Source organism: Solea solea, chromosome 12, assembly GCF_958295425.1.
Source record: "Solea solea chromosome 12, fSolSol10.1, whole genome shotgun sequence".
In the NCBI taxonomy this organism is placed as follows: Eukaryota; Metazoa; Chordata; class Actinopteri; order Pleuronectiformes; family Soleidae; genus Solea; species Solea solea.
Window position 1 is genome coordinate 28,250,239 of NC_081145.1, and position 71,909 is coordinate 28,322,147.

Here is a 71,909-nt window from a genome sequence, read left to right on the forward strand (position 1 = left end):
CAACAAAATAATGATGGATGTTTACAATCTGTATGAAACAATCATTATCATTTTCAAAAGGTTTTCCAACAGTAAAAGTCTGTAAACCGCTCACTCTCCCACACCAAAGTCCAGAGAGAAATCAGTGATTTTAACATCACACACACGCAGGAGCTGCTGGTCCTCTGCTGCCTCGTGTGGTCACTGTGTCACTGAGGATAATCTGAATAAAGAATGTCAAACAGAATTTTACAAAATAAGACATTTGAACTTAGTGATGGAGGCAGCAGTGTGTGTGTGTGTGTGTGTGTGTGTGTGTGTGTGTGTGTGTGTGTGTGTGAGTGAGACGTTAAAATCACTGCTTTTCTCTGTGGACTTTGGTGCAGGGAGAGTGAAGTTAGTGTCACTGACGTTAATCTGAACAAAGGATTTCAAAACCCTGAAGTTACAAAAGTGATAAAGACTTTACATTACAGTGCAATAAGTATTTTGTAATAGAGTCTTAAAATCGTATTACTTTAACAGTAATTACCTCGTAATAACAATAGAAAAATGATGATGAATTTAATTTTTGTATTATGTTAATTATCAAGTTTAATTTGTACATTTTCTTATGTGAACGTATTATACTGATAATAGTTTATAGTCATTCTCATGAGCAACATATTATCTGTATATTACTTTAGTTAACTGTTATTTTATCTCCTTATTAACACATGATCACATTTTCATCACCACGCTGACATTACCGTGTTCTACCACATTTTTTTGTTTTTTTTAAAAAACTGGTTGGTATTGTCAATCTGTCACCATGGCAACAAGTGCTTTCCATTAAAAGTGTCGAGTCTTTAAAGTCACAGTTTCAGTGACAAGCCATCACCTGCCACACCTGTGTGTGTGTGTGTGTGTGTGTGTGTGTCTCTCTCTCTCTCTCTCGCTCGCTCGCTCACCTGGCAGGAGGCTGCAGGTCCACAGCAGCAGCAGCAGCAGGAGGAGATTATAATCCATGACTGTGGTTGAAGCAGACTGTGTGTGTGTGTGTGATTCTGAAATAATCTGCTGCTCTGAGGTGAAGAAGAATGAGAGAGAAAGAGAGGAGAAGGAGGAGGAGGATGGGGAGGAGGAGCTCAGTAAAGACTCCTCCTCCTCCTCCTCCTCCTCCTCCTCCTGCCTCGTGTGTCTACTTTAACACACAGAACAGGACCTTGAATGTCTCAATCAGTGCACAAACAGGAAATTCCTCCATTTGTGTCCGTGTTTGCACCAAAGACCAGATGTGAACCATAATCCCAGTAACAGGTATCACTCTATAAACACTTCATAATCCAGCGCAGTGGAGAGTGTTGTGATGGTTCACTCAGGGTTTTTGTGTTTTTGGAGTGGGTAAGTCTGAGGTTGTGACGAATTTTAGCTGTTTAACAAAAGGCTGAACAAATTAAATCATTGCCAGATTAAGATTAAGAGCACACCAAAGTCCATAGAGAAAATCTGTGATTTGAACATCACTTTAACGTCACACACACACACACACACACACACTGCTGCCTCCTTCACTAGGTTCTAATGTCTTATTTTGCTACTTCGGCTTTGAAATCCTTTGTTCAGATTATCCTCAGTGACACAAAGTGACCACACGAGGCAGCAGAGGACCAGCAGCTCCTGAGTGTGTGTGATGTTAAAATCACTGATTTTCTCTCTGGACTTTGGTGTGGGAGAGTGAGCGGTTTACAAACTTTCCTGTTGGAAAACGTTTTGAAAAATCCATGTCACCTTAAGTCTATGATTCGTAAATATGAATTCACTACTCTGCCACACAGGAAACTGAAGTTTTTATCTCTTTGTAAACCACTCACTCTCCCACACCAAAGCCAACAACATCACAGCACACAGGAGTGGTGGATCCACTGCTGCCTCCATCACTAAGTTCAAATGTCTTATTTTAGTGACCATTTTTTGACTTAATTTCATTGACACAAAGTGACCACACGAGGCAGCAGAGGACCAGCAGCTCCAGCGTCCGCCGTGTTAATCAAAGAGCTTTGGAGATTTGCTGATAGAGATACATGTTGTTCCTTGGAGACTGAGCTGTTTCCACACACACTTTCCCTCCTCGTCAATAATGAAGCGACGGTGCAGCGCTGCGAGCTGTGAGCTGGACGCCAGCACGGCTGCTGTCACTCTGCTGGAAATAACAAGTGGAAAGTCAGAGTCAAAGAGCTCCAGTTAAAGTGAAACAGACCATAATCAGCCTTTAAATCAGCGCGCGGGTCAGTCAGTGAACACAACACTTCACACATGACTGAGGTCATGTGTCTCACGCAGGTGAGAGGCGACCTGACCTCTCTTTTCAAGGAATGAAGTCTTCCTGTGGTTAAGCAGCAGATCATTACATACAACTCATACTTTTACTTCACTTTATTATTTCTATTTTGTGATAGTTTGGCTGGGACATGAGGGAAAACTTAACAAAAGACTTGCGTCATAAAATCTAATGTTTCCTCACTATGAAACAGCTTTTTCCGACTGTAAACTACAACCACTCACTCTCTCACACCAAAGTCCATCGAGAAAATCAGTGATTTTAGCTGCGGGGACACAGGAGCTGCTGGTCCACTGCTGCCTCGTGTGGCCACTTTGTGTCACTGAGGTGATGGAGACGTTAAATCACTGATTTTCTCTATGGACTTTGGTGCGGGAGAGTGAGCAATTAACAAAGTGACCAAAACCTTTCATTTCCAGTTGGAACAGTGTGTCAGTGAGTGAGATTAAGCAATGACATCATTCTTAGTTCATTCAAATGTATGTAACTCAAGAGAAGAGTTGCTGTTAAAGTGAGCGTGTGTTTCCATTCACATGCTGCAAAATTGACCCAATTGTGACAAGAAAAACATTTTAAAAAATCTGCTGATGGATGTTTAGGAAAAGAGAGTCACTGAGAGTCCACTCCACTCACAGAGGACGAGGACAAAACCCCAGGACGGCAGAGACACAGACAGTAAAGTGCTCTGAGCTCGTTTGAGCGGCCTGAGAACACGTCTGATGGCGCTGTTTCATTTCCCGACACTTTTACTGAATCTCTGGACAAATACATCTCTTTTTTTATTTCACTCGCTGGAAATGAAGCATCAAATAAAGTTAAACGCCCTGTTTCATCCTCAGGCTTCACATCTGCATTTACTACCCTCTTACGTCGTTAGACGACATAAAATTGAGACATTTGTTTTTGCATAAATCTGTTAAACGACTTCTGCCGTGTTCAAATTGTAACCCTTTAAATGCCAGTTTTAAAATATTGCGCTTAAACAGCAATAACTCAGCTCATGATATTAGCTAGGAAAGCTACATGTAGCATTAGATACCTTACTCCTGACCTGATCTGATCTGATCTGATCTAGTGTTAGAACTTAGTCCTAATTGCTAACTCTGACTCAGCTATTTTAGCTTAGCCTGTAAATCTTGAGACATGTTGCTTTTATTTACACTTTTATTTTTATACTTCAAAAAAATAGATGTAAGAAGATATAACTTATATCTTATCTTATCTAACATTACATGAACCTTAGCTACCTTAGCCTGTGGGGATAATAAAGTGTTGCTAGCCTCAGATAAGCCCTTGGTCACTAGCTCTGACTTAGCTGCTTTAGCTAACTTAGTCGTAGAGTATCAAAAAAGAATGCTTTTTCAAACTTTCAGTTTTATATTTATAACATAAAAAGGTATCTTATCTTATCTTATCTTATCTTATCTTATCTTATCTTATCTTATCTTATCTCATCCAGCATTAGAGAAACCGTAGCTAGCTGAGCTTGTGGGGCTAGCCTCAGATAAACCTTTGGTCACCTGTAGCTCTGAAGCTCCCTCGGCTAACTTGGCTTTTTACAGCTCATAATGTATTAATCACCGAGCTTTAAAAACACTCTCAACTTCACCCGACTTCCCCTCTGACACTCGTTAAAGTTGTAAACAAAGGTGAACGGTAATGTTACTTCCTGCTGAGCTTCATACGACTTGAGTTTAATGTTCTTCTTCTTTCTCTCCTTTTATTCGACCAAATCAAACTAAAGGGAGGTGTTTTATCACATGTGTACGTGTGTAGCTTTCTGCTCACTGTTGTGACCTGAGGACACGTCCACATGAGGAGACGTCCACATGAGGACACGTCCACATGAGGAGACGTTCACATGAGGACACGTCCACATGAGGAGACGTTCACATGAGGACACGTCCACATGAGGAGACGTTCACATGAGGACACGTCCACATGAGGACACTCTGGCGAACGGACAACCTGCCGAGTCCACGTTTTAAGTACTAAAAATAATCGACTTAAAGATTTAAACCTAATCATGAGTTGCAGCCTTTAAATGAATTCAGTTCAGTTTTCATTTAATTAATGATTAACACAAAATGTCCTTAAATATCCGGTAACATTTGTTCTAGGGCTGTAAAACTACTACTAAAGACAAACAACGTTTAATCTACTTTGTACCATTTTAACTCACATCATTTAATATTGATCATGGGGAATAGTTTGTGTTGTGTGCCCTGAAGTCTCCATTCACCCATTCACAGAGCAGAGACGTGTATATACTGCCACCCAGTGGAGAAAATTAGACTCTATTCTAATTTTGTGTGTGTGTGTTTGATATTAAGGCACCAGGATGTGATGACTCCTGTGTTCAAGACTGTGTTTGTGACAAATGACAGAGTTGCTAACATTTCTGATTTTATTAGATTCATGTGAATCAAAAACATGAATTACAGGACATGGAAGATGAATGATGACGTAGTATCTCATTATCATTATGACGTGTTTTCTTCTTTTCCATGTGGCAGAGAGGAACTTCCATATCTGTACTTTAAAACATGAAGACTTTGATTGACAGACGTGTTTCAGAATGACGGCTCTCTGTCATACATCGTGGCCTCAGTTGCTCTCCTCAGTGTCGGCCTTGCTGCTGCTCGCCGACCACTCGCTGTCCCGCACAGCTGCAAACTTGACCTTCCTGTTTGACCTCTGCACACACACGCACGCGCACACACACGCACACACACTCAGGTGAAATCTTTATGTGAATAAAGTAGCAAGCACTGACTGACCTGTGAGTGCCCCCTGCTGGCCCACTGTGGGACTGATTTTGTCCACCTAAAAATCTATGCCATCTTAAAGCTGCAGTACGTGACCTTTGACATCATTGTGGTTGTTGTTGTGATTCTGCCTCTGCTTTGTCTTCATGAACAGAAAAAGTGTCGCCGTCAAGATAAAAACTCAAACTCAGACCTGACGGGGGAGCGCTTGTGTGTATATAGCAGCAGAGCAGGGGTGGGCGGGGACAAGACACATTCATACCATTCACCTGCTGTAGAACTCACTTCTGAGACTTCCTGGGCAGTTTGTGTGTGTGTGTGTGTGTGTGTGTGTGTGTGTGTGCGTGTGTGTGTCTCTCGCTCATCTCACTACTTTACTAGCACAATGTTGCGGTTGCCTCCGCGTGTCTTGACAAAAACTTCACTTCCTGTGTGCAGCGTGGGAATGTCGCGACATCGAAATGCTGCCGTACATAAACAGAGAGAGAGTCGTGTGGCGCTGACAGACCTAATCAACACTGTGTGAGCTTATTTTAAAAGGTTTGGAATCTGATGTAGGATTTATTACGTGGGTTTTATTGCAGCCATGACTTCATTGAGAACAATCCTCTGTGTTGCTCGCTCACAAACACTTGGCTGCCTCCACTCACCTGTTTGTCTGCGAGCCCTCGGGGGTATTGGGCAATGTTGTCCCGCAGACGCTCCGCCCTCTCCCAGTCGTCCAACCACAGCTGGCGGCGATACTCTGATTGGCGGGACGTGAGCCGCTGGTAGATTGCCTGATTCTGGCGGCTGATCAGCAGAAGCTCCTCCCTCCTCTTGTCAATGTTGAGACTGGAGAGAGTGTCGAGGCGGTACATGGTCAAAGCAAATCAAAAAAATTAATCTGCAGTTGGTTTGTATATGTATTCACAGCTATAGCGCCCCCTAGCACTCAGCACTCTGCAACTGTTGGAAAACAAGCACAAGACGTCACTCCAAGCTCCAACTCCCACGTTCGGAAATGGTGGAGACCAAACACAGCGCTAAAAGAGCTCCATGCTAGCGCCAGCAGAGGCTGTGCTGCCATGACACGATAAATAAGAGAATTCCTGTTGCGATGACTTTCTGCCTGTGGTCTGTCCCACACTAGAGGATTTTCAAATCTGACCTGATTTTAAAAACGTGGGAGACGTCATGAGCAACGAACTTTGTAAGCGATCTTCGATGTTTTCACCCGTGGAGCGATTTAGCGTGACTTCAGAATGTAAACGGACAGACTGCCGGTGTCGTCAGTTCAAACTGGCGTAAAATTGGAGCACCAGATCGGGAGCCAGATAGGACGGGACATAAGGGATACAGCTCACCTCCTCAGGTGGTACTGGTTGTGTTGATCCACCAAACCTTTCGAGGAGACGATGCTGGTCAGTCTGGAGGCGAGGAGGCGATTATCTCTGTCGATGGTCGACAGTCGCTCGTTCTGCAGCTGAATCAAAAGCAGCAGATGTTTCATAAAAAAGGAAAAGTGAATTAACGTCACAGACACTTCACAGAGGCATCAGACCGAGCTGCTCCACCTGTGTCCGCCTCACACGACGGACACTGGGATCGAACTTTGAGTCTGCGCCGTCACTGACCTGCAGTTTCTTCCGTTTGAGCTGAACGTGAGCCGGTGTCCTCGTGCCCCGGTTGTCCACCGTGGGGAGGGCGAAGCTCACCTGAACACAAGGAAGAGAGATAATACATATCATCCTCATTCAGTCCCACTGTATTACCAACAAGAGGACGGCCATTTTGGGGCAAATTTGCTTTTTGAAAGAATTCCTCCTGGAGCTTTGTTTGCGATCAACTTCTACTTTGGTCTGGCCCCTCTGGACAAGATATGGATATTAACATTTCTCAAAAGCTTTCTGATGACTCAGCAGAAAACATGAAACTGTTAAAACTTTGCGATAGAAAGTCCAATAACCATGATGCCTGTGTCAGAGTCGGTGCCGCTAGCAGCCCTAGTTTTTCCTTGTGCCCCAGTCTCAAGCTGACTTTTAGTGCAAGGGACACTTCAGAACCACTTCAGAAAACCCAAACTATGTTATGGGTTAGGGTTAGCCCTGGATCAGGCTTGTGTTTTTGGCTGAGAACCTTTACCTGGTAAGCGGGGTGTGGGCTGTGGCTGACGGCCGCGTAGCGTGAAGTCGTGCTCTTGCGACGACAACGAAAATGACACAACAGACAACAATGGAGGACATCCAGCAGATCTTTTTTTCCTGCTCCCGTCTCAACAAGACGTCAAGCTTTGTATGAGAATAGCCTGCGGGCATTGAAGAAACACCGGTTGCAAGCAAGTATATCATTTTTCAGTTGCCCAATCAGCTGACTGTCATGGGTGAAGCCGGTTTAGCTCCACTCTGTACTGTATCATTTGACTCTGGTACCCCACTCTGGGAAGGGTGCCAGAGAATGGAACGGTAAGCGCTGGTAACTTTGGTACTATTCCTAATAGAAAAGAAAAAAGAAACGTACCATACTCGTCATACCATACCGAACCGTTCACGGCTTTAGTGCATCACTTAAACCAAACCTGAACCACTGAGGCCTTACGACCTACCAGCCCATCACCAACTGACCAGTCCAACCATGACTCCCTCCCTCTGCCCTCGTACCTTCCTGCGGTGGTTTTCATAGTTGTTCTGGTCCCATCGCTGCTGCAGGTACCGGTTGGTGACGGGCTTTAATGGCTGGTAAGACCTGTGCATCCTGAACACACTTACTCCTTCACAGTCGAACCCAACAGGAGGAGCGTTGTGTGTTTGCAGACTTGGTGGTGGAGCTGGTGGTGGTGTCGCCATGGAGATGGACCATTCATTATCTCATAAGAGGCAGATAAGGTTCCTATTAATAATTAGTGAGCGGATCTCACCTACCAGAAAGAGGCATGTGCTGTTGTGAGGACTAAACAGCCTCAACAAAACCTTTTCTCTCACATTAATCCAACCAAAATTTACATATCACATCTACTTCTAATCCATAACTCAGAAATTAGGTTTGGCCTCATTGGGACGAGGTTTTGGTCTCCATGGGGACAACTGGTCCTGGTCAGTGTTTGTACCAGAGAAGGTCTTATGTACACAAGGATAGGTTACTACTGGAAAGGCCTACCAGGGGCACAATGGGTTTAGCTACTACAGTATTCATCCTGATACTTTAATGAGGCCTAATGAAGCCAACACTAGTTGTGTTGTGTGATATATCTTAATGGGGCCCCTCCATCATATACCACTGTTTATGTTATTTACCTCTCATATGTGAAAGAGGTGTGATAGGAATTGGGCCCTTTTTTGTTGCAAAAATCTGATGTGCTTGTTCTTGAAAAAAAATGGCCAGTGGTCTATCACGTTATAACAAGATATGATGTTTTCTCGTTATAACGTGATAGTTTCTCGTTATAATGAGAAAACAATCTTATCTCGAAATAAGAAAACAATCTTGTCTCGAAATAACGTGATAGTTTCTCGTTAGTTTCTGCCCCAGTGTACATACATTCTTAGTGCAGTGTGGTTTGAATCCAGGTCCAGTGGGTGACTCGCTTGAACTCAGGGAGCAGAGTCCGGATCCAGTGAGTGCGTGGATCCAGCGATCCGGGCTTTGGCTGCGTTGAACAGCCATTACGGCCCACAGCGCTGCCTGTCCGTCTGTCTGTGTGTCCGTCCGTCTGTCTGCCGCCGCTGTCTGTGGGTCTGCTAACAGGCACTGCGCTCCGCTGGAAACTCTGGGATTATGACATCCACGCATGGAATATCTGGGATTGGTTTGTGCTCCGTCCAGGCCTGAGATGCGGCTCTAAAATGTCGGCGTTTCCCGCTGTTTTCCAGTTTTCTGCTGGATGTGAGCGTGTGATGGCTGCGCTCCAGTGAACGGGGAGCACGTTGACTGGATCTGCCTGTTCACTCCACCACTTCTGGAGCGTGTCTTCGCTGTTTTAACCGGATTTATCTGGACATATGGAGTGTACATGAACACTGGTCGGATAGGGATTCCAAACGGGGTAAGTGGACGTGTTGAAATAGAAACTGTTGTTGGGATTTGGAGCTGTTTCTTCGCCTTTTGAAACGCGGGATAGCCTGCTAGCTTATCCCGGGGGTTAGCACAGCAGGCTAGCTGCTGTCTTTGTCTGAGGAGACCGGAGAGCTAAGGGACATGCTTCCATCGTCGGACACGTCCCCGCTTCACCTACGCCGTTATATGTATCTGTTACATTAGAACCAGCCAAGAAAAGCATCACTCGGATGACTTCATCAATCTCGCAGCTAACTATGATGGTCGTGTTTCTCAGTCGCCTCATTAAAATGCCGGAATCATGTCTGCTGTGTGACTCCCGTTTGCACCGGAGTTGACTTGTTTTCAAACTGCGGTATCATTATAAATTCCTCTCGATCGACAGGCACATGTACCCGTGCATTGTTCTATTAATACCGGAGACGCTGGAGGTTTATTTTAGAAACATGCAGGATTTGGAATTGCTGTCCGATAATGGAGTTACGGCTTTGACAGGGATGTTGGAAAGCGCTGCATCGGCGATTGTCCACCTCGCGACGTAACAGGACGTCAGGTCAACAGTTCGGTAAAGCGCCGCTGCGCCGCAGTACAGGAGCTTTTCTCGGCTCTGGTTTGACCCAGTGAACGCAGCTGGGGGCGCGCTTGTGGACTTGTGTATTTGCCGATACTGCGTTTTGTGTCCAATACAGTAAAAACAAAACCCGAAGCGCCTCGCAGCTAATGGCAATCAGCGCCGCGTCCGATAATGGATCTCGTCAGCCTAGTAGCGGGCCACGGCGGGCCTCGGACGAACTGCGCCACTTACATCCATCCCTAGTGTAATAAATCAACTATTTTGTTTTATTTTAACACCTCCTATGCGTGTTTAAAACGACCTATATCCAGTTAAAGCTCACACGAGTTGTTATTATTGTGTCAGCGCTGTGCTAACAGCGCCGTTAGCTCCAGAGCGGACAGCTAGCTTAGCTAGTCCCCCCTCACCTCACCCCGATATTAATTCAGCTAACGGTCGTTAGGTTAGTTTGCTCCGTAGGACTCGTGTTTTTGGCATCGATGTATTGTTTTCTCTATATGTACAACCAGTCGCCTTAATACCACCCTCTTACCCTATTAGCATTGTAAAGTAGCGTTTTTGTTTACTGATTAGCTTTCAAAGACGATGCTAACGGGCTAACCCCTCTGAGCTGGGCCAGCTAATGTTAAATTTGTAGTGAAATGTAATAAAATACATTTTTTTGGCTGTGGGTGCAAAGGTGCAATGACTTAACAACGCGTTAGTGTGTTTGTTTAACATTCGTGTTCACCTGCTAAACAAATCAGATATACTAGGGGTGTGAATCACAGGGTAACTCCTGATACATGGTCCACATACCAATAATATTACGATACACAGATTATGTGATAATTAATATATTGCAAGGCAATCATATCATCGCAGCGTAGTGCATACTGGGATACCTGATGCCATGTTGAAAGCCGGCTTCATTCATTCCCCGTTCTATATCCACAACACATCACTATTATTATTGTGATCAATTCAATTTGGCGATGCTGAAGAGCTAACTTAAACAATGGGGAATTACCCATGGGAAACTCCTTCCGGAGGCAATGCAGAAATGCGTGTAAAAAAAATTGCTTTATTTTTGCTATATAAAAAAGTGTTGGGAATATGGACCCATAAGAGGTCCTGAAGAAAGAGTAGACTCTTGACCCTGACGCCTTACCTACACTCACTTTCCCAGACATGTGCAGTTGTTTTTACTCTGGGTGCCTATATGACGTCAAGATTTATAAACCGCCAAACTGCTGGAACGTCACAACACAACCACAACCACATCGGCAACTGCGCAGAGGAAGGCACCGGACCAAAACATCTGCGGACACAAACCCTAAGGAGTCAGACAATTACAATCAGAATCACATTTATTGCCATGGAGGTTTCACTTATTCACATTAATGCAGCTAACAAAGCATTTGTTTTGAATTGGGTGCAAAAAAACAAGAGATTCTTAACAATGTTTTGTGAGACACATTAAAAAGAAGTGAAAGATGCTTCAGGGAGAGATCAAGCCCTCAACAGACCCTTCCCGTAACTACAACTTTATTAATGTTCTTATCATTAGCTCGCTCTTTCTATGGCTTCTTGGGCAATCGAGATGGCTAGCGACACCTTGCACTGCGAGGAGACGTCACGTAGCGACACCCGGAGAGTGAAACTGACAGGGACTTTAATCTTAAGAGCGCCCTAAATAGTTCATTAAAATATTGACATTTGCCCTGGAGTATCGATTATCATATTGGTGCATATTGCTAGTACCTTGTTGGACCCATTTTGCCTCCATCACTGCCATTATTCTTAGTGACAAAGAGCTGGAAACATTCCTTGAAGGTTTTGGGTCATATAGCGCTTGGAACGTCACATAAATCGACATGTTGGAAGGAAAAGCTCCGGAAAAATGAACGCCAGTGCCGATTTCAAGCTCTAAGAGTTCACATTGTACTTAAAATCCACAGAGGTCGAGCAGTATATTACAGAACCTGACAGACTGAATATATCTGTCCCATACAATACCTACGGGTGATCTTCGTGAGTATGGAAACAGCCGGAGGGAACATTATTCCAGAGCTGCAGTATTACCACGTCTTTGTCTTTCTCTCTGCTCTGGAGGCTTACACGTCGCAATAAAAGCATGTCAAATAAATAAGATATTTAAAAGAATTAGCGTTAGAGTCTGTTATGGTGCTGCCGTTGGTGTCCGGATTGGCAGCTTGCAGGGGAAACTCGGTTTACACGTTTCTGTGCCACTAACTTTTGTCAAATAAATGTCACGGTTTGTCTGACAATACAGCAAGACTATGTGTGTGTGTGTGTGTGTGTGTGTGTGTGTGTGTATATGTATATATGTGTGTGTATATGTATATATATATATATATATATATATATATATATATATATACATATATACACACACATATACACACACACATGCGTACATACATACATACATACACACACACACTTTAACATCAAATTGCGACAACTGTCGTAAGTCATCTCTCCCTTAAGTTTCCCCTTAACTGCCCTCTAGGAAACTTGTGGATGTGGCTGCTAACTGCAGCGTTGTGATTCACTACCAGGTATGAAGAGATTAATCCACAAGCAGAATCTGTTGTCTGCGCGTCCCATCACTGTGTCCTCACTTTCAGTCACTTTGAGTGTGTTTTATCACGGGGATCCACCTCTGTCCTCGTCAGGGTCTTAAGTGATCCACTTAAATGTTTACCCTTTAGCCTGTCCACGACATCATCCCGGCTCACATCATATATCCACCATCTTAAGACCAGTTGCCTGTCATTTTGCCTGGGCATGAACGGTGCCGTTTCCCTGCCTAAATAACGCTGTTCTGGAGTGTTGCATGGTAATGGGGTTGTGTGACGTTTTATTACTCTCACTAGTCCTTTAGATATCTGTCTTCCCAGTGCCCAATACCCTCTGACCTAAAGTTAGCTGCAGTTTAATCACACTTAAGCAGCAATTGTTTTTTCTGATACTGGGTGTAGCTGAAGTGGTACTATCACAGAAATGACAGTAGCATCTTTTCAACCACTGTTTCCCAAACTTTCTTCATGGGGCAAACATTTTTTTAAAGATGGGCAAACTATTGTGACCCAAATCATAACATCAAGTGTGATGAGGAGATTTACAGCCATACCTGTATTTGTTTTAGAATTGGTAAACAAGTCTTTTCCAAGTAAACTGCTGCATTTCATGCATGTAACACACACACTAATCTGTTCTAAGAAGAACCCCAAACAAATGAAATAATGTTCCAACTATATATACACATATACATACATACATATATGTGTGTGTGTATATATATATATGACGATGAGTTTCCTGTAAAAGGAAATTAGGATTCTGTAGAGCGAGACACGAGTATGACACGAAATTCCAGATTATCTATGTTCAGCAGTGTCCCCGTCCATTGATGCGGTGCAGTGTGCTGTAAATCTTTTACAGTGTGCTGAGCTCACAGCTAATCAATAGCGTGTCCTCTGTGATGTCAGGTGGAGAAAGTCCTGGTGGTTGCTGATGTAAGCTTCATTCCACACAATCTCACCCACAGGTGCAACAGATTCATTTCAATTTACAATAAATCAGCATTACAACTTTTCTGCACTATTTTACTCACAGCACTGTTTTCCAGAATCGTTTTTTGCTTTATTTATTTAGTTAGTTAGTTATTTACACAGGAGATGGAGTGTTACGATTGAAAGCACCCACAGTCAGTTGACCCTCTTATGAGCATCATGATGATCAGGCTGCCTGGATGTATTTAGATTGTATGGCTGTAGAATTGTCAAAAGTGAGTTCTTCTGCCCCTTTTTCAAAGATAACTTTCACTTTCCATATCTGGCAGTTATTCAACCGGTTAGGAATCACAGTACTGAGGAGCTGATGGGTCTTGTCTGTGATTGGACGGTTGTTGCACAGAAGTCCCGACGTTCTACCGTTAAGTATATGGGTGCAAGGCTCCATTTCCCTGCTTTTCCAGGATCCTTCTACTTCTACTGCTTTATCCTCCACATGAGGGTCGCGGGGATGCTGTGCCAATCTTAGCTGACAAGGCGGAGTCACACCCCGGACAGATCGTCAGTCCTTAGTTTATGAATTTTCTAGATAGATCATCGTGTTGCATTTCAGCCATGGTTGCGAAAAGTGAAAATCCTTTATTTCACCATAGTGATGTGAAAATGCAGTCTTTCTAACCAACATACAGTCTTTGTGATTGTATTTGAAGTGCCATTAGGGGGAGCTTGCATCCTTCTAGTCATTCCAGGACCTTTTTTTTTTTAGCCGAGTCCGACCTCCGGCAAGTACGTGACATCACCCAGAGAATCTCCACGCTCATTGGTGTGCACGTCAACGCAAATTCACCGCCAAACTTAAAACTTTTTATCTCGAGCGTTGGACCGACTCGCATCTAGTCGCTTCTTTGCATTGACTTTGTATGTAAACTCTGGTGTGAACGGACGCAGCGTTTGATTCTTGTTTGATTCACTCTAAAATATCCTTTGTAACATGGCATGACTGCCAACCATAGCTGTTGCCCGTCTGTCAACCGGAAGCTAGGTTTAAGCTCAAAGCACCTACTTCCTGTCCGATACGACATTAAGTGGTTTAGAATGACAGAAAGATGGTATGCTCCTAGTGTGTGTGTGTGTGTGTGTGTTGGACTGTCTTTTTTGGCTGAAGACTCAAGTTCTCCAAGTTTAATTTTTAATTTTAGCTCGCGGGTACACAGGAGCTGCTGGTCTACTGCTGCCATGTTTGGTAAGTGTGTGTCCCTGAGGGACACACACTCTGAGCAAAGGATTTCAAACACCGAAGTCACAAAATAACACATTTAAACTTGTGTTGCAGGCAGCAGTGGATCAACAGCTCCTGTGTGCTGTGATGTAAAGTGCCTCAAACGTCAAAGTTGACTATGAGGAAATGCTACAGTTGACGGCTTGTCAGTGTAAGCTGGTGTTAATAGGAGGAGTATTTTGAGGGATGTCATCGTTTGTTTTTGTCATTGACAATTATGTTGACGATTATCGCTGTAGGACACCAGAGTCTGTTTTTCAGAGAGGTTTTCATGGATCCTGACAGATTTATAGTCTTTCTCGACATTTGCTGAAGTCTGATAACTTGTGACTCAGATGTCGCAGTATGTCTCCACTGAACATATACTGTATATGTACTCCTTGTGTGTTTGTGTTCTGTGTTGAAACATGATGCGGGTGTTTCCCAGTCTGACGGAGTTGCATGACAAAGCTTGCAGGTCATTTTTTGAGACGACGACGTCCGCTGAACTTCAGACTGAGTGACCTGATTCAAAGGCAGGATGGGCAGCCTGTGGCCAAGTGGAAAGGGAACGGCTTGAAACCGGAAGGTCCCCGGTTCAAGTCCCCACCAGGTCAAAAGGGCTGGGGTACCCCTGAGCAAGGTACCCAACCCCCATTGCTCCCCGGGTGCTACTCAGTGTGGCAGCCTACTGCTCCTAATTCTAGGATGGGTCAAAATGCAGAGAATAATTTCCCTAAGGGGATTAATAAAGTATCTTAAGAAAAAAAATTTAAAAAAGAAGAAGCTCAAATACCTCTAATGTGTTAAACAGCTGCATAAACGGCGCGACTATAGCAAAGATAACACAAAACCTGGGTGTTTTTATAGAACTACTCTAATGAAAATCAACGTAAAAAGGTTAGAGTTACACCAAATATTAATAGAAACATGTATTTTATTTTCTAAAAACTATGACAAATGGCAAAGGCAATATAACGTTGTTTCATTTAATCGCTGTAACGCGCCACACACAAGCCTGACATATGGCACTTTTCCACCACACAGTCCCAGCACGGCTCCACGCTACATGGTTTGGTTGGTTTGCATGAAACTGTCGTGACATGGTTTTCTACGCAACACAATTTTAAATACGACAAAGAAAGAAGGATCATATCGGGGAAATCTTCTTGTAAAAATGGTTAAATGGTCTGTTTTCACTGGAGCCGGCAGATTCTTCCTTAAGAGGTCTGGACATCGACATCAGGCTCCCGATTCAATTTGAGTTTGATTTACAAAGTGCAGATTGGATTAGTTTCAGTTCTCGGCTATTTTGACGCCGTTGTTGATGTTTTTTATGAGGACTTTGATTTCTTCCTCTTACGACCACAGAGCAGCGCCTTTTCAAGCCCTGAGCTGTAAAATCATTGGCTCGGTTATAAACACATTGCCCTGGGAAACGCTGGCACTGCTAGTTGTGTTTTCTTTGGTTAAACCATGAAAGCACAGCGCACGTTGGACTCGATTCGTCCCGATAAACTGGTAGTTGATGAGTTTTGCAGGCTGTGGCTCATCGGCGTTTGATTGGCGCTCGCAAGTGATCAAAGACACGGTCGACAGAAACCTACAGACGCTCAGGAAAAACAGATTTTAGATCACCTAATACATTCTATGAGTACATTATCATTAACTTTTTAAATTAATTGAATATATTGACATATATCATCGTAATATAAATCATATCGATATTTCTGTAAGGCTGGGTGATGTGGCGCATAAATAATATCTGGATATATTTAGTCTATATCCTGATATAGATATATAATTGGATCTAAAGCTGCACACAGGTGGTTTTTCTGGACTCATGAAAGGTTTCTGCTTCTTAAAGAGTGACAGTGACACTGTAAATACACTCTAAAATTAAATCTAATCTACTGTTTTATCATCTTTACTACATAATATCTTAATATTCCCTTTCATTTCAGATGATACCTGCATTATTTCTTTAACTTACGGATATGTACGGGTGTTAAAAACAAAAACATTGACTATAAATATGGTGAAATTTGGCTTTATTAACAAATAATTAAGCTTAAAATGAAAGATGACATGACTGTATCAGTTTGATATCAGTATTGTATACTTGTTTGCACTGATTACATTTTTAAGTCCTCTTCACATTTGCGATGCAACAGTTACTCACCGTTTACTTGAGTAACTCTCACTCCACCTGCTCCAAGTGCAGTCCTGAACCAGTTTAGAACCAGTTCTTCATCCGTCCACACAGAGCCCAAGCAGCAGCAGTTGTTCAGATGACGCTGGTGTGTTCCCATCCTCGTCTTCCTCCTCCTCCTCCTCCTCCTCCTCCTCCTCCTCCTCCTCCTGCAGAGCACCCCGGCCTGGTGTAAATCATCGCCCTGACAGCCCCTCGGGTCCTGGGCGAGGAATTACTCTGCTTGGGGACAGGGATGTAGTTTACAGAATCAGAAGACGCTTGCTAGCGTTCGGCCTCATCTGCGTTGAGTTGTTTGTTGGGCCTGGCCAAGTTTCCATCCGAGTGGATGATTTGTTCTGCTTCTGGTAAAGAGCTCGGCTCAGCCCGGCCTGGCTCGCTCTGTTTAGAGGAGTGGGCAAGTCTGTGGAGCTCTTGTGAGAACAGCTCTGCAGTCTGGCAGCTTCTGCATGAGCTACGTTTGGAATTAGTGTTAAAGAATTCATTGTTCATGTTCAGTGTGTGAATCTCTAGATACCTGATGATAAGATTACCATACAGACAAATAGCAAATTTATGCCGTGTAAGTCTGACTCGGCCCCCTTAGGTGGCGCTGAATCTCTCGTGTACATAGTGCGTATTAAATGTGAGGTGAACGGTGCTGTGGTTCTGTGTACGTGTTAATCGTGACGCAAATTAGATGGAGCATGGGGCTTGTGGATCCCGTGTTGTCTGAAGAAAGACGCCGGTAGTTTATACGTCATCTCCTACTTCAAGGCCAAAGAATGCGGAGGACGCCAACTCTGACTTGAGTCCGACTAAGCGTATGGATGTGCAGATAAGTCACATTATCTAGGTATGTCAGTCTGACTAAGACGTGTTTGCAATGACATTAAGAAAACCAAATTGTTGTCTTAGTCGGACTAAAATTGGACTTCTGAACGTCGGTTATGTGCAGAGCAGAGATGATTTATGTTTAAACAAAAAATGGAGTCGTGCGGTTGTAGCAAGAGAAATGAGACTGTTTTAATGCGACCCCTGTCACCTTTGCGTCTTTGTTGGCAAGACAAATTAGCATCAATGCTTAGGGCCCGTCCTCACGGAGATTTAGGCGTTTTAGGACCCGAAAACGCTGACGTCGTATTCATTGTCTTGTGTTTGGAGTTTGGTTGACAGTGTTACCAACGACTGTCAGTGAAAAGTCACTAAAGTCAGTGTGAAGAGACACGAGACATCACAAGGACACTCGTCCTGTCTTTAGAGATTTCACACACGGGGGTGAAGAAAGTTGAATTGTAAAAAAAAAAGGTTTCCGTGTGAACGTCCTCTGAGTCTCTGAGGCTGATCCGTTCATATGGCTCTGCCACAGCCCTGCATTGTCACAGGAGGTCAGGGGTCACATGGAGTCATTCATATGATAAGTGGCCTGAAGGAGTCACTATAGCTGGGATGTGTCTGCTCCCCCACTTCACCAGGAACTGACGAGAAGCCTCCAGAGGTTGAAAGATAGAATAAGACATTCACTTATAATTATGACATTAAATAGTGTTAATTATTATTAGGGTCCTGTTTGTCTCTCTGTATGAGTTTGTGTTTTCTCTCTTGCCCTCCCTGACTCTCTCTTTCAGTGTCCACCAGTGTGTTGTCTCATTCTGTCTCTCTCGCCCTCCCACAGCTCTGGACAGAGCATCACGTCTGATCTTTAATCCATCACCCACCACTTCGATGTATGTCAGTTGTTTTTTTTCTCTTTTGAATCGTGTAGTGCAGTGGTTCCCAACCCCGGGCCGAGGACTGGTACCAGTCCGTGGGTCAATTGGTACCGGGCCGTACAGAAAAATACGTAATTTACTAGAGCTGCAACTAACGATTATTTTCATAATCGATTAATCTGTCGATTATTTTCTCGATGAATCGATGAATCGTTTGGTCCATAAAATATCAGAAAACCATAAAAAATGTTGATTGGTGTTTTGTCAAACCTGGAAATGCTGATGTTCTCAAATGTCTTGTTTTGTCCACAAACCAAAATGATTGACTTTTAATGATTAATTTGTTATCCAGAGCAAAGAAATGAGGAAAATATTAATATTTAAGACGCTTAAACAATCAGAAATCTTGTTTTAATCACAAAAAAAGCATCAAACCGATTATTCGATTGTCAAAATAGTTGTCCATTAATTTAGTAATCGATTAAAAGTTTCAGCTCTATAATTTACATTAGTTCTGTTTTATTTATTATCTGATTCTGAACAATGTTTTATTTTGGAAAATTACGGGATTATTCTGTCCGCCACCTCTGTCTATGACTCACTCTTGATGCACTCTTGATGTCAAGATGATTGCCTCGGTCACATGTCACGGTCGCAAGAAGAAGATCAACTGCTGGAGATTGCAAATGATGGCTGTGATCGAAAGTGCTGTGTTTTTTCTGCTGCTGCTGCTGCTGCTGCTGCTGCTGCTGCTGCTGCTGTTGACGCAGCACCCGTCTCCTGGCTCATGTCATCTGGGTCGTCCATTACCGGCTGCTGCACAGTTAACAGGCGGGACTTCACATGTTGTAAATTTGCCCTTTGGTCAGCGGCAGCATCCGCAACTGGTTGTATTTGGTCCACAGGAATGTTGCGGCTTTGTGGAGATCAGTAATGGACTTGGCCATTTTTTCTCCCAAACGTTGCACATGCCGTTGACGCTCTGTGCAGTATCGTTGACGCAATGTCTCGAGAACGCTGCTAATAAAGTTGCATACACAGTGGATTCACGTTTATTATTATTGTTAGAAAATACCAGTTTTATTGTCGGTCGTGTCATTTAGTTTTGTTTATCTGCCACACCTTAAAGGCCAGTCCGAAAAATATTGTCTGACATTAAACCGGTCCGTGGCACAAAAAAGGTTGGAGACCGCTGGTGTAGTGCTTTGGTTATTTTGTATTTCTCTCTAGTGCTTTAAACAAATGTCATTAACATGAACAAAATCCCCAGTCAAATAGAAAAGAATACCATTACTCTTTACTACACTTTCTAATAATAGTTACTATTAACTGGTTGTTGCATACATTAAGGGACTTCATCGTGGCTTAATGCTTTTCCAAAGAAATAACCTTGGTGGCACCGTTAAACATCAGCTCTTATTGATATTACGGTACTTCAAAATTTAGCCCCAGAGCCCGTTAAGTACCAGGTGTTGGTAGCCGTCCCTCGTAACATCTCAGGCGACATTCACACCCTACATTTTAGTTTTTAATTTAATTCAATAAAATTGTATTCGTATAGCACTGGATCACAACATAGTGGAGAAAACTAACAGTTCACACAATGTGCAAACACTCGGCATCAGTCGAGAGAAAAACGGGGAAAAATCTCCGACAGAACCAGACTCTGATGTGCAGCATCTGCCAAGACAGGTTGGGGTGAAAGGGGGGAAAAATGGGGGAGAGAAAGGATAAGAGGGAGGTGAGGTAGAGAGAGTTTAGATACACATTGTTTTCTCTGTATTTACACATATACTTTGCACATCAGCAAGGATTTGAAGCTCCAAAAACATGAGAACATTTGACGGCGTGTGTTGATTCCATTCATGAAAATAATCACAGCTGTTCTTCTGTGTGCAGGAGGCGATGTGGGGAGCAGGGAGGAGGCGCGGGGTCCTGCCCTGAGGAGGCGTCCTGCAGCTGGGAGGAGCGCGGCCCTCCTGTGGCCCTCCTGCGACGCTCCGGGACGCTCCTACTAAGATGTCCCTCAGCAGCGGCCCTGCAGGCGGGAAAGGTGTGGACTCCAACGCGGTGGACACGTACGACAGTGGTGATGAGTGGGATATTGGTGTTGGCAATCTGATCATTGACCTCGACGCCGACTTGGAAAAGGATAAACTAGAGATGTCGAGCAGTAAGGAGGGAGGGGGCTTGGGAGGCCCCCCCAGCGCTGTGGCTGCTTTACCTGACAATATAAAGTTTGTTAGTCCTGTGGTGGCTGCGCAGGGCAAAGAGAGCAAATCCAAATCCAAGCGCAGCAAGAACTCTAAGGACAGCTTGAAAGCCCCGGTCCCGGACGGAGCCAAGAAGGAGATTCCGGGTCGCGTCTCTGCAGACCCGCCCCCCCAGAACCCCAACTCCACCCCGCCCAAGGGAAGTGACAAGTTGAGTAAACCCTCCCGTACCCTCCCCACTGTGAAAAAGGACAAGGACGGTGTGTCTGGGAAGAGTAAGAAGGAGAAAATGGAGGTTGTGGCCACAGGAGTGGTAAGCACTGAGAAAGAGTCTGGGGCCCCCGTTCTGCCATTGGGGGCCCCTCGCAGCGGCCCGTTCGAGGGCCAACTAAACCCCGAATTAGCTGTGAGTGAGCAGCTTGGGAATATTATGGCACTGGACTCGACGGGGATCGGCCAGCCTGTCGCCATGGTGGCAGAGCAGGAGGAGTTGGACGGAGGAGAGTGTCGAAATCTGAAGAAGCTCGTCAGTGGTGAAAAGGTGAGAGGAAAATGAAAAAACTGTGATATTTGTTTCTTTCAGGGTCTTAAATGTGAATATTCTCTGGTTTCTTTGCATGAAACAAAGAACAAACAACTCATTGATTCATCAAGAGAAGGAATTGACAGATTAGTTTCACTTGTGAGCTCAGTGAAGACATGGCTGCGTTATCTTGCTGTTAAACATTTTTCAAATTGGAAACGGCAATTAAAGGTGATGCAATAAATATTGCTAATATAACGGAGATGTTATATTGAAGCTTACACTTTTTTTTATCAGGCAAGTCTTTCTTTTGTTAAGTGTCTAAATTCTGTTATTTCCATCCCTGGCTGCTTCTCAGTAAAGTCGTCGCAGTTTAAAAGATCAGTAGATGCAGTGTTGACGCGTCTGGTGAGTTAAACTGATTCTTCACGACTTAAACCTCTCGGGTGAATAAATCCTGGTGTGATTGACGTACGTGTGTGATGTGAAACTTTAATTGAGAAGAAGAAGAAGAGAAGCCTCTGGTTTTATTTAATTTTGAGCTTTTTATTTGAGGCTACAGTCAGTAGTCCTCTCACATCCATGTCAAAGACATCAGCAGTGTGGCCACATTTTACAAAAAATAGATGGCGGGAAAAAGTTGAATGAGCAACAGTTTTCATATCACAGCTCGACTACAAACATGGCATATGATATAAAAACAGTAAGCTAACTTGTCTGCGTTAGGTTGTTCCATCCGTTTTGAGTACATGAACATATCAGAATTGTTCTAGTCTAATAATCATTGATTCGTTTTATAACTGCAGACGCACTCGCCCACAATAACGGCAGCGATCTATTAGAGTCCTATGTTCAGTGTCTCTGTGTGAGGACATGAGACAAATCATCTAAATATTCCTCAGCAGTTGATATCGCGCTGATATCGACGTAGTATAGTATATTTTCGGGAAATCATGCGCTATTATACTGCGCAGATGACCCCCCCCCCCCCCCCCCCCGGGCTTCAGTCAACCATGAATTTCTTTGGTTGATTACAGCCCTACAGGCTTAAGTGAGGTATAGCGTGTTTCCACTCGTGATGTCATAACCAGGGGAAATGCGCGACTTCATCAGACTGCCGTGCACTGATTGGTCAGAGTGTCATGATAGGAAGAGGCACAAGAATCAAATAGGGATGTCCCAATACAACTTTTTCACTTCCGATACAATACCGATATTGCAGCCTTGAGTATTAGCCGATACCGATATTGATCCAATCAGTATCAGCACGAATCATACATACATACTTTAATTACTTATTTTGTAGTGTGGAATGTTAGAATAGTCTTGATCAAGTGATACTTACTTACTTAAACGGAGAACAATAGTATGAGAAAAACTGACCCATTTATTATTAACCAATGGTTACATCAATTTTAACCTTCAACATAAGAATATTGGATTTTTTGCCATGTTCATTTCATACAGTCTATGGTTAATTTCATCAGGAAGAAAGTACCAAGTGCTAATGGGGGTGTTTTCAGAGCAGCCGTGATTCACAGGTAACAGCGTGTCTTCAGAGAACACCCCCCCTTGTTTTCACTATTTTAGATTAGCCCAACCCACACGGGGTGAGTGACTCGTCCCGCAGGTAAACCCGGAGCCCGGGGACTGTCGCCGCAGACGTACTTCAGGACACATTTAAAACACACAAAGCTCTTGGCATGGCTGATTTTTAATTAACAAACGGAGGCTGTTGAAAGTCGCCAGGTGGCGCTGGTTTATGAAAAAATGTTTTAGCAGCTCGTCTCAGGATGAGCTAGCGTGGTGCTAATGGCTAACTCGCGCTCGCTGTGCGGCTTCGTAGCCTCTGATTTCAGAGGTTAAAGAAGGATGTTTAACCTCTGAAATAGCAGACACACTGTTGTGATCATGTGATCTACATGCATCCAACACGCAGAGCCCACGTGATCACAACGGGCGCTGCTGGAGCGGAGCGGACTGTTGTATCGGAGCGCTTATATCATATTGGCTGATATCGGACCAATATCAATATCGGATCGGGACATCCCTACTAAAGTTGAAATAAAAATGGCTTGTGCGATCAATAAATGTACGGTGGAGTTTGGAGAAACAAGAATGTCAAATGGATCTGAGATTATAAATCACAAGGTCCTGGAATGACTAGAATGATGCAGGCTACCCCAAAATATTAATCACTAGGACTTTATGCTGACAAGCTAAATCAGGATTACTCTGAACATGGAAATAACCGTGTGGTCTGAAGTTTTAAAGCTGTTTTTAAGCTGCAGAGGTGAGTGCGTCTGAACAGGTCGTCCATCACCTGCTGAGGAACCATGTGACCTGAGGAGACGTTGCAGTGTCGGACATGTGACTCGCTCTGCTCCACACTTCCAGGAACCCTGGCTGTGGAGCTGAGGTGTCGAGATTCTTCACTTTAATTTACGTTCCTGGCCTGAGCGCTCTCCTCCTCCTCCAGCGTGACACGACTCCTCGCGCTTCTGCTTCCCAGAAAGCATTTTCCACCGCTCCCAGAGGTCCACGCTGTATGTGGTCGGATTTATGAGCAGGTCGAGAGTAAAACCTGGGCATGAACCACTCCTGCTCGGTGCCTCAACACTTCACAGGCTTTGCTGTTTTACACTTTGTCTGTTCTCGGCCAAAGAAATGATTGAAAACACTGTCACTATTGTCAGTGTAACAGGAATATATGACGCACGCAATAAGAAACAACAAGGCTGAATTAAATCAACTGCTCCAATCACTAAAGGAAAAAAGGTTATTGTGATTGGGCCAAAATACTGATTTGGTGATAACATTTCCAGAACTTTCCACGTGAAGTTTGAAAATAGGGCTGAGCGATACGGCTGCTGTGGTCCTTCAGCTTCTCATCGTCCTGTTTTAGGTTTCTTTAGCTTTTCCTGGACTTGTTGCGTTGTGTGCCGCACATTTAGCTCGTCCAGCTTTAACAGCTATTCGGGTACAAACTCGAAGTCCCGCCGAACCTCCTCGACTTTGCCGTCCATCCACTATTGACTATAATAGTGACTATAAATACCTGCTATAACACCAATAGTTGTTATTAAGTGACCTTTTATAAATGTTTTTGTTGTTTCCGTGTGTTCTTGTGTATATTTTATAACTTATTCACTGTAACAAATGTGATTATCGGTGCAACACGGGCACTTTTCTCGTGTCATGATGTGGTAGACATGATATTGACATATCGCTCAGCCTTACATCAAAGCGCCTGGAAAGGGGCGACTGGAAGTATTTCCTGTCACTAGGGTCACCAGGTCAGCTGACTTCCTGTCTTGTCATCACAATCACTTGTGCATGCTTTTTGACACTCAGTGATTCTGAAGTGCAGATTGTATTATAATCCCCTCCTCTTCCTCCTCCTCCTCTAACACTGAGCGAGTGACCTTGAAAGGAATGTGTTCTGTTGTAATGAATACTCAGAGTGAATGGAGAGGAGGAGGAGGAGGAGGAGGAGGAGGAGCAGGGGGCTGGTGTTCCCCAGCTCAGGCGCTGCCATATCATAGCAGCGAGTGTATTGTTGGTTAAAACTCGGCAGCCAAATAGCAGAGGATGTTAATCAAACCCCTCCCCCCTGTAAGAGCAGAGTGTGTGTGTGTGTGTGTGGTAGGATGTCTAGTCTTTAGGGGGGTTTCCCAGCATTCCAGGCAGCCATGTTTTATCATCATTATTATTATTACTATTATTATGTTTGCAATCCCTTAAAGAGCAGTAGAAGGCTTGAGTTACCAAGACAACGCTGTCTTAACCAGCTGGTAATCCAGAGTTGTTGCACAGAGGGCCCGCCCTCGTCAGACGCTGTCAGAGCGTCTGCAGAGAGGAGGGCGCCGCCTGTAGGAGCAAGGTGAAGCAGCGGCGGCGACAGCAGCGACAGCAGCGACAGCAGCATGCCCTGTGATGATGTTTATCCTCAGAAGTTTCCAGTCTGACACTAAACAAACACTTGCTGTCATGGAATATGTTGCACAGATGTTCTATCAACGTATTTTTTACCGCTTGGACGAGATCTCAACATTGTACCACTGAGTAGATTCATGAAATAAGCAGTGACACTTGTATTTGTTTACATCCATGGTTCTCAAACTGTGGTACGTGAGCTTCCTGTGGTGGTACGTGGAGGAAAATTAAGAAATACTGTTCTACTGTATGAACCAGGGTATGTGATCGGAGTGGGGCTAATTTTTTTGACTGTGGAAATGGAACAAAAAAATGAAGTAATGAGTATTATTATCCATGACTACACTAAATGCCATTATTGATTGCTATTACTCACAGAATATCAGAGCTCTAACTTTAATCTCAAAACTATCACTTTAATCTCAGAGCTCTAACTTTAATCTCAGAACTCTCACTTTAATCTCAGAGCACTAACTTTAATCTCAGAAAAGCCCCAATAATCAATAAATTAAATAATAATGAGACTTAGGGCTGCCTCTAACTAAGTGGCTTCTTGGCCGCCATTTGAGGACTGATTGAAGATTTTAATATAAATACTAACCTCTTTAGCCTAAAACACAGATACGTAAAGTAAATGAAGAATGGCTCCACACAATATTAAGGTTCATATGCACGTGTCTGTTACTGTTCCTGAGTAGATTTGAGTTAACCAAAGTCAAACCTCTATCCTCGCCTGTTTTTGTTGTTGTTGTTTTTTAGACGGAGGATAACCCCATGCACACAGACGCCATTGATCCACATCAGCAACTTCCTGACTACAAATAGACCAAATATGATCAAATTTAAGCAAAGGGCAGAGCCTCCACCAAGGTTTTTAGTAAGGATACCAAACAACAGCTGAAACACACCACCGGTACTGATAATTATGGATTTAAAATAAAAATGTCATTTGGCCTGCTGAAGATAATAAGTCATAAGTAAACATGTAAGAGTTGTAGTTGTAGCTGATTTATTTGATGAAGACAAACAAAAACAGTTACCTCTGTGTTGTACACAAAACATAGAGAAACATTTAAATAATAAAACAACTCAGGTCACCAAAATAAATGGTATTTTACTCATAAAACGTTTACGAAAACTGTCAAAATGAGCACTGCTTTAAACAAAGGCGGGTTCAAACTCCCAGGACGCTGCTGTGTCAGGTGTCCTCCCTGTCCCCCAGGACCTGTCTCTTTGTGTCTGTGCAGCTCAGTGTTCACACGGTCAAACGTCCGTCTTTCCAGGTAACAGACGCTGGGCTTCACTTCCTGCTGGTCAGGTGAAACTAGCGCTGAGGAGCTGTGAGTGTGTTTATGTGGGAACTTCCTGTTTGTTTGTTTGTTTGTTTGTTTGTTGCTCAGCTCGTGTTTCCACAGTCAGGTGATGTGGATGCGTGGTTGTGGGGGTTTTTTTTTGCTAATCTGGGTTCCATGATTTTTCACAGGGTCATTCTGGAAACTGACAGCAACAAGTCATCATTTCTTTTTATTTTAGAGCTTCAAAATGAACACATGCATGATTTATCCATGACTAAATAACTGCCATTATTGATCATTCAAAGTTCAGACTTTTTTCTCTTAGAACTCTGACAGAATATCACAGTTCTAACTTTAATCTCAGAGTCGCCATTAATCTGAGAATTATGAATTTATTCTCAGACTTTTTGCTCAGAACTGACTTTAATGTCAGAATTCTTTCATCTCTGACTTTAACGTCAGAATTCTTTAATCTCCGGCTTGAATGTCAGAATTCTTTAATCTCTGACTTTTATCTCAGAATTCTTTAATCTCAGTATTCTTTAGTCTCTGGCTTTAATGTCAGAATTCTTTAATCTCAATTCTGGTTCTGTGTTGTTCATTTTCACTTCAATCGTTGTCCTAATCCCTGCTAGTCCTAGTCCGTACTACAGCCTTTGGTTAAATTTTCATCTTCAAATTAAACTGGTCCCTCTCCTCCTCTGCGTCCCCGTCAGTCTCAGTGTAATGTAACCTTCCTCCTCGTCTTCCTCCTCCAGATGGAGTCTCCGGTCTCCACGCCTGCTCCTCCTCCGCTCCACCTCCTCGCCCCCGTCATCAACAGCGACATCTCGTCGCCTTGCGAGCAGATCATGGTCCGCACACGCTCGGTGGCAGTGAACACGGCGGACGCGGCGCTGGCGACTGAGCCGGAGTGCCTGGGACCCTGTGAGCCAGGCACCAGCGTCAACCTGGAGGGAATCGTGTGGCAGGAGACGGAGGACGGTGAGTTGTTTAGGGTTTTTTTATTCACATCAGAATCCAGTGATGTTGAATTATGTTTTTCTCAGAGTTCTCTTTTTTTACAACTGACAGAATCTCAGAACTCTGACTTTAATCTCAGATTTATGATTATTCAATTATTCTAAACATGAGAGCTGCCAGAAGTCATGTGGGGCTCACAGCTTGTCGAGCCAACGAGATGCATTCAAAGAACCTGGTAAATTTGTATCACTTTTGCAGGATCTATCACATTTGTTTCCTAAATTCAGTCATTGATAAAACATTTGTTTCGCATTCTTTTTCACATATCGAAGAGTCACAGTTACTGAATAATCCCTAATATACAGTGTATCAGTAACGGTCACATGCAAAATGTAGTTTTTTTCCTATTATTACTATATTTATGCTTATAAAACTATATAATATTGATCATTGCAACATAGCAAAAATTGACCGTTTTGTCTTGCTGTAGTTTTTGGGAATTCATATTTGTGTGTGTGTGTGTGTGTGTGTGTGTGTGTGTGTGTGTGTGTGTGTGTGTGTGTGTGTGTGTGTGTGTGTGTGTGTGTGTGTGTGTGTGTGTGTGTGTGTGTGTGTGTGTGTGTGTGTGTAGGCATGCTGGTTGTGAACGTCACCTGGAGAAATAAGACGTATGTGGGAACCCTGCTGGACTGCACTAGACATGACTGGGCCCCACCAAGGTATATAAACACGAACACATGAAAACCACACCCTGCTATCTTATCTAAAAATGAAAACAGTCGTTCTGGTTGCCGGTCATGGTTCCTGCCGTTTTTGGTTGCTGACAAACTCGTTATCCTGTCTTCAGGTTCTGCGAGTCGCCCACTAGCGACGTGGAGATGCGGAGCGGACGTGGTCGGGGAAAGAGGATGCGGCCCGGCAGCAACACGCCGCTGAATGACAACAGCAACTCGTCGGACAACAAAGGCAGCGGCAGCAGCAAGACGCGCGGAGCCGCCGCCAACAGCAAAGGGCGGCGAGGCAGCCAGACGACGGGCGGTGCTGAGGACGCCAAGGCCAGCCCGTCGTCCGCCAAGAGGAAGACGAAACCTGCCTCCGACATGGAGCCCACGTCCAGCTCCGAGGACACAAAGGCGTCCAAACGTATGAGGACTAACTCTACCGGTGCTGCCCCCACCCCTCTGGGCGGTAAACCCGATCCCCTCCCCCCTCCACAGCTGGACCGCACCTGCCCCTCGCCCGTACTCATTGACTGCCCCCACCCCAACTGTAACAAGAAATACAAGCACATAAACGGGCTGAAGTACCACCAGGCCCGAGCCCACAACGACCACGACGTACGCTTGGACCAGGACGGGGACAGCGAATACGGGGACGACCCCGCCCTCCATCCTGACCCCGCCTCCTGCAACGGTGCCGCCATCTCCCCTGCACGCTCCACAACACCTAAAGGACGAGGCTTTGACGCACCCTCCCCCTCATCGGGGAAGATGGCGTCAAAGGGGAAGAAGAAGGCGGGGGAGGCGGAGCTCGAGGTGACGGACGGTGGCGAGGAGGCGGCGTGTTTGACCGACGAGGCCAGCAACGACGGTATGGACGACAGAAAGGCCAAGAAGGTGGCGGGCGGAGGGAAACCTGATAAAGGGGCCCAGAAAGGCCTGAAACCGGGCCGTCCTGTAGCCCCCGCAGCCACTGGAGCTCCTTCACCTTACGCCCTGCAGGCGTCTTCCCCCGCTCTGGGCTCAGTGGTACAGTCCATCCCCAAGAGCCCCCAGCTGAAAAACAGCCAGCCTAAACCCCCTCCTTTGGCTGACCCCGCCTCCAGCCCCGCCCTTGCCAAGGACAAGAAGAGGAAGGACAAGAAGAAGAGGGAGGGAGTGAAGGAGGGGGACAGCCCAAAGGCCATGTGCAAGGGGGGGAGGCCGGAGGAGGGGAGGAGCCCGTACTCTGATCCGTCTGATGCTCTGCTCAACGGCTCCTCGGAAGCTCACCAGAGCCGGCTCGCCAGCATCAAGGCTGAGGCTGACAAGATTTACAGCTTCTCGGACAACGCCCCCAGCCCGTCCATAGGCGTGGCCAGCAGGATGGAGGCTGGTCTTGCTCCGCCTCTCCACCTCAACCAGAATGGAGCCGACAACGCGTCCATCAAAACCAGCAGCCCCGCCTACTCCGACATCTCTGACGCGGGGGAAGATGGCGAGGGAAAGGTGGACGGCGTGAAGGTGAAGGCGGAGCCTGACCAGGGTCCTCGCGAAAGCGCCAAAAAGGCACTGTTTCCTCCACAGCCGCAAAGTAAGGAGTCACCCTATTACCCCAACTACGACTCCTATTACTCGCCCAGTTACCCCAACCCCAGCCCGGGGGCAGCACCGGCGGCTCCACCCCACACAGAGGGAGCTCAGGTAAAGGTGAAAAAGGAGGAGGAGCCAGACGTGGGAGAGGAGATCAAACTCAAGGTGGAGCCTCAGGAGGAGAGGAAGGTGGAGCCGGGGCCTCAGCAGCCGTCAGTCATCCAGCAGCGCCCCAACATGTACCCCCAGCCTCTCTACTACAACCAGTACTATGTACAGCCCTACTCCTACTCGCCCGACCAGGCATACCACGCCCACCTGCTGGCCTCTAACCCCGCCTACCGCCAGCAGTTTGAGGAGCGGCAGCGACAGGTCGACAAGAAGGCTGAGAGCAAAGAGCGTGAGGCAGCCGGGAAAGACGAGTGGAAGCAGAAAGCATCGGTGCCCCCAACGCTGACCCGGGCCCCCAGCCTCACCGACCTCACCACCAAGGGCCCGCTCAACCCGGGCAAGTCTAAAGAGCCGCCGCCGCCGCCACTGCCGTCGTCCGAGCAGGCCAAGTCAGTCATCATGGCCAAGGCGGAGGAGGCCAAGGCCCCCAGCGTCCAGTCTGAGGGTCTGAAGATGAAGCTGAGTGAAGCAGGGCATCATGGGAAGGAGGATGCAAAGCAGGGGGTGGAGTCAGGCAGGCCGACAGGTGTGGAGCCCGCCATGTGGTACAGACAGGTAAAAAAAAAAATAATAATAATTAACTGATTGCCTCACTCAGGTTATTGTTTAAAATAAATGTTCAGCTTCATCAGTGATGGCTCCGCCCACTTTGAGGAGGAGCTCTAGTAATGCAAAATGACATGACTGATTTTGAGAAGAACTGTTTGAAAAAAAATGAAAAACCAAATATTAATGATTCCGTCACATGTCTCCCTCCCTCCCTCTCCATTCCTCCCTCCCTCTCTCTCCCTCCCTCCTCAGGAGCCCGACTCGCGCCTCTGGCCGTACGTCTACCCCAACAAGTACTCGGAGGCTCCCAAGCCGCAGGAGGAGGACCGGTGGAAGGATGAGCGCGAACGAGAGCGAGACAGGAAGGGGAAGGAGGAGCGGCCGCGGGCAAAGGAGAGCCTCCAGAAAGAGGAGGCAAAGGAGGCGGTGGAGGGCAGGACGCAGCTGCCGCTGGAGGAGCACCGCGGGCCGGTGAAGGAGGCTCACCCCCCTCACATGCAGTTCTCCTCCCCCCTCGCACAGCACCAGGGCTACATGCCCTACATGCACGGACCTTACGCCTACAGCCAGGGCTACGAGCCCAGCCACCCCGGCTACAGAGGCATGCCCTCCGTCATGATGCAGAACTACCCCGGTAAGAGCAGAACCAGGTCCGTGCTCATACTGTACCTGACCTGGAAACAAAGACCAGGCGCCTCGTGTATAAACCGTGTGTACTTCAAACTCTTGTGTTTTAAAATAATATTATTAATGTGTCTACAGTGACAAACTCTACTGAAACACCACGTACGTCTGAACACATGTGGATAACATCACACACACACACACACTACAAACCTGTGTGTGTGTGTGTGTGTGTGAGAGACTCACTCGCTTACTTTGAGCAAATCACTGAAATGAATTTTCCACAGAAGAATATTTTCTTTATGTGACACAGTGATGTAAACAGACACACAGCTGCTGACATGAACACATTGTTGTAAGAAAATGGAACATTCAGCTCACACGGACAAGTCATGTCGAAACATGCATGTTACACATGCACAGGATCAACTATCGATGCACAGCCAGTTTTTTAAGCATCAATATTAATATTAATGAGAATATATAATAATATAATAATATATATATATGAGAGCAGTCGCTGTGACCCTGACCTTTAGTTCCTTCGTGTTCATCACTAACGACCATATCATATATTTCTTACAGATTTTTGAATTGATGCGTTGATCTCTTTTGATTTCTTTTATTTTCCTCTTTCTTTGCTGCCTCCTTTGTCCTTTTTCTTCAGAGACGCTGTTTTAGAGTCATTTCTACATTAATGTGTGGGTGGAACAGGGGCGTGGTGTGTTACGTCTGATGGGATGTATTAATCTGAGATTTTCTTTGTGTACGTACTTTTCAAATTTAGTGCGTACGCCGTCTTTTAGTATGAAAGCTGCGTCTTCACGTCCAGTGTGGTGCCAGACCTTCTCCTGGTGGAGGAGTTAGGAACTGCTGCCAAGAGAATAACCAGAAAACATTTTGATGAGGGATTTTACCGATCACATGTATTGATTCTGCGATCAGAAGCTTGATCGACTGCTCTGACCGTTTCAATGCTGCTCAGATTTGCTGGTTTCTTTGCTCCACATCACAAGTGAATCAAGTTTGGGAAACGATTCATGGATTAAATGATGAATTGAGGAAATGATTGACAGATTCAGAAGTATATGGAATAGCCACCAGAGGGCGCCTCCATTCCATGTCTGCCGTTATTTTCCTTAATAATCCTTTTTCTCTGTCGTCAGGCTCGTACCTGCCACCCGGCTACTCCTTCTCTGCATACGCGGGGAAGGTGGCGGCCGCGGAGGAGGGCGACAAACCCTCCCGGTCCAGTCCCACGGTGAAGCCGAGCAGTGAGGCCAAAGCCCTGGACCTGCTGCAGCAGCACGCCAGCCAGTACAAGAGCAAGTCCCCGTCCATCCAGGACAACAAGACCCCGCACGAGAGGGAGCGGGAGAGGGACGGCGAGCGGCCGCGGTCCTCGCCCTCGCAGCGCATCCTCCCGTCCCACCATCACCTGGGTTACCCACTGCTGTCGGGACAGTACGACCTGTCCTACGCCTCAGGTGACACACGCACTCTCCTTGTCCTAACCTTTGACCTTTAAATCCATGTCTTAACCCTTCTGTTGATGTGCAGAAAATTAAAAAACTGGCCATCTGTCCAGGGAGTCAGCCGAGATTTAATCTGAGATGCAGAGGCTTGTTGTCGCTGATATGAAAACAGACATAAAACAGACTTAAAACATGAAAACAGTCTTAAAACATGAAACATGAAACATGAAAACAGACTTTAAACATGAAAACAGACTTTAAACATGAAAACAGTCTTAAAACATGAAAACAGACTTAAAACATGAAACATGAAAACAGACTTAAAACATGAAAACAGACATAAAACATGAAAACAGACATAAAACAGACTTAAAACATGAAACATGAAAACAGACTTAAAACATGAAACATGAAAACAGACTTAAAACATGAAAACAGACATAAAACAGACTTAAAACATGAAAACAGACATAAAACAGACTTAAAACATGAAACATGAAAACAGACTTAAAACATGAAAACAGACATAAAACAGACTTAAAACATGAAAACAGACATAAAACAGACTTAAAACATTAACATGAAAACAAACTTAAAATATGAAAACAGACATAAAACAGACTTAAAACATTAAACATGAAAACAAACTTAAAATATGAAAACAGACATAAAACAGACTTAAAACATGAAACATGAAAAGAGACTTAAAACATGAAGAGAAACAGACTTGGTTCTATTGTCTGATTTTGTCAATTCAGTTTGAAATCCTTGGTTCAGATTGACCTCAGTGACACAAAGTGACCACACGAGGCAGCAGTGGAGCAGCAGCTCCTGTGTCCCCATGAGCTAAAATCTCTGATTTTCTCTATGAGGTTTGGTGTGGGAGAGTGAGTGTGTGAGAGTTTCCAAACGTTCCCTGTGGGAGTTCACGATGTTGTCAGTGAAGCTGCTGCCACTGAGACTTCAAGTCTTTTTGATTTATTCTTTTATTTTTGTCTTGTTCTGTCTGACGTCCATCCATCTCTGTCTCTCTGTCTCCCTCTCTCACACACACAGGTCTCTCGTCCTCAGCCATTGTTGCCAGTCAGCAAGCGTCCTCTCCGTCCATGTACCCCCCCGCACGGAGGTGAGAACGGTAAGAGACACACACACACACACACACACACACACACACACACACACACACACACACACACACACACACACATAGAGTTTATAAAGCGCTCACACATTAGAAGGATTTCCGGTGTCCTACAGCGCCACCTGCTGGTTGTTAACACACCTGTCTTCTCACCTTCTGCAGACGCACCTGATTGGCTGACCCCGCCCACCGCCACCCTGCCCGGTGTCATGTGACTGGATCACATGAGGAAACACTTCTGATTCAACATCAGCTCGATGGCATTTGATTTCTGCGCCTGGACGTCCAGACAGGAAGCTCCGCCCCCACCCCCGTGCCTCACTGGACTGAATGCCCCGCCCTCTCCTGGTTCCAGGCGGAGTTCGGCCCCGAGGACGGGCGTGGCAGCGAGATGCGGTGGGTCATCGGCGCTGTCGGGCAGAGCAGCCGCCGTTGGTCGGGAGGCGGGGTCTAGTGGGTGAAGGGGGACGTCACGTGGCGGGCGAGGCTCAGCATGACCTTTTGACCTCTGAGAACCTGACCCCACCCACTCGTGTCTCAGCTTCACCGGAAATTTTTTTAAAAACAAAATTAAAATAAATAAAACGCTGTGGGCGGAGGAGGACGGACCAATCAGAGGGCAGCGATGGGACTGGAGCTGCTGCCTCAGACTGACTGACCCCGCCCCCTTCTCCTCCTCCTCAGTGTGTAGCTGTACTGTACTCTGTGTGTGTGTGTATGTGTGTGTGTGTGTAAATACTGTACAGAGGAATTATTTTAAAGAGCCTGTTGATGCTGTTTCCTACTCTTCTTTTTGTCTGTAGCCTCTGTTTTTCTACTGTTGTTGATCTGATATTAAACCTGTAGCTGGTGAAACGGCGCCGAACTCCGCCTCCTCATTCCTTTCGTACGTTCTGTTATTGTGACGATCGACTCATCCGTCGCTTGCTCAGAAAATGTTGAAAAACGGTAAACAATCTAAAATTCAACATGATTCTGTTGTAATGTCTTAAAAAAAATGATATTAAAATATAAGAAGCAGAAAAAATCAGGTTTTAATATGACAAACATTTATAATCGTTAAACTGCGACGAGGTTGAATAATTACCAGTGTGAGTGTTTCCTGGTTTTTCTGTTCATCTTTCTCCTCTTTCTCCTCCTGCTCTACTTCGTTTTCTCCTCTTCTGCTTCTAGAATATTTTCCTCAGAGACGGAACGACACACTGAAGCTCGGTCACAAGTCAAACTGATTCACGTAATCAGATCACGGCTGTAATCTGATTATAAATCTCATTTTATTTTATTTATCGCCCATGATTCACTTTGGTTTAACTGTCGTGTTTTGTTTCTTATTTGATCCTCAAATAATAACTTTAACATAATTGTAGGTCAGCAGAGGTCGCTGTGGAGCAGGTGAGGAGGTGCAGTGTGGCTGAGCGGCCACAGGGAGGCGCTGCTGCTCTGCAGATGAAAAATAAAAGTTTAGTTCAGTTAGAAAATCTGTTGCTCCTCTTCATTCTGGTTCTCTTTCTCCTTTTGCTGCTCCTCCTCTCTTTTCTCCCTCTTTCTCCTTGTTCTCCATCTCTTCCTCCTGCTCCTCTTCCTCCTCAGTGTTGTGTGAAGTTACAGAGTAGATGATGATGATGATGATGATGAAGATGACATAATTTCCTGCTCAGTAACGTCTTTTTTGTGTCTGTATTTTATAATCGACGTCTTTGACTGAGACTTTTATTTTGAAGTCACCATTTGTTGGCTTTACTTTGAAGACCACTTCCTGTTTCCGGTCTCTTTAGTAAATTATTGTGAACTTGACTCTGCGGCAGCAGAGGAGAGAGAGAGAGACGGACGGTCATCACCTGTCAGCGGACCTGAGGGAAGACTAAACCGTATATACATATACACAGGTAGGCGCGTGTGAGTGTGTGCGCGCGCGTGTGTGTGATTACTGAGTGTAGTCGGATTAACAGGTTTAAAAACGATCACAGCTGAATCTGATTAGATAGAGAAAATTAAAGGCGTTTTTTTTTGTTGTGGGAATTAAAATAATCCAGGATTATAATTTGACACTAACGTCTCGCGCTCAAATGGAATTGAATCATAAATATTTAAATGAGCTGTGACTCCAAAATATCAATAATTATCGCGATATTTTCTGCAATAGAGACGATAGAAGTCACATTTTTAAGGCTGTAACGCTCACACGACAATCGTCGCGCTAATTATTGCTTTAAAAAAAAATGTTATTGCGATAAAACATTAAGTTTGTATCTGTACGTTTTTCAGAGGATGTGCACAAATTAAAAACAAATGTCTGTCGTTGCGAATATTTTAACGAAATATAATCATGAATTTGAAAATACCACTCAGTGATTTTAGCTCACGGGGACACAGAAGCTGCTGGTCCTCTGCTGCCTCGTGTGGTCACTTTGTGTCACTGAGGTCAATCTGAACAAAGGATTTCAAACACTGAATTTTACATATCTGAACGTTATGTCGCTATACGATATTATCACAATATTTATGCTGCGATCCGATATCATGATATTTATGTCGCGATACGATATTATCACAATATTTATGTCGTGATATGATATCACGATATTTATGTCGCGATCCGATATTATCATCGTCTCATTACCAAGTCTTTTTAACTTGAATCTACAGTTCAGTCTCTGTCAGTCTGTTGACATCACATTTTAGCATCAGCTCAGCTGAACGTCGTCAGAGCAGGTACAGGTAAAAAAACACTTTCTTTTTTAACTTGAAGTCCACTGAGATCGTGTCGTCTCAGGACGTACATGCGTCCCCGAGGCGTCATCTGATTTAATCAGTGACTGAAGCTCCTGCAAGAGCAAACTGCTCCATGGAAACCAGGAGGAGGACTGTGTGTGTGGGCGGGGGGGGGGATCATGCCTGTTTCCATGACAACACTGCTTCACTTCCTCCCTGCGGTTCCTAAGAATCGTGTGCTCACGTGGAATCAGTCACCTGTCGAAGTGGCGCACGGAGAAAGCATTCGTTAGCTTTGCATTTCTTTCACGTTTTCACTCACTCACTCACTCACACGCTGACATCAGAGCAGTTTCCATGGTAACGGGGGACACGTCCTCCGACCAATCAGAGCCCTGCCTCACCCACACCCTCCAGCTCCTCACTGACAGTGACAGTACTACACACTGTATTACACACGGTCAATGACAGTACTACACACTGTACTACACATTGTACACTGACTGTAGTACTTTTATTGTGAAATATAGCACCGACTGTAGTACTTTTATTGTGAAATATAGCACTGACTGTAGTACTTTTATTGTGAAATATAGCATTGACTGTAGTACTTTTATTGTGAAATATAGCACCGAGTGTAGTACTTTTATTGTGAAATATAGCACTGACTGTAGTACTTTTATTGTGAAATATAGCACCGAGTGTAGTACTTTTATTGTGAAATAAGAGTACTAGAGTAAAGACACGCTCTCTTGTGGTGAAAGAGTAAACTGCAGTGTCATGATTCATGTCCCTCGTTCTGCAGGCGGAGTCATGATGACGTCAGAGAACCCGGAGCACAGTGATGACATCAGCGTCCTGCCCCCGCAGGAGCTGGAGCCCCCGAGGGAGGAGGACGGACACTGCCCCCTGCCTTTCAGGTGAGAAACTGCAGTGTGCAAGTCTCTAAATGAAACCGCTCACTATCCCACACCAAAGCCAGTGATTTAAAGTCAGTGCTGGTCCACTGCTGCCTCGTGTGGTCATTTTGTGTCACTTAAAAATGGGAATGGAGAATTTTGAAAGCTGAAGTTTACACAATCAGTGTGTGTGTGAGTGTGTGTGTGTGTGTGGGAGAGTGTGTGTGTGTGTGTGTGTGAGTGCGTGTAGTTTACACAGTGAAACAAACATGTGTAGACTTAAGGTAATGTCTTTTTTTCCCTTTTCTTAAACTGTGTTTTCCCTCACACACAAACACAGAGGCGACGTTGTCCGTAATTTGTCTCGAGGTCATTTTAACGAGTGAAACAGCAAAGTTAACAGACGTCACCTGCAGCCAGGCTCCTATTGGACGACAGCAGCTGTCAATCACACCGGTGTCCAATCGTATGTTGCGTCTATTTCCCTCTAAATATGAATATTATTTGAATTATTATTTTTTAACTGAATATACGGTTTTCCAAACAGCGTTCAGTTCTGCGATGTGGGCGTGAACAATGACAATGAAGCTGCACAGAGGAGTGAACACGTCACCTAAAGCCCGCCTCCTCCTCATCAGTGTGTGTGTGTGTGTGTTTGGCAGGCGATGAAAGCTGAGTGCAGGACGTGCAGGAGAGACAATACAGAGAGGGAAAGCCTCAGTGTCTCTGTTATTCCTGTCACGTACAGAACAAGCTGCAGGATCAGTGTGTGCGTGTGCGTGTGTGTGTGCGTGTGTGTGTGCGTGTGCATGTACACGTGTGTGTGTGTGTGTGTGGAGCTGAAGTCATGTGAGGAACGACAGATTTTAACTTCACCACCCAATAAAACCGACACCAGCTTAAAGCTGCAGTACGTAACCTTTGTTGATTATTATTGCTGTTGGTGATGATGATGATGTCATCATTCCGCCTCTGTTTGTTCATCATCGTGAAGTTTGCCACGCCCCCTCATCTGAAAACGGGCAAAACTAGAAAACAAAAACAAAGAAGTTTCAGGTTTGCAGAATCACTTCCTGTGTGCAGCGGCGGAATGTCGACCACGTGGTGCGAGATCTAAAACACGGAGTGGATTCGCTTCATCGGCGTCGTGTGAACTCATTTGACAATAGCGTGAAAACGTACAAGACATTTGTTTTTAAGTTCAAGTTAAGTTGTTGTTAAGTTGTCTTATTTTGTCACTTCAGTGTTTGAAATCCTTTTTTCAGATTGACCTCAGTGACACAAAGTGACCACACGAGGCAGCAGAGGACCAGCAGCTGCTGTGTCCTGTGTGGACTTTGGTGTGGGAGAGTGAGTGGTTTCATTTCAAGTCTCAAATCTTGTGTACAGACAAAAATCCTGGTTACTGCTGGTTCAGTCACTCTCTCTCAAGTTCTGGTCCAGCATCCCATAATACATTTGATTCAGACACATTATGACAGTTAGTCTCAGTGAGACAACAGTTTCCTGTCCCAGTGTGAACATTCTGTTCCACTTTCACCATTCACACTCACTGTGTGCATAATTAGTGCTTTCTTTGTGCATGTGTGTGTGTGTGTGTGTGTGTGTGTGCGTGCGTGTGTGTGTGTGTGTCTTGTAAACAATCACCTCTTTCACACACACACACACACACACACCCCCACTCTGTCTCTCTAAACTCCAGTGTGTGTGTGTGTGTGTGGGAACGTTCTCTGCTCCAGTTCTTCATTCTAAGTCACTTGTCTTTTTTGTTTTTTGTTTTTTGTTTTTTTACAGTGCAGCTCAGTCCACTGTTTGTGGGCTTTTGACATTTTTGCATGAACTTCCTATTGATTTGCCTCCTGTTGTCATGACAACATTTACATGGTCAACCTCCATGACAGGTGTGTGTGTGTGTTTGTGTGATCTTAGCTGCTGGTCCTCTGCTGCCTCGTGTGGTCACTTTGTGTCACTGAGGTTAAGTGACTAGTGGTGCAAGGGGTCATCATTGATCCGTGATCCGTTCGGATCAATATCTTCGGTTGGGCACACACGTGAACCGCGGGTTGATTTATGCGCATGTTCAGTCCTCACACAGCGCGGTCGTGGCGAGCGGAGGAACGGAGGAGCTTGAACGCGTCATTTAAATCCCCTGTTTGGGAGCATTTTGGCTTCCCTGTCAAATATAATGATGATAGTTAGTGGATAACACCGTCACGGTGTGTAGACACTGTGGCACGAGAAAGTCACATGACAGTGGAAACACAGTGGAAACACAGTGGAAACACAGTGGAACGCATGGCCACGCATCACCCCGGTGTTTCACTGTGTTTCACTGTGTTTCACTGTGTTTCAGGAGGGAAAACCAAGGCTGCTCAACAACCTCAACAATCAGAGTGAGTGAGTGAGTGAGTGTGTGTGTGTGTGTGTGTGTGTGTGTGTGTGGGAGAGTGATCCATTTGGGTCCTTTTGTTCTGAGGCTAAATGTGTGGAAGTGTCTTGTTGTTTTAAATGAGCATGTGCGCCTTGTTTCCTTCTGTCTCTGACTCTTCATCGTCCTCAGTTCAGGGTTGAAAGGTTGACTGTGGTCACATGATCATAACCCTGGAGCAGGGTTCTGTCTGTTCTCACAGGATGTGATGTCATGTGTCCTGCAGGCTGCAGCTGATCGATGACCTGTCTTATGAAGACGTGAAGAAGTGCTACAGAGGATCGGTGAGTGTCTCTCACACACACACACACACACAGTGTAGTGGTCTCCGTGGGAACCTTACACTGCCACCAGGGGGCGACTCCGCTGAACAAGTCAAGTCAGGTCCTGTGTCCACACAAGCTAAAATCCCTGAAAACGGTTGAGGTTTGAGATCACAGTCTGTGTTGAAAACAGTTCAGTGTCTGTTGTGTTGTTTTGTTTTGAGTCTTTGTTGTTTCAGACAGGAACAGGAAGTCAGGAAGTCAGGAAGTCAGGAAGTGAGCGTCTGGTTCTCAGAGAACAGACGTGCAGGTGCTGCTGGTTCTGGGTTTGATGATGAAACCTCTGACCTAAATATCATGATCCCAAACTAAAGTGTGATCCTTCACCCCTTCATCACATCAGTAACCCTCACATGAACATAGAACGAGTGACAGACCATAATTAGTTAGGTGAATGACGGGTTGGTTAGTTGGTTGGTTTGTCAGACAATTGTGTTTGGTTAGTTGATTGGATGGTTTGTTTGATGTGTGGTAGGTTAGTTGATGGTTTGTCAATCGATTGGTTGGTTGGATTTTAGCTGGTTTGTCGATTGGTTGGTTGGTCAGACGATTGTGTGTTCAGTTGGTTGATTGGTTGCTATTTGTTTGGTTGGTTGGTTGGTTGGTTAGGTGTGAGGCTGGTTAATTGAGTGTTTGTTTGGTTAGTTAGGTGTTTTTTTAGGTGTGTGATTGGTTGGTTGGTCGGATGCCGGTTGGTTGAGTGGTTATTTGTTTGGTTGTTTGTCGGTTTGTAATGTGTGTGGTTGGTTGGTTGGTTGGAAGGTTGGACAGTCGGTTGGTTGGTTGGTTGAATGGTTATTTTTTTGGTTTGTTGGTTGGTCGGTTGGTTGGTTGAGTGAGTGGTTATTTGTTTGGTTGTTTGTTAGTTTGTTATGTGGGATTGGTTGGTTGGTTGGTTAGTTGGTTGAGTGGTTATTTGTTTGGTTGTTTGTTAGTTTGTTATGTGGGATTGGTTGGTTGGTTGGTTGGTCGGTTGGTTGAGTGGTTATTTGTTTGGTTGTTTGTTAGTTTGTTATGTGTGATTGGTTGGTTGGTTTGTTGGTTGGTCGGTTGGTTGAGTGGTTATTAGTTTGGTTTGTTAGGTGTGTGGTTGGTTGGTTGGTTGGACAGTCGGTTGGTCGGTTGGTTGAGTCTTTATTAGTTTGGTTTGTTAGTGTGTTCGTTGGCTGACTGATGCTGTCCCTGCTTCATTCCACAGACTGTCAGCAAGTACAACTCTCAGTATCACAAACTGTTCAAGACTGTCCCAAAAGAGGAGATCCTGATGAAAGGTACAGACTCAGAGGACATCTCCTGTCCTCACTCAGTCCATATTTAACCTGGGACAGCTCATGTCTGATGGACATGTCTCCCCTGTCTTTGTCCATTGCAGTGTACTCCTGTGCCTTGTTAAGGGACATCCTGCTGCAGGGACGACTCTACATCTCCAGAAACTGGTTGTGTTTCTACGCAAACCTGTTTGGTAAAGACATCAAGGTCAGTGAAGACACTTTTCATCCAATTATGAGAAAAAATATTGTTTTTGTCTCCACTCACAATACAAGTCACATGATTCTCATGTCACTTCCAGATGAATATATTTCATTTAGTAAAAACTTGTTGACAAAGATTCAGGTTCAGTTCTTAGTTTCTTATTTTCTTACGTTTATATTTTTTAAATTCTTCCTGTGAAAATGAAAAGCTTAAAAGGAAAATATTATGTCAATTAAAAACATGTTCTATTGAACATCAGTTATTAGTTTTTAATATAGTTGAAGTGAAGTAATGAGTATTTTACTGCTTTGACTGAAATAACCTGCGTGTGCAGGTTTGTATTCCTGTCGTGTCGGTTCGTCTGGTGAAGAAACATAAGACTGCAGGTCTGGTACCAAACGGTCTGGCCATCACCATGGATACTGGACAGAAGGTAACGGACTGGACCACAGAAGAGTGAAGACATGAACAAAAACAAGTAGATAAATAAATAACAGCTTCATCCTTCATAACAACAGTGTCATATCTAACGCTTTCACATCTTCTACTTATTTGTATTTTCAGGGTTTATCTAACATAACTAGCGCATTGCTGCAATAAGATGAAACCTATGTTAGCTACGTCAAAGCTAGCGATCACTTAGGTCTATCTAACTTTTGCAACTAACACTTTAGTAGCTGTACAAGCACTAGCGTTAGCTTAGTCAAAGCTAGCAACGATCTAGGTTTATCTAGCAATCGACACATTAGTAGCCTTACAAGCTAAGTTAGCTATAGAGGAAAAGTTGGGGGTTGCGGGTGCAAGGCCGCAGTTTAGCTAACGTTAGCGCCACATTACTTGTTAGCTGAGGTAGCTAGGGGGCACAATACTGTGGGTTCTTTCAGTAATTCATCAATGAATAGATGAATAAATGGCCGTTACATTCATTGCATAACTGTTTTATACCGTCAGTGTCCGTGTGGTTTCTTTTCCTCAAAAAAACACATTTTCTGATCCACTGTGGACCAAACAACTGAAAATCATCGTAAATGTCCCTAAAAACATGTTGATGTTGCAGTTTTTTGACGTGTGCAGTGACTTCTATTTTGTCCCTCTGTCTGCAGTATGTGTTTGTGTCCCTTCTGTCCAGAGACAGTGTCTATGACGTCCTCAGGAGGATCTGCACTCACCTGCAGGTCCGTGCTTTCAGCCTGATCACGGCATTGAATCAGAATTGATTGTTGTATAATATGGAAATGGTTTTAATCTACTGACCCTCGGAGAGTTCAGGGTTGTGTTCACGCTCAGTGAAAACACGAAGGCCATTTAACAAAAGACTATGTTAAGAACGTGTCTGCAGCTGTATTTTGGTGTTGGACGTTATTTTATGACGATGAACTGACTGTTTTAGTTGCTTTGTAAACCGCTCACTCTCCTACACCAAAGTCCACAGAGAAAATCAGTGATTTTAACACCACACACACACACACACACACACACACACACACACACACACACACACACACACACACACACACACTGCTGCCTCCATTACTAAGTTCTAATGTCTTATTTTGTTGATTCGGTGTTTGAAATCCTTTGTTCAGATTGACCTCAGTGACACAAAGTGACCACACGAGGCAGCAGAAGAGCAGCAGCTAAAATCAGTGATTTTCTCTGTGGAGAGTGAAAAAGCTGTTTGATAGTGAGGTGAACACGTGAGGTGAACACGTGAGGTGAACACGTGAGGTGAACACGTGAGGTGAACACGTTATTGCGATGTTGTTGACTTCATTAGCTACACAACGTTCCCATGATTCCAGTGTTTGTGACTGTTCCTCTGTAGGTGGACGGGAAGAGTCTGAGTCTGAAGCAGTACCTGGAGGAGCCCAGCTCTCTGTCTATGGTAACGTAACATTCACTCATTCACTCACGCAGCATTTGTATCTCCAGTCACAGACAATCAGACTCACGTGTGCTGCGCTGACGCCGTCTAAACAGCCGTGAGCTGAGGGAAGTGTGACAGTGATGACTCGGCTCAGCGTCAGGATCTTTGTGGCTGCGTGACAACCTGACACACAATCAGTGTGAGACAGCCTGAGACACACGACCTTTGACCTGGAAACAATCCACAGATACAAACAATCCTGAGACACAAGAAGAAGAAACGTGGTGAAAAATGTCTGGACTGAGGAGACTGAATTTATACTGAATGTATGATTTTGAAGTTAAAGTCAACTTTATTTCTCGAGCACATTTGAAAACAAACAAACAGGGTGCAACATTAAAGGTATAAAACATAAAATCTATAAAAATGAATAAATACAAGTCAAATAGTCACATGGTAAAAACTACACAGACTGACTGACTGTGTGTGTGTGTGTCTGTCAGGACGAGTTTCCAGAGGTGTTAAAGTGGAGGAGGAAGCCGTCGCTGCCTGCTGTCTCCGCCTCCCTCCCTGACTTGCTGGGAAACTCCGCCCCCAGCCTCGCCCCCGACGAGCCCTTCAGCACACACACACTCTCTGGTGATTATCCTGCGTTCCATCTGTAGTCGGAACTCCGAGGTCACGGGGGCGTTCCTGCAAAAACGCATTCACCTGAAATATTTATTTTAAAGGCTGAGATTTTTGTCGAGAGACAGAAGGTTAAAGGTTAACCCACGACAGACCCCGTAAAAACCGACCCTGAAAAAAAATCTTTTATTTTAGGTGAATGTGATTCGCTTCCATATGTCCTTTCATCTGGGAAATGCCCCCTGAGCTGAGATTAACCCCGCCCCCTGTCAATCAAGAGTGACTGGAAGACCTCAGAGCTGGACACAGTGATGTTCTAAACCATGTTTGTGTGTTCAGATATCAGTCTGGAGACGGAGAAGATCCTGCTGACAGAACCAGTACCTGAACTGGATCCCGTGGAGTATCAGCTGCTGAAACTCTTCATCCTCCTGTGAGTCCCGTCACAAAAACCTGAGACTTTAACACACGCCACAGTTTCCACTGCAATGACAAGTATAAAAACAAGAACACTCAAACATAAAAGCTAATGTTTTAAAGAAAATTAAATAAAATTATAAAGTGCGCGGTGTGGGAGAAAATAAATTAGAATTCTGAGATAAAAGTTAGAATTCTGTTATTGATTTTGGGACAATAGTTAAAATTCTGGGATTAAAGTTGGAATTCTGCAGGGAAACATCATAATTCTAATTTCTGGGAATTCTGGGAATATAATTCTGAGATTAAAATTGAAATTCTGAGAGAAAAAAAAATCAGAATTCTGGAATTAAAGTTGGAATTTTGAGGGGGAAAGTCAGAATTCTAAGAGGAAAAAAGTCCGAATTTTGGGATTATAGTTGGATTTCTGGGGTTTAAATTCATAATCAGAATTAAATTCCTAAATGACTTGCACACTTGTGTTTAATATTTGTTAAGGTTGTGATGCTGACGTGTGTGTGTGTGTGTGTGTGTCTCAGTGTCTTCCTGCTCGTCCTGTCCTCCTGTTACCTGGCCTTCAGAGTGTGTCGTCTGGAGCAGCAGCTCAGCTTCCTGAGCAGCCAGCCCACACTGAGAGACAGGTAAACACACGGGTCCACACATACACACACAGATAATAATCATAATAATCCCTAGAATAACTTCCATTTCTTTCACAAAGGTTGTGTGGGATTATAAAAAGTCATAAATCTCAGATCAAAATCACAATTCTGGGATTGAAAGTCAACAATGTCCAACTGTAGATCAGTTAAAAAGACTCCTAGAAAATCCTACTTAGAATTCCAAACTCTATTTAGAATCAAAAATCTCATTATAATCCTAAACTTTATTTATAATCCCAAATCCCAGTGATTGTTCAGAGAGTGTCGTCACGGAAGAGTCATGAGCGCGACGTCCGACACAAGAATCAAAGTGAACAAAGCTGAACTGTAGATTAAAGTTAAAAAGACTTAATAATCCTGAGAACATGTTAATCTGGAACATGTGCATTTTGAACAGAGGAGTGTGGTGGATTCAGAGACAGCACTGTTGAAAGCCGGTGATCATAAGCCCATGTAGAAAACCACGTCATGGCAGTTTCCCGCAGCCGTTGCTAATGCGTCTCCGCCCACTTTAAAGGAGGAGCCATAAACTCATGGAAAACAACGTGACTGAGTCGATAATGGAAAAAAAGCCTGAACTGCGAGTGAACTGACGTGCTGCTGGTTTTGCAGGTGTGGAGAGTCGCCGTGCTGGCTGACCAATCAGAGGACAGGAACCTGACACCGAGTCAACACCGAGTCAACACTGAGTCAACACTGAGTCAACACTGAGTCAACGCAGTCCACGGATTGAATCTGCACTTCAGTAGACTGGCCATTAGGGGGCGGCGGTGTGTGGTGAGAGGCGAAAGCTCTCCGGCGGAGACTGAACCGTCTGTCAGCAGCAGCTGACCTCTGACCCCCGCTGGCAGTTTGTTGCCATAGAGACGTCACAGTAGTCGACACAAGCCGTAGACTGACCTCTGACCTGTGTGTGTCTCGGTGGACATGTCGAGACGAGACGCAGGGAAACGACAGCACGCTGGGACGTGAGTCGGGTGTGGGCGGAGCCACTGATGACTGACAGGATTACGTTTTTGTTTTCTTTGAAAATGTCTCGTCTTAAAGCTCGGGTCAGTAAGTTTGGAAAAGATAGCGATACATGCCACCTCCTCTCACCGACCCTCTTTTCTAAACTCCGCCCCCAAAGTACAGGAAGTGGTTTATTTTGTGATGCTTCGGTAACATTGTACAGTTTGTAAGTCGATGTCTGTATTTGAGTCGCGTAGATAAAGAGCGTGGAGAGGTCACATGACCGTCGCTGTGGCACACGTCACATGACTGAAGCTAATGAAGACAATAGACGGCGAATAAGATTGTAGGACAGCTAGTAGCACTAGTGAGTGAAGTCCGAACTACCTCACTAGTGCTACAGTAGACATTTTGACACTAGTTATGTCAAACACATCTTACTAGTACTACTACTACTGGTCATTTTGGAACTACTAGTAGTACTAGCGAGGTACGAATACCTAACTAGTACAACTAGTGGGCATTTTGGAACTACCAGTAGGATCCAGAGGGCTACTAGTGCTTGACACATGCCAACTAGTGGGGCCTAGTAGTGTTACTAGTGCGGCTCATTAGTTTACCAGTAAGGTTTGGTTGATACTCGGTGTCAAACATGATTACTAGTAAGACACTAGTGAGCAGAATGGCCTTACTAGTACACGGAATTTATGTAAATAAATGCTGAAACAGTCACATGACTGAAGCTAAGCTCTGTGATTGGTCGTCTGGACAAGTCGTCGACAAAAATACATATCGAGGATATCCCAGAAGTCTTTGCGTTTTTGTAAAACTTTATTAAAGCTGAATGTTGAAGTGACTTTTTTATAATATTACTAAAGTAAAAGTCTTAAAGTATAAGACATTTACTGAACTTAAGTATAAACGTCATTTTCTGATATAAAATGCACTTAAAAAAGTGATTGCAGCATGTGAATGGGTGAAAACTGGAGTGTAAAGCTCTGAATAAGACCATAATATCAACTCTTCTTCTTCTTCTTGTGATTTTATTTGCTAGTAACGCGTCACAAAGAGAGTTAGAGGAAATATGCTAGAAATATAGAACTAACAAAGTAAAGTACAGATATGTGACTTTTGTCAGTACAAACTGTCTGAACTGTCCATTTAATAAATGGTGTCTGAGACCTTTGACCTTTGACCTTGACCTTGTTGACGTTACATATGTAAACAAAATATGAGGACAGTAGTTTAGAATTCTATCATTAAACACAAATAACTGTAAACAATTATACTCTTTATTGACTCACACAGAAGCAGATGTGATTTATAACATTTATATATTTATAACATTTATATATTTATAACATTTACATATTTATAACATTTATATATTTATAACATTTACATATTTATAACATTTATATATTTATAACATTTACATATTTATAACATTTACATATTTATAACATTTACATATTTATAACATTTACATATTTAAAACATTTACATATTTATAACATTTATATATTTATAACATTTATATATTATAACATTTACATATTTATAACATTTATATATTTATAACATTTACATATTTATAACATTTACATATTTATAACATTTATATATTTATAACATTTACATATTTATAACATTTATATATTTATAACATTTACATATTTATAACATTTACATATTTATAACATTTATATATTTATAACATTTACATATTTATAACATTTATATATTTATAACATTTACATATTTATAACATTTATTACATCACTTATATTTAGGCAATTCAAATAAAATTCTGTCTTTCAGTCTTTCATGACTTCAGATATGTACATAAAGTCAGGAGGGGAGTGGCTAAAGTAAGGGGGGAGTAAAGGGGGAGTAAAGGGGTGAGGAGGTTGGAGGTCTCAGGCCCAGACCTGGTAGGCGAGTTGGTTTTCATTCATCCACCAGTCTGTCTTCTCCTCCTTCAGCAGCTGCACTTGTTGCTGAAGTTCACAGATGAGGTTGTTTTCCCATCTTTCTGCCGTCTTCCAAATGTCCTCCTTCCTCTGCCACTCCTCCGTGTCCCTCCTCTTCTCCTGCTCCAGCTCCTTCACTCGTCTCCTCCAGACGTCGTCTCTGAAAGCCAGCTCTCGCTCTCCAGCTCCTGTACTCGTCTCCTCCAGACGTTCTCCCTCACAGCCATCTCTGTCTCCATGCTCACATCCAGGTATTTGAGCTTGGCTGCCCACCGGGCCTCACAGACCTCCAGCTTGAAGGTCTCCACCATCAGCAGGTTCATGCAGTCCAGATAGGCCTTGCTGCCTTTGATGCATCATCTTGTCCTCTGATGCATCATTTTGTCCTTTGATGCATCATATTGTCCTTTGATGCATCATCTTGTCCTTTGATGCATCATATTGTCCTTTGATGCATCATTTTGTCCTTTGATGCATCATCTTGTCCTTTGATGCATCATCTTGTCCTTTGATGCATCATATTGTCCTTTGATGCATCATTTTGTCCTTTGATGCATCATTTTGTCCTTTGATGCATCATCTTGTCCTTTGATACATCATGATGTATCAAAGGCCATTTTGGTCATGTGACTCCTGTATTTCAACTGCCATGTTTTACCATACACATAAAACACATAAATAAATACACATGTTTATGCAAACACTGGTTTATTATCACGTCATTTCCATGTGAAATTATTCTGCAACAATAATGAAAACTGGGCGAGTGTTTGATTAAGATAAAGGACTTTATTTTGTGTAGTTTGTGACCAAATGGATGACTGATAATAATGAGTGTATACCGCCATCTAGTGGAGGGGGGCCGGCATTTTCAGAATCAGAATACTTTATTATTTATTTATCCAGATGCTCAGTGCAAAGTGAAATAGAATAGAAATACAGCATGAGTGGAAACAAGGACTTAAGATATAGATATAAATAAAACAGTAAAATAGGCAATACATTGAAATGAAATAAAATATAAAATAAAATAATACAATAATAAAGTAGACAATCTAGAAATATATCCATTATACAAATAGTTAACAATGAGGATGAGTAGTTAGTATACTGTAGTTTGTGTCTTTGTTTTTATAGATAACCATAAGAGTCCAATCATCAGAGGGAGGAGTTGTACAGTTTAGATGTTACAGGAGCGGAGCCTTGTTTTATAGGACTTCAGTGCTCTTAGTCCAGTCCAGTTTATTGTCTATGAAAACCCCCAGATATTTGTAGCAATCAAAGATGTCCACATTATGCCCCAGGATGGAAACCTGGGTGACTGGTGTCCTGGTTCTCCTCAGATCTACCACCAGCTCTTTAGTTTTTGTTGTGTTGAGCTGGAGGTGGTTCAGATCACACCAGGTGACGAAGTTGTCCACCACAGCCCTGAACTCCTGAAGCCTCCTGACCTTTGCTGATAGATCCAACAACAGAAGAAATGAATCTATACTATGACTTTTTTGTCTCATTATGGACGACATACTATACTATGACTTTTTTGTCTCATTTTGGACGACATACTAACCTATGACTTTTTTGTCTCATTTTGGACGACATACTATACTATGACTTTTTTGTCTCATTTTGGACAACATACTAACCTATGACTTTTTTGTCTCATTTTGGACGACATACTAACCTATGACTTTTTTGTCTCATTTTGGACGACATACTAACCTATGACTTTTTTGTCTCATTTTGGACGACATACTAACCTATGACTTTTTTGTCTCATTTTGGACGACATACTATACTATGACTTTTTTGTCTCATTTTGGACGACATACTAACCTATGACTTTTTTGTCTCATTTTGGACGACATACTATACTATTACTTTTTTGTCTCATTTTGGACGACATACTAAACTATGACTTTTTTGTCTCATTTTGGACGACATACTATACTATGACTTTTTTGTCTCATTTTGGACGACATACTAAACTATGACTTTTTTGTCTCGTTTTGGACGACATACTGTACTATGACTTTTTTGTTTCATTTTGGACGACATACTATACTAAGACTTTTTTGTCACATTTTGGACGACATACTATACTAAGACTTTTTTGTCACATTTTGGATGACATACTAACCTATGACTTTTTTGTCTCATTTTTCGACGACATACTATACTATGACTTTTTAGTCACATTTTGGACACCATACTATACTATGACTTTTTTGTCTCATTTTGGACGACATACTATACTATGACTTTTTTGTCTCATTTTGGACGGCATACTATACTATGACTTTTTTGTCTCATTTTGGACGACATATTAAACTATGACTTTTTTGTCTTATTTTGGATGACATACAATACTATGACTTTTTTGTCTCATTTTGGACGACATACAATACTATGACTTTTTTGTCACATTTTGGACGACGTACTAACCTTTGACATTTTTGTCTCATTTTGGACGACATACTAACCTATGACTTTTTTGTCTCGTTTTGGACGACATACTGTACTATGACTTTTTTGTCTCATTTTGGACGACATACTATACTATGACTTTTTAGTCTCATTTTGGACGACATACAATACTATGACAATTTTGTCTCATTTTGGACGACATACTAACCTATGACTTTTTTGTCACATTTTGGACGACATACTAACCTATGACTTTTTTGTCTCATTTTGGACGACATACTAAACTATGACAATTTTGTCTCATTTTGGACGCAATACTATACTATGACTTTTTTGTCTCATTTTGGACGACATACTAACCTATGACGTTTTTGTCTCATTTTGGACGACATACTATTCTTTGACTTTTTTGTCACATTTTGGACGACATACTAACCTATGACGTTTTTGTCTCATTTTGGACGACATACTATACTATGACTTTTTTGTCTCATTTTGGACGACATACTAAACTATGACAATTTTGTCTCATTTTGGACGACATACTATACTATGACTTTTTTGTCTCATTTTGGACGACACACTATACGATGACTTTTTTGTCTCATTTTGGACGACATACTAAACTATGACTTTTTTGTCTTATTTTGGATGACATACAATACTATGACTTTTTTGTCTCATTTTGGACGAAATACAATACTATGACTTCTTTGTCACATTTTGGACGACGTACTAACCTTTGACAATTTTGTCTCATTTTGGACGACATACTATACTATGACTTTTTTGTCACATTTTGGACGACATACTAACCTATGACTTTTTTGTCTCATTTTGGACGACATACTATACTATGACTTTTTAGTCTCATTTTGGACGACATACAATACTATGACAATTTTGTCTCATTTTGGACGACATACTATACTATGACTTTTTTGTCACATTTTGGACGACATACTAACCTATGACTTTTTTGTCTCATTTTGGACGACATACTAAACTATGACAATTTTGTCTCATTTTGGACGCAATACTATACTATGACTTTTTTGTCTCATTTTGGACGACATACTAACCTATGACGTTTTTGTCTCATTTTGGACGACATACTATTCTTTGACTTTTTTGTCACATTTTGGACGACATACTAACCTATGACGTTTTTGTCTCATTTTGGACGACATACTATACTATGACTTTTTTGTCTCATTTTGGACGACATACTAAACTATGACAATTTTGTCTCATTTTGGACGACATACTATACTATGACTTTTTTGTCTCATTTTGGACGACACACTATACGATGACTTTTTTGTCTCATTTTGGACGACATACTAAACTATGACTTTTTTGTCTTATTTTGGATGACATACAATACTATGACTTTTTTGTCTCATTTTGGACGACATACAATACTATGACTTTTTTGTCACATTTTGGACGACGTACTAACCTTTGACATTTTTGTCTCATTTTGGACGACATACTATACTATGACTTTTTTGTCTCATTTTGGACGACATACTAAACTATGACAATTTTGTCTCATTTTGGACGACATACTATACTATGACTTTTTTGTCTCATTTTGGACGACACACTATACGATGACTTTTTTGTCTCATTTTGGACGACATACTAAACTATGACTTTTTTGTCTTATTTTGGATGACATACAATACTATGACTTTTTTGTCTCATTTTGGACGAAATACAATACTATGACTTCTTTGTCACATTTTGGACGACGTACTAACCTTTGACAATTTTGTCTCATTTTGGACGACATACTATACTATGACTTTTTTGTCACATTTTGGACGACATACTAACCTATGACTTTTTTGTCTCATTTTGGACGACATACTATACTATGACTTTTTAGTCTCATTTTGGACGACATACAATACTATGACAATTTTGTCTCATTTTGGACGACATACTATACTATGACTTTTTTGTCACATTTTGGACGACATACTAACCTATGACTTTTTTGTCTCATTTTGGACGACATACTAAACTATGACAATTTTGTCTCATTTTGGACGCAATACTATACTATGACTTTTTTGTCTCATTTTGGACGACATACTAACCTATGACGTTTTTGTCTCATTTTGGACGACATACTATTCTTTGACTTTTTTGTCACATTTTGGACGACATACTAACCTATGACGTTTTTGTCTCATTTTGGACGACATACTATACTATGACTTTTTTGTCTCATTTTGGACGACATACTAAACTATGACAATTTTGTCTCATTTTGGACGACATACTATACTATGACTTTTTTGTCTCATTTTGGACGACACACTATACGATGACTTTTTTGTCTCATTTTGGACGACATACTAAACTATGACTTTTTTGTCTTATTTTGGATGACATACAATACTATGACTTTTTTGTCTCATTTTGGACGACATACAATACTATGACTTTTTTGTCACATTTTGGACGACGTACTAACCTTTGACATTTTTGTCTCATTTTGGACGACATACTATACTATGACTTTTTTGTCACATTTTGGACGACATACTAACCTATGACTTTTTTGTCTCATTTTGGACGACATACTATACTATGACTTTTTAGTCTCATTTTGGACGACATACAATACTATGACAATTTTGTCTCATTTTGGACGAAATACTATACTATGACTTTTTTGTCACATTTTGGACGACATACTAACCTATGACTTTTTTGTCTCATTTTGGACGACATACTAAACTATGACAATTTTGTCTCATTTTGGACGCAATACTATACTATGACTTTTTTGTCTCATTTTGGACGACATACTAACCTATGACGTTTTTGTCTCATTTTGGACGACATACTATTCTTTGACTTTTTTGTCACATTTTGGACGACATACAAACCTATGACGTTTTTGTCTCATTTTGGACGACATACTATACTATGACTTTTTTGTCTCATTTTGGACGACATACTAAACTATGACAATTTTGTCTCATTTTGGACGACATACTATACTATGACTTTTTTGTCTCATTTTGGACGACATACTATACTATGACTTTTTAGTCTCATTTTGGACGACATACAATACTATGACTTTTTTGTCACATTTTGGACGACATACTAACCTATGACTTTTTTGTCTCATTTTGGACGACATACTATACTATGACTTTTTTGTCTCATTTTGGACGACATACTAACCTATGACTTTTTTGTCTCATTTTGGACGACATACTAACCTATGACTTTTTTGTCTCATTTTGGACGACATACTATACTATGACTTTTTTGTCTCATTTTGGACGACATACTAACCTATGACTTTTTTGTCTCATTTTGGACGACATACTATACTATTACTTTTTTGTCTCATTTTGGACGACATACTAAACTATGACTTTTTTGTCTCATTTTGGACGACATACTAACCTATGACTTTTTTGTCTCATTTTGGACGGCATACTATACTATGACTTTTTTGTCTCATTTTGGACGACATACTAAACTATGACTTTTTTGTCTCATTTTGGACGGCATACTATACTATGACTTTTTTGTCTCATTTTGGACGACATACTAAACTATGACTTTTTTGTCTCGTTTTGGACGACATACTGTACTATGACTTTTTTGTTTCATTTTGGACGACATACTATACTAAGACTTTTTTGTCACATTTTGGACGACATACTATACTAAGACTTTTTTGTCACATTTTGGATGACATACTAACCTATGACTTTTTTGTCTCATTTTTCGACGACATACTATACTATGACTTTTTAGTCACATTTTGGACACCATACTATACTATGACTTTTTTGTCTCATTTTGGACGACATACTATACTATGACTTTTTTGTCTCATTTTGGACGGCATACTATACTATGACTTTTTTGTCTCATTTTGGACGACATACTAAACTATGACTTTTTTGTCTCGTTTTGGACGACATACTGTACTATGACTTTTTTGTCTCATTTTGGACGACATACTATACTAAGACTTTTTTGTCACATTTTGGACGACATACTATACTAAGACTTTTTTGTCACATTTTGGATGACATACTAACCTATGACTTTTTTGTCTCATTTTTCGACGACATACTATACTATGACTTTTTAGTCACATTTTGGACACCATACTATACTATGACTTTTTTGTCTCATTTTGGACGACATACTATACTATGACTTTTTTGTCTCATTTTGGACGGCATACTATACTATGACTTTTTTGTCTCATTTTGGACGACATATTAAACTATGACTTTTTTGTCTTATTTTGGATGACATACAATACTATGACTTTTTTGTCTCATTTTGGACGACATACAATACTATGACTTTTTTGTCACATTTTGGACGACGTACTAACCTTTGACATTTTTGTCTCATTTTGGACGACATACTAACCTATGACTTTTTTGTCTCGTTTTGGACGACATACTGTACTATGACTTTTTTGTCTCATTTTGGACGACATACTATACTATGACATTTTTGTCTCATTTTGGACGACATACTATACTATGACTTTTTTGTCACATTTTGGACGACATACTAACCTATGACTTTTTTGTCTCATTTTGGACGACATACTATACTATGACTTTTTAGTCTCATTTTGGACGACATACAATACTATGACAATTTTGTCTCATTTTGGACGACATACTATACTATGACTTTTTTGTCACATTTTGGACGACATACTAACCTATGACTTTTTTGTCTCATTTTGGACGACATACTAAACTATGACAATTTTGTCTCATTTTGGACGCAATACTATACTATGACTTTTTTGTCTCATTTTGGACGACATACTAACCTATGACTTTTTTGTCTCATTTTGGACGGCATACTATACTATGACTTTTTTGTCTCATTTTGGACGACATATTAAACTATGACTTTTTTGTCTTATTTTGGATGACATACAATACTATGACTTTTTTGTCTCATTTTGGACGACATACAATACTATGACTTTTTTGTCACATTTTGGACGACGTACTAACCTTTGACATTTTTGTCTCATTTTGGACGACATACTAACCTATGACTTTTTTGTCTCGTTTTGGACGACATACTGTACTATGACTTTTTTGTCTCATTTTGGACGACATACTATACTATGACATTTTTGTCTCATTTTGGACGACATACTATACTATGACTTTTTTGTCACATTTTGGACGACATACTAACCTATGACTTTTTTGTCTCATTTTGGACGACATACTATACTATGACTTTTTAGTCTCATTTTGGACGACATACAATACTATGACAATTTTGTCTCATTTTGGACGACATACTATACTATGACTTTTTTGTCTCATTTTGGACGACATACTATACTATGACTTTTTTGTCTCATTTTGGACGGCATACTATACTATGACTTTTTTGTCTCATTTTGGACGACATACTAAACTATGACTTTTTTGTCTCGTTTTGGACGACATACTGTACTATGACTTTTTTGTCTCATTTTGGACGACATACTATACTAAGACTTTTTTGTCACATTTTGGACGACATACTATACTAAGACTTTTTTGTCACATTTTGGATGACATACTAACCTATGACTTTTTTGTCTCATTTTTCGACGACATACTATACTATGACTTTTTAGTCACATTTTGGACACCATACTATACTATGACTTTTTTGTCTCATTTTGGACGACATACTATACTATGACTTTTTTGTCTCATTTTGGACGGCATACTATACTATGACTTTTTTGTCTCATTTTGGACGACATATTAAACTATGACTTTTTTGTCTTATTTTGGATGACATACAATACTATGACTTTTTTGTCTCATTTTGGACGACATACAATACTATGACTTTTTTGTCACATTTTGGACGACGTACTAACCTTTGACATTTTTGTCTCATTTTGGACGACATACTAACCTATGACTTTTTTGTCTCGTTTTGGACGACATACTGTACTATGACTTTTTTGTCTCATTTTGGACGACATACTATACTATGACATTTTTGTCTCATTTTGGACGACATACTATACTATGACTTTTTTGTCACATTTTGGACGACATACTAACCTATGACTTTTTTGTCTCATTTTGGACGACATACTATACTATGACTTTTTAGTCTCATTTTGGACGACATACAATACTATGACAATTTTGTCTCATTTTGGACGACATACTATACTATGACTTTTTTGTCACATTTTGGACGACATACTAACCTATGACTTTTTTGTCTCATTTTGGACGACATACTAAACTATGACAATTTTGTCTCATTTTGGACGCAATACTATACTATGACTTTTTTGTCTCATTTTGGACGACATACTAACCTATGACTTTTTTGTCTCATTTTGGACGGCATACTATACTATGACTTTTTTGTCTCATTTTGGACGACATATTAAACTATGACTTTTTTGTCTTATTTTGGATGACATACAATACTATGACTTTTTTGTCTCATTTTGGACGACATACAATACTATGACTTTTTTGTCACATTTTGGACGACGTACTAACCTTTGACATTTTTGTCTCATTTTGGACGACATACTAACCTATGACTTTTTTGTCTCGTTTTGGACGACATACTGTACTATGACTTTTTTGTCTCATTTTGGACGACATACTATACTATGACATTTTTGTCTCATTTTGGACGACATACTATACTATGACTTTTTTGTCACATTTTGGACGACATACTAACCTATGACTTTTTTGTCTCATTTTGGACGACATACTATACTATGACTTTTTAGTCTCATTTTGGACGACATACAATACTATGACAATTTTGTCTCATTTTGGACGACATACTATACTATGACTTTTTTGTCACATTTTGGACGACATACTAACCTATGACTTTTTTGTCTCATTTTGGACGACATACTAAACTATGACAATTTTGTCTCATTTTGGACGCAATACTATACTATGACTTTTTTGTCTCATTTTGGACGACATACTAACCTATGACGTTTTTGTCTCATTTTGGACGACATACTATTCTTTGACTTTTTTGTCACATTTTGGACGACATACTAACCTATGACGTTTTTGTCTCATTTTGGACGACATACTATACTATGACTTTTTTGTCTCATTTTGGACGACATACTAAACTATGACAATTTTGTCTCATTTTGGACGACATACTATACTATGACTTTTTTGTCTCATTTTGGACGACACACTATACGATGACTTTTTTGTCTCATTTTGGACGACATACTAAACTATGACTTTTTTGTCTTATTTTGGATGACATACTATACTATGACTTTTTTGTCTCATTTTGGACGACATACTAACCTATGACTTTTTTGTCTCATTTTGGACGACATACTAACCTATGACTTTTTTGTCTCATTTTGGACGACATACTATACTATGACTTTTTTGTCTCATTTTGGACGACATACTAACCTATGACTTTTTTGTCTCATTTTGGACGACATACTATACTATTACTTTTTTGTCTCATTTTGGACGACATACTAAACTATGACTTTTTTGTCTCATTTTGGACGACATACTAACCTATGACTTTTTTGTCTCATTTTGGACGGCATACTATACTATGACTTTTTTGTCTCATTTTGGACGACATACTAAACTATGACTTTTTTGTCTCATTTTGGACGGCATACTATACTATGACTTTTTTGTCTCATTTTGGACGACATACTAAACTATGACTTTTTTGTCTCGTTTTGGACGACATACTGTACTATGACTTTTTTGTTTTATTTTGGACGACATACTATACTAAGACTTTTTTGTCACATTTTGGACGACATACTATACTAAGACTTTTTTGTCACATTTTGGATGACATACTAACCTATGACTTTTTTGTCTCATTTTTCGACGACATACTATACTATGACTTTTTAGTCACATTTTGGACACCATACTATACTATGACTTTTTTGTCTCATTTTGGACGACATACTATACTATGACTTTTTTGTCTCATTTTGGACGGCATACTATACTATGACTTTTTTGTCTCATTTTGGACGACATATTAAACTATGACTTTTTTGTCTTATTTTGGATGACATACAATACTATGACTTTTTTGTCTCATTTTGGACGACATACAATACTATGACTTTTTTGTCACATTTTGGACGACGTACTAACCTTTGACATTTTTGTCTCATTTTGGACGACATACTAACCTATGACTTTTTTGTCTCGTTTTGGACGACATACTGTACTATGACTTTTTTGTCTCATTTTGGACGACATACTATACTATGACTTTTTAGTCTCATTTTGGACGACATACAATACTATGACAATTTTGTCTCATTTTGGACGGCATACTATACTATGACTTTTTTGTCTCATTTTGGACGACATACTAAACTATGACTTTTTTGTCTCGTTTTGGACGACATACTGTACTATGACTTTTTTGTTTCATTTTGGACGACATACTATACTAAGACTTTTTTGTCACATTTTGGACGACATACTATACTAAGACTTTTTTGTCACATTTTGGATGACATACTAACCTATGACTTTTTTGTCTCATTTTTCGACGACATACTATACTATGACTTTTTAGTCACATTTTGGACACCATACTATACTATGACTTTTTTGTCTCATTTTGGACGACATACTATACTATGACTTTTTTGTCTCATTTTGGACGGCATACTATACTATGACTTTTTTGTCTCATTTTGGACGACATATTAAACTATGACTTTTTTGTCTTATTTTGGATGACATACAATACTATGACTTTTTTGTCTCATTTTGGACGACATACAATACTATGACTTTTTTGTCACATTTTGGACGACGTACTAACCTTTGACATTTTTGTCTCATTTTGGACGACATACTAACCTATGACTTTTTTGTCTCGTTTTGGACGACATACTGTACTATGACTTTTTTGTCTCATTTTGGACGACATACTATACTATGACTTTTTAGTCTCATTTTGGACGACATACAATACTATGACAATTTTGTCTCATTTTGGACGGCATACTATACTATGACTTTTTTGTCTCATTTTGGACGACATACTAAACTATGACTTTTTTGTCTCGTTTTGGACGACATACTGTACTATGACTTTTTTGTTTCATTTTGGACGACATACTATACTAAGACTTTTTTGTCACATTTTGGACGACATACTATACTAAGACTTTTTTGTCACATTTTGGATGACATACTAACCTATGACTTTTTTGTCTCATTTTTCGACGACATACTATACTATGACTTTTTAGTCACATTTTGGACACCATACTATACTATGACTTTTTTGTCTCATTTTGGACGACATACTATACTATGACTTTTTTGTCTCATTTTGGACGGCATACTATACTATGACTTTTTTGTCTCATTTTGGACGACATATTAAACTATGACTTTTTTGTCTTATTTTGGATGACATACAATACTATGACTTTTTTGTCTCATTTTGGACGACATACAATACTATGACTTTTTTGTCACATTTTGGACGACGTACTAACCTTTGACATTTTTGTCTCATTTTGGACGACATACTAACCTATGACTTTTTTGTCTCGTTTTGGACGACATACTGTACTATGACTTTTTTGTCTCATTTTGGACGACATACTATACTATGACATTTTTGTCTCATTTTGGACGACATACTATACTATGACTTTTTTGTCACATTTTGGACGACATACTAACCTATGACTTTTTTGTCTCATTTTGGACGACATACTATACTATGACTTTTTAGTCTCATTTTGGACGACATACAATACTATGACAATTTTGTCTCATTTTGGACGACATACTATACTATGACTTTTTTGTCACATTTTGGACGACATACTAACCTATGACTTTTTTGTCTCATTTTGGACGACATACTAAACTATGACAATTTTGTCTCATTTTGGACGCAATACTATACTATGACTTTTTTGTCTCATTTTGGACGACATACTAACCTATGACGTTTTTGTCTCATTTTGGACGACATACTATTCTTTGACTTTTTTGTCACATTTTGGACGACATACTAACCTATGACGTTTTTGTCTCATTTTGGACGACATACAATACTATGACGTTTTTGTCTCATTTTGGACGACATACTATTCTTTGACTTTTTTGTCACATTTTGGACGACATACTAACCTATGACGTTTTTGTCTCATTTTGGACGACATACTATACTATGACTTTTTTGTCTCATTTTGGACGACATACTAAACTATGACAATTTTGTCTCATTTTGGACGACATACTATACTATGACTTTTTTGTCTCATTTTGGACGACACACTATACGATGACTTTTTTGTCTCATTTTGGACGACATACTAAACTATGACTTTTTTGTCTTATTTTGGATGACATACAATACTATGACTTTTTTGTCTCATTTTGGACGACATACAATACTATGACTTTTTTGTCACATTTTGGACGACGTACTAACCTATGACTTTTTTGTCTCATTTTGGACGACATACTATACTATGACTTTTTAGTCTCATTTTGGACGACATACAATACTATGACAATTTTGTCTCATTTTGGACGACATACTATACTATGACTTTTTTGTTTCATTTTGGACGACATACTAACCTATGACTTTTTTGTCTCATTTTGGACGACATACTAAACTATGACAATTTTGTCTCATTTTGGACGCAATACTATACTATGACTTTTTTGTCTCATTTTGGACGACATACTAACCTATGACGTTTTTGTCTCATTTTGGACGACATACTATTCTTTGACTTTTTTGTCACATTTTGGACGACATACTAACCTATGACGTTTTTGTCTCATTTTGGACGACATACTATACTATGACTTTTTTGTCTCATTTTGGACGACATACTAAACTATGACAATTTTGTCTCATTTTGGACGACATACTATACTATGACTTTTTTGTCTCATTTTGGACGACATACTATACTATGACTTTTTAGTCTCATTTTGGACGACATACAATACTATGACTTTTTTGTCACATTTTGGACGACATACTAACCTATGACATTTTAGTCTCATTTTGGACGACATACTAAACTATGACAATTTTGTCTCATTTTGGACGCAATACTATACTATGACTTTTTTGTCTCATTTTGGACGACATACTAACCTATGACGTTTTAGTCTCATTTTGGACGACATACAATACTATGACTTTTTATTCTCATTTTGGACGACATACAATACTATGACAATTTTGTCACATTTTGGACGACATACAATACTATGACTTTTTTGTCACAGTTTGGACGACGTACTAACCTATGACGTTTTTGTCTCATTTTGGACGACATACTATACTATGACTTTTTTGTCACATTTTGGACGACATACTAACCTATGACTTTTTTGTCTCATTTTGGACGACATACTAAACTATGAGGGCCACACGGTGGTGTAGTGGTTAGCACTCTCGCCTTGCAGCGAGAAGACCCGGGTTCGAGCCCCGGTTGGAACAAGGGCCTTTCTGCATGGAGTTTGCATGTTCTCCCCGTGTGTGCGTGGGTTCTCTCCGGGTACTCCGGCTTCCTCCCACAGTCCAAAAACATGCAATGTGGGGATAGGTAAATTGGACACTCCAAATTGACCATAGGAGTGAGTGTGAGAGTGAATGGTTGTTTGTCTCTATCTGTGTGTGGCCCTGCGATGGACTGGCGAACTGTCCAGGGTGTACCCCGCCTATCGCCCGATGTAGCTGAGATTGGCACAGCACCCCCCGCGACCCTCTGGCAGAGGATAAAGCGGTAGATGATGACTGACTGACTAAACTATGACAATTTTGTCTCATTTTGGACGCGATACTATACTATGACTTTTTTGTCTCATTTTGGACGACATACTAACCTATGACTTTTTAGTCTCATTTTGGACGACATACAATACTATGACAATTTTGTCTCATTTTGGACGACAAACTATACTATGACTTTTTAGTCACATTTTGGACGACATACTAACCTATGACTTTTTTGTCTCATTTTGGATGACATACTATACTATGACTTTTTAGTCTCATTTTGGACGACATACTATACTATGACAATTTTGTCTCATTTTGGACGACATACTATACTATGACAATTTTGTCTCATTTTGGACGACATAATATACTATGAAAATTTTGTCTCATTTTGGACGACATACAATACTATGACTTTTTTGTCACAGTTTGGACGACATACTAACCTATGACGTTTTTGTCTCATTTTGGACGACATACTATACTATGACTTTTTTGTCACATTTTGGACGACATACTAACCTATGACTTTTTTGTTAGTATGTCGTCCAAAATGTGACAAAAAAGTCATAGTATAGTATGTCGTCCAAAATGAGACTAAAATGTCATAGGTTAGTATGTCGTCCAAAATGTGACAAAAAAGTCATAGTATAGTATTGCGTCCAAAATGAGACAAAATTGTCATAGGTTAGTATGTCGTCCAAAATGTGACAAAAAAGTCATAGGTTAGTATGTCGTCCAAAATGTGACAAAAAAGTCATAGTATAGTATGTCGTCCAAAATGAGACAAAAAAGTCATAGGTTAGTATGTCGTCCAAAATGTGACAAAAAAGTCATACTATAGTATGTCGTCCAAAATGAGACAAAATTGTCATAGTTTAGTATGTCGTCCAAAATGAGACCAAAAAGTCATAGGTTAGTATGTCGTCCAAAATGTGACAAAAAAGTCATAGTATAGTATGTCGTCCAAAATGAGACAAAAATGTCATAGGTTAGTATGTCGTCCAAAATGTGACAAAAAAGTCATAGTATAGTATGTCGTCCAAAATGAGACAAAATTGTCATAGTATTGTATGTCGTCCAAAATGAGAATAAAAAGTCATAGTATTGTATGTCGTCCAAAATGAGACTAAAAAGTCATGTGACAAAAAAGTCTTAGTATAGTATGTCGTCCAAAATGAGACAAAAAAGTCATAGCATAGTATGTCGTCCAAAATGAGACAAAATTGTCATAGTATAGTATGTCGTCCAAAATGAGACTAAAAAGTCATAGTATAGTATGTCGTCCAAAATGAGACAAAATTGTCATAGGTTAGTATGTCGTCCAAAATGTGACTAAGAAGTCATAGTATAGTATGTCGTCCAAAATGAGACAAAATTGTCATAGTATTGTATGTCGTCCAAAATGAGACAAAAAAGTCATAGTATAGTATGTCGTCCAAAATGAGACAAAAAAGTCATAGGTTAGTATGTCGTCCAAAATGTGACTAAAAAGTCATAGTATAGTTTGTCGTCCAAAATGAGACAAAAAAGTCGTAGTTTAGTATGTCGTCCAAAATGAGACAAAAACGTCATAGGTTAGTATGTCGTCCAAAATGAGACAAAAACGTCATAGTATAGTATGTCCTCCAAAATGAGACAAAATTGTCATAGGTTAGTATGTCGTCCAAAATGAGACTAAAAAGTCATAGTATAGTATGTCGTCTAAAATGAGACAAAAACGTCATAGGTTAGTATGTCGTCCAAAATGTTACAAAAAAGTCATAGTATAGTATGTCGTCCAAAATGTGACAAAAAAGTCATAGTATAGTATTGCGTCCAAAATGAGACTAAAAAGTCATAGTATAGTATGTCGTCCAAAATGAGACAAAAATGTCATAGGTTAGTATGTCGTCCAAAATGTGACAAAAAAGTCATAGTATAGTATGTCGTCCAAAATGTGACAAAAAAGTCGTAGTTCAGTATGTCGTCCAAAATGTGACGAAAAAGTCATAGTATAGTATGTCGTCCAAAATGAGACAAAAATGTCATAGGTTAGTATGTCGTCCAAAATGTGACAAAAAAGTCATAGTATAATATGTCGTCCAAAATGAGACAAAAATGTCATAGGTTAGTTAACTATACTATGACTTTTTGTCACATTTTGGACGACATACTAAACTATGACTTTTTGGTGACTTCTTGGACGACGTACTAAACTAAGCATGAAGAACATGTGTCGCAGTAAAAGTACGTCATTTATTCAGGAAATACAGTGGAGTCAAGTAAAAGCTGACAGAACTATAATTACATTCCAAAGTATAATAACTTTATTGCATTACATCATTGCTTAAAAGTCACTTTTCATACATACATAGTGATGTGTGAGTATGATGAATCATCTTCTTAAGACTCACTGTCACTGAAGACACGAGGGAAAAAAACGGGTTTTAGCCATTGAACAAAAGACTCGCCTCATAAAATCTATAATTAAATCAAGTCCACAATATGTGCGTGACTTTATGTCAGTTTTAGATGGACATTTCTGGCTGAAAGATGCAGTTTGTGCAGCTTTGTAAACCGCTCACTCTCCCACACCAGTTAGTCCATCGAGAAAATCAGTGATTTTAACATCAAGAGAACACAGGATCCACCGAGTGGAACGGTTCGGTTCAGTACAGTACATATTTTTTGCATTTCCTTTAGGAATAGGACCAAAATAACCAGCCCCAACCATGTCACATGTTTGGTGTTGCCGCACTGGTACCATGGCCTCAACAGGAAGTCGGCCATTTTGAATTGGACGTCCATCTGGGCGATTGAAATGAATGAACTTGTCTGAGCACGATAATCGTACCAACATATAAAAACGTGTCAACTTGTACTGGACACATCAAAGTTATCCTAAGAATCAAAAGGGCGAATTTCAACCATTCGCCACCAAACAGGAAGTGCCCTGTAACTTTGGCGTACATTCACACATCTGTACGAAACAGGAGAGACAATGCTGCTCGCAGCTTTAACGCAAGTTGAGTCTCATTCTCCACATGTCTTTTGTCCCACTGATCCACAAGAGCTAGCTGTTAGGAAGGTCCATAGCTCCGCCCCTTGGAGACTCCACCATGTCTGGTTGGCTGGAGAAAGGCCTGGGACTCACTGGCCTGCCCCCGACCAAATACACCAAACCCCCCTCCCCGCCTTTCACCTCGACGTCCCCGTCGGTCCCTGCATGCATCCTGCCGGACACCGACAGCAAGCGCACGTCGGAGTGGGCGTTGGCCACTGTGTGGCGCCGCACGCCTCCAACCTTCTCCAGGTAGGCCTCACCCTCCTGCTCCACGAGCGGAGCTAGAGACGAAGAGTCGCAGGAGCCGTGGTGCTGAGTGACGGTGATCTCTGGCTGGTTGCCTAGCAACGACCCTGACGACCGCAGATGTCGGGAGTCTGGAGGAGGAGGAGAGAAAGGACGCGACATTTCAGTGTTCCTGTCACATGTATAAACACATCTGTGCTATGATGTCACAACAGGAGTCACTGAGGTCATGTTTGTCTGAGGAGCTGCAGCGGATCATCAACACTGACGCGCTTCACCTGTTCACCTGTAAACACTGCAGGTGTGTCGTCGTTCCTCACAGGTGTGTAGTTGTTGTTACAGGAGTGTAGTTGTTGTCACAGGTGTGTGGTTGTTGTCACAGGTGTGTGGTTGTTGTCACAGGTGTGTGGTTGTTGTCACAGGTGTGTAGTTGTTGTTACAGGAGTGTAGTTGTTGTCACAGGTGTGTAGTTGTTGTCAAAGGTGTGTAGTTGTTGTTACAGGAGTGTGGTTGTTGTCACAGGTGTGTAGTTGTTGTCACAGGTGTGTAGTCGTCACAGGTGTGTGGTTGTTGTCACAGGTGTGTGGTTGTTGTCACAGGTGTGTAGTTGTTGTCACAGGTGTGTAGTTGTTGTTACAGGAGTGTAGTTGTTGTCACAGGTGTGTAGTTGTTGTCACAAGTGTGTAGTTGTTGTCACAGGTGTGTAGTTGTCACAGGTGTGTAGTTGTTGTTACAGGAGTGTAGTTGTTGTCACAGGAGTGTAGTTGTTGTCACAGGTGTGTAGTTGTTGTCACAGGTGTGTGGTTGTTGTTACAGGAGTGTAGTTGTTGTCAAAGGTGTGTAGTTGTTGTTACAGGAGTGTAGTTGTTGTCACAGGAGTGTAGTTGTTGTCACAGGTGTGTAGTTGTTACAGGAGTGTAGTTGTTGTCACAGGTGTGTAGTTGTTGTCACAGGAGTGTAGTTGTCACAGGAGTGTAGTTGTTGTTACAGGAGTGTAGTTGTTGTTACAGGAGTGTAGTTGTCACAGGAGTGTAGTTGTTGTCACAGGTGTGTAGTTGTTGTCACAGGAGTGTAGTTGTTGTTACAGGAGTGTAGTTGTTGTTACAGGAGTGTAGTTGTCACAGGTGTGTAGTTGTTGTCACAGGTGTGTAGTTGTTGTTACAGGAGTGTAGTTGTTGTCACAGGTGTGTAGTTGTTGTCAAAGGTGTGTAGTTGTTGTCACAGGTGTGTAGTTGTTGTTACAGGAGTGTGGTTGTTGTCACAGGTGTGTAGTTGTTGTCACAGGTGTGTAGTCGTCACAGGTGTGTGGTTGTTGTCACAGGTGTGTGGTTGTTGTCACAGGTGTGTAGTTGTTGTCACAGGTGTGTGGTTGTTGTCACAGGTGTGTAGTTGTTGTCACAGGTGTGTAGTTGTTGTTACAGGAGTGTAGTTGTTGTCACAGGTGTGTAGTTGTTGTCACAGGTGTGTAGTTGTTGTCACAGGTGTGTAGTTGTTGTCACAAGTGTGTAGTTGTTGTCACAGGTGTGTAGTTGTCACAGGTGTGTAGTTGTTGTTACAGGAGTGTAGTTGTTGTCACAGGAGTGTAGTTGTTGTCACAGGTGTGTAGTTGTTGTCACAGGTGTGTGGTTGTTGTCACAGGAGTGTAGTTGTTGTCAAAGGTGTGTAGTTGTTGTTACAGGAGTGTAGTTGTTGTCACAGGAGTGTAGTTGTTGTCACAGGTGTGTAGTCGTCACAGGTGTGTAGTCGTCACAGGTGTGTGGTTGTTGTCAAAGGTGTGTAGTTGTTGTTACAGGAGTGTGGTTGTTGTCACAGGTGTGTAGTTGTTGTCACAGGTGTGTAGTTGTTGTTACAGGAGTGTAGTTGTTGTCACAGGTGTGTAGTTGTTGTTACAGGAGTGTAGTTGTCACAGGAGTGTAGTTGTTGTTACAGGAGTGTAGTTGTCACAGGAGTGTAGTTGTTGTTACAGGAGTGTAGTTGTCACAGGTGTGTAGTTGTTGTCACAGGAGTGTAGTTGTCACAGGAGTGTAGTTGTTGTTACAGGAGTGTAGTTGTTGTTACAGGAGTGTAGTTGTCACAGGTGTGTAGTTGTTGTCACAGGTGTGTAGTTGTTGTCAAAGGTGTGTAGTTGTTGTCACAGGTGTGTAGTTGTTGTTACAGGAATGTGGTTGTTGTCACAGGTGTGTAGTTGTTGTCAAAGGTGTGTAGTTGTTGTCATTGGTGTGTAGTTGTTGTCACAGGTGTGTAGTTGTTGTTACAGGAGTGTAGTTGTTGTCACAGGTGTGTAGTCGTCACAGGTGTGTGGTTGTTGTCACAGGTGTGTGGTTGTTGTCACAGGTGTGTAGTTGTTGTCACAGGTGTGTAGTTGTTGTTACAGGAGTGTAGTTGTTGTCACAGGTGTGTAGTTGTTGTCAAAGGTGTGTAGTTGTTGTCACAGGTGTGTAGTTGTTGTCAAAGGTGTGTAGTTGTTGTCACAGGTGTGTAGTTGTTGTTACAGGAGTGTGGTTGTTGTCACAGGTGTGTAGTTGTTGTCAAAGGTGTGTAGTTGTTGTCACAGGTGTGTAGTTGTTGTTACAGGAGTGTGGTTGTTGTCACAGGTGTGTAGTTGTTGTCACAGGTGTGTAGTCGTCACAGGTGTGTGGTTGTTGTCACAGGTGTGTGGTTGTTGTCACAGGTGTGTAGTTGTTGTCACAGGTGTGTAGTTGTTGTTACAGTAGTGTAGTTGTTGTCACAGGTGTGTAGTTGTTGTCACAAGTTTGTAGTTGTTGTCACAGGTGTGTAGTTGTCACAGGTGTGTAGTTGTTGTTACAGGAGTGTAGTTGTTGTCACAGGAGTGTAGTTGTTGTCACAAGTTTGTAGTTGTTGTCACAAGTTTGTAGTTGTTGTCACAGGTGTGTAGTTGTTGTCACAAGTTTGTAGTTGTTGTCACAGGTGTGTAGTTGTCACAGGTGTGTAGTTGTTGTTACAGGAGTGTAGTTGTTGTCACAGGTGTGTAGTTGTCACAGGTGTGTAGTTGTTGTTACAGGAGTGTAGTTGTTGTCACAGGAGTGTAGTTGTTGTCACAGGTGTGTAGTTGTTGTCACAGGTGTGTGGTTGTTGTCACAGGAGTGTAGTTGTTGTCAAAGGTGTGTAGTTGTTGTTACAGGAGTGTAGTTGTTGTCACAGGAGTGTAGTTGTTGTCACAGGTGTGTAGTCGTCACAGGTGTGTAGTCGTCACAGGTGTGTGGTTGTTGTCAAAGGTGTGTAGTTGTTGTTACAGGAGTGTGGTTGTTGTCACAGGTGTGTAGTTGTTGTCACAGGTGTGTAGTTGTTGTTACAGGAGTGTAGTTGTTGTCACAGGTGTGTAGTTGTTGTTACAGGAGTGTAGTTGTCACAGGAGTGTAGTTGTTGTTACAGGAGTGTAGTTGTCACAGGAGTGTAGTTGTTGTTACAGGAGTGTAGTTGTCACAGGTGTGTAGTTGTTGTCACAGGAGTGTAGTTGTCACAGGAGTGTAGTTGTTGTTACAGGAGTGTAGTTGTTGTTACAGGAGTGTAGTTGTCACAGGTGTGTAGTTGTTGTCACAGGTGTGTAGTTGTTGTCAAAGGTGTGTAGTTGTTGTCACAGGTGTGTAGTTGTTGTTACAGGAATGTGGTTGTTGTCACAGGTGTGTAGTTGTTGTCAAAGGTGTGTAGTTGTTGTCATTGGTGTGTAGTTGTTGTCACAGGTGTGTAGTTGTTGTTACAGGAGTGTAGTTGTTGTCACAGGTGTGTAGTCGTCACAGGTGTGTGGTTGTTGTCACAGGTGTGTGGTTGTTGTCACAGGTGTGTAGTTGTTGTCACAGGTGTGTAGTTGTTGTTACAGGAGTGTAGTTGTTGTCACAGGTGTGTAGTTGTTGTCAAAGGTGTGTAGTTGTTGTCACAGGTGTGTAGTTGTTGTCAAAGGTGTGTAGTTGTTGTCACAGGTGTGTAGTTGTTGTTACAGGAGTGTGGTTGTTGTCACAGGTGTGTAGTTGTTGTCAAAGGTGTGTAGTTGTTGTCACAGGTGTGTAGTTGTTGTTACAGGAGTGTGGTTGTTGTCACAGGTGTGTAGTTGTTGTCACAGGTGTGTAGTCGTCACAGGTGTGTGGTTGTTGTCACAGGTGTGTGGTTGTTGTCACAGGTGTGTAGTTGTTGTCACAGGTGTGTAGTTGTTGTTACAGTAGTGTAGTTGTTGTCACAGGTGTGTAGTTGTTGTCACAAGTTTGTAGTTGTTGTCACAGGTGTGTAGTTGTCACAGGTGTGTAGTTGTTGTTACAGGAGTGTAGTTGTTGTCACAGGAGTGTAGTTGTTGTCACAAGTTTGTAGTTGTTGTCACAAGTTTGTAGTTGTTGTCACAGGTGTGTAGTTGTTGTCACAAGTTTGTAGTTGTTGTCACAGGTGTGTAGTTGTCACAGGTGTGTAGTTGTTGTTACAGGAGTGTAGTTGTTGTCACAGGTGTGTAGTTGTCACAGGTGTGTAGTTGTTGTTACAGGAGTGTAGTTGTTGTCACAGGAGTGTAGTTGTCACAGGTGTGTAGTCAGTGTGCAGTAGACAGAGCAGAAGTGTGTGTGTGTGCTCTTGATAACTAAGCGGCTCACCTTCCTGCTGAGAGGATTTAAACAGCACATTAGCGACCTTTGACCTTTGACCTCTGGTCCCCTCCACAGTCAGTATCACAGGTTCTCACCTGACAGCAGCTGGTTGTTGTTGTTGTTGTTGTGCAGAGTGTTGCTGACGTACGGAGCCACGACGACGGACACCAGACGCTCCAGCTGATAATACTCCAGACTGGGAACGCTGGACTCATGGACACCCTGACAGACAGACAGACAGACAGACAGACAGACACTCGTATACTGCTGCACTGGGAACGCTGGACTCATGGACACCCTGACAGACAGACAGACAGACAGACAGACAGACAGACAGACACTCATATACTGCTGCACTGGGAACGCTGGACTCATGGACACCCTGACAGTCAGACAGTCAGACAGACAGACAGACAAACAGACACTCATATACTGCTGCACTGGGAACACTGGACTCATGGACACCCTGACAGACAGACAGACAGACAGACAGACACTCATATACTGCTGCACTGGGAACGCTGGACTCATGGACACCCTGACAGACAGACAGACAGACAGACAGACAGACAGACACTCATATACTGCTGCGGAGCGAGCGTCCAATCACAGACAAAGATTCACCGCAGCGTCCCACGTTTGAGACGTCAGCTTCATAACAGCCAGGTGGTGCTCATTAAAGGGTTAATCTGTGTGTGTGTGTGTGTGTGTGTGTACCTGCAGCACCAGCAGCATCTGTGTAACAGGTGGAGGGATGGAGGCAGCAGCAGCACCCAGAGTTTCCTCCAGGTGGAGCTTCAAAAGCACCAGGTCTCTGAAGGCCAGGAGAGCCATCTGTCGGACTGTCAGCTCCTGACCCTGAACACAACACAGGTCCAGGGTTAATCCACTCACCTGACTCAAAGACAGACAGAGATTAGGTGAAGTGAGGGAGATAGAGAGTGTGTGTGTGTGTGTGTGTGTGTGTGTTACTTGGACAGGGTAGAAGATGGCCTGCAGGGTGGGGAGGGTCTCTGTAAAGAATCTGTCCCACAAGTCTGCAAGGACAACAAGCTGTTCGTCACCTATGGGGACAAATGCACACGTTCACGTCACCGTCTTCATTTAGATTCGAAGAACTTCATCTACCTGGATTTCCTACATTTGGAACAATAAGTCGATTTTGTGATTATGAGTAGAATTTAGAATTATAAATAGATTTTGGAACTATGAGTAGATTTTGGGATTATAAATAGATTTTGGAATTATAAGTAGATTTTGGGATTATAAGTAGATTTTGGAATTATAAGTAGATTTTGGGATTATGAGTAGATTTTGGAATTATAAGTAGATTTTGGGATTATACATAGACTTTGGAAGTATAAGTAGATTTTGGAATTATAAATAGATTTTGGAATTATAAATAGATTTTGGAATTGTGAGTAGATTTTGGAATTATAAGTAGATTTTAGGATTATAAATAGATTTTGGAATTATAAGTAGATTTTGGGATTATAAATAGATTTTGGAATTATAAGTAGATTTTGGGATTATGAGTAGATTTTGGAAATATAAGTAGATTTTGGGTTTATGAGTAGATTTTGGAATTATAAGTAGATTTTGGAATTATATGTAGATGTTGGGATTATAAATAGATTTTGGAATTATAAGTAGATTTTGGGATTATAAGTAGATTTTGGAATTATAAGTAGATTTTGGGATTATGAGTAGATTTTGGAATTATAAGTAGATTTTGGGATTATACATAGATTTTGGAAGTATAAGTAGATTTTGGAATTATAAATAGATTTTGGAATTGTGAGTAGATTTTGGAATTATAAGTAGATTTTAGGATTATAAATAGATTTTGGAATTATAAGTAGATTTTGGGATTATAAATAGATTTTGGAATTATAAGTAGATTTTGGGATTAT

General features: G+C 41.8%; 5 protein-coding genes across 10 annotated transcripts in view; 2 read left to right on the forward strand and 3 right to left on the reverse strand.

The window, feature by feature from the left end:
• The window catches only part of itga11b (integrin, alpha 11b), a 27,952-nt gene extending 26,929 nt beyond the window's left edge, over positions 1-1,023 (reverse strand). Inside the window, exon 1 of the mRNA XM_058645233.1 lies at positions 930-1,023. Coding sequence (XP_058501216.1) covers positions 930-987 — 58 coding nt within the window. The 5' untranslated portion in view covers positions 988-1,023. The remainder of the gene's footprint in view (positions 1-929) is intronic.
• A 3,669-nt stretch (positions 1,024-4,692) lies between these two features.
• On the reverse strand, positions 4,693-8,835 carry si:ch211-284k5.2 (uncharacterized). Of its 2 annotated transcripts, none has more exons than XM_058644870.1 (5): positions 8,584-8,835; positions 6,684-6,764; positions 6,414-6,532; positions 5,718-5,901; positions 4,693-4,996 (listed from the first exon to the last, which is right to left on the reverse strand). In XM_058644870.1, exons 1-5 carry the CDS (start codon positions 8,833-8,835, stop codon positions 4,907-4,909), a joined length of 726 nt encoding a protein of 241 aa, XP_058500853.1. In that variant the 3' UTR covers positions 4,693-4,906. The 2 variants fall into 2 exon arrangements, with proteins under 2 accessions (XP_058500853.1, XP_058500854.1); XM_058644871.1 differs by lacking the exon at positions 8,584-8,835 and adding an exon at positions 7,707-8,500.
• Positions 8,744-34,401, forward strand: znf609a (zinc finger protein 609a). 3 transcript variants are annotated; one of them, XM_058644867.1, is made up of 10 exons: positions 8,744-9,088; positions 18,319-18,370; positions 20,255-21,109; positions 27,081-27,306; positions 27,917-28,004; positions 28,133-30,302; positions 30,549-30,930; positions 32,087-32,407; positions 33,452-33,521; positions 33,699-34,401. In XM_058644867.1, exons 3-10 carry the CDS (start codon positions 20,375-20,377, stop codon positions 33,706-33,708), a joined length of 4,002 nt encoding a protein of 1,333 aa, XP_058500850.1. In that variant the 5' UTR covers positions 8,744-9,088; positions 18,319-18,370; positions 20,255-20,374; the 3' UTR covers positions 33,709-34,401. The 3 variants fall into 3 exon arrangements, with proteins under 3 accessions (XP_058500850.1, XP_058500851.1, XP_058500849.1); XM_058644868.1 differs by lacking the exon at positions 18,319-18,370 and having other exon boundaries at positions 33,452-33,530; XM_058644866.1 differs by lacking the exon at positions 18,319-18,370.
• Positions 34,402-35,274: 873 nt separating this feature from the next.
• LOC131470670 (GRAM domain-containing protein 2A) lies at positions 35,275-47,090 on the forward strand. The gene is made up of 12 exons (XM_058646641.1): positions 35,275-35,422; positions 37,054-37,168; positions 39,802-39,859; positions 41,097-41,169; positions 41,271-41,374; positions 41,706-41,804; positions 42,475-42,546; positions 43,197-43,256; positions 43,742-43,877; positions 44,205-44,298; positions 44,822-44,923; positions 45,557-47,090. Exons 2-12 carry the CDS (start codon positions 37,062-37,064, stop codon positions 45,603-45,605), a joined length of 954 nt encoding a protein of 317 aa, XP_058502624.1. The 5' UTR covers positions 35,275-35,422; positions 37,054-37,061; the 3' UTR covers positions 45,606-47,090.
• Positions 47,091-64,404: 17,314 nt separating this feature from the next.
• prr5l (proline rich 5 like) overlaps positions 64,405-71,909 on the reverse strand; it is an 18,824-nt gene continuing 11,319 nt past the window's right edge. Inside the window, exons 7-10 of one of the 3 annotated variants that reach the window (XM_058644388.1) lie at positions 70,969-71,060; positions 70,714-70,854; positions 70,092-70,218; positions 64,405-65,541 (exon numbers count right to left, since the gene is read on the reverse strand). In XM_058644388.1, coding sequence (XP_058500371.1) covers positions 65,174-65,541; positions 70,092-70,218; positions 70,714-70,854; positions 70,969-71,060 — 728 coding nt within the window. In that variant the 3' untranslated portion in view covers positions 64,405-65,173. Of the gene's footprint in view, positions 65,542-70,002; positions 70,535-70,713; positions 70,855-70,968; positions 71,061-71,909 lie in introns of those variants that run through there. The other 2 variants (XR_009241798.1, XM_058644389.1) reach the window with 2 other exon arrangements.

Bases quoted from the DNA above. Each gene is read 5' to 3' on its own strand.
- si:ch211-284k5.2 (XM_058644870.1), bottom strand. From the start codon at position 8,835: ATGCGTGGATGTCATAATCCCAGAGTTTCCAGCGGAGCGCAGTGCCTG. The intron at 6,765-8,583 runs GTATGTACACTG...CCTTGTGTTCAG, and splicing joins AACCACACTGCACTAAGAAT to GTGAGCTTCGCCCTCCCCAC. The intron at 4,997-5,717 runs GTGAGTGGAGGC...GTGTGTGTGCAG, and splicing joins GAGGGCTCGCAGACAAACAG to AGGTCAAACAGGAAGGTCAA.
- znf609a (XM_058644867.1), top strand. From the start codon at position 20,375: ATGTCCCTCAGCAGCGGCCCTGCAGGCGGGAAAGGTGTGGACTCCAAC. The intron at 28,005-28,132 runs GTATATAAACAC...TCCTGTCTTCAG, and splicing joins CATGACTGGGCCCCACCAAG to GTTCTGCGAGTCGCCCACTA. The intron at 30,303-30,548 runs GTAAAAAAAAAA...CTCCCTCCTCAG, and splicing joins CCGCCATGTGGTACAGACAG to GAGCCCGACTCGCGCCTCTG.
- LOC131470670 (XM_058646641.1), top strand. From the start codon at position 37,062: ATGATGACGTCAGAGAACCCGGAGCACAGTGATGACATCAGCGTCCTG. The intron at 37,169-39,801 runs GTGAGAAACTGC...TGTGTCCTGCAG, and splicing joins CACTGCCCCCTGCCTTTCAG to GCTGCAGCTGATCGATGACC. The intron at 43,878-44,204 runs GTGATTATCCTG...TTGTGTGTTCAG, and splicing joins CAGCACACACACACTCTCTG to ATATCAGTCTGGAGACGGAG.